The sequence below is a fragment of the Camellia sinensis genome, chromosome 13, assembly GCF_055761805.1.
Source record: "Camellia sinensis isolate YWXY chromosome 13, ASM5576180v1, whole genome shotgun sequence".
NCBI classification, from domain to species: Eukaryota; Viridiplantae; Streptophyta; class Magnoliopsida; order Ericales; family Theaceae; genus Camellia; species Camellia sinensis.
The window spans coordinates 60,605,973-60,676,000 of NC_138973.1; the positions used below are offsets into that span (position 1 = coordinate 60,605,973).

A 70,028-nucleotide genomic window follows, 5' to 3' on the forward strand; every position below is an offset into this window, starting at 1 on the left:
ACTACTACTAGAAATAAGGTTGATTAAACACATTGAATTTCTCCAATCCACATATCCCAGCAATTGAACCTTTATTAATAACAAATAAGCATGATCTGTTTATAAGCCTTGTGATCCAGATGGACAATTCACTAAATCTTCTCAAACTTCAAAATGAATCGAATAACATTATTTCATCTAAGGTAGCAAATTATGGATTCAATCAACCTAATCATGGTGAAAAGCCAAACAACAAATTTCTGAAATATGGGTCTTCAAAAAAATAAACAAGTACCTTGCTCAATCTAGAGAACAACAAATGTAATTGGACAAATACAATTTTGTCAACTCTGATAGTAATTATGACATATCTTACTAATCAAACAAATGGACTCAATGTCTTGAGCAGATTAAAGACATTATTGGCTTGGATGAATTCTCATACTGCTTAGGAGTTTTCATTTAGCTTTTCTACATACTTTTGATGACCTTGTGTTCACTGATTTTTAGTTTCACAAACACAATTAAGCACTCACATTGCAATCCAAATTTCACCTACTCCAGTATTAACGAAGCTCATGAAATGAATATAACTTTTTTGAACTCAAAATTGAAAAACATCTAACGATTAAATAAATAAATAACAGATCGCAGTAAAAAGGGGGTTTTCAACCCTAATCAGAGTGTGAAGAAGAGAGAGAGGCGTTTTCAACCCTATTCACAGAATGAAAAAGATGGACATTTCACAGTAATTAGAGAGAGAAGGGAAAGGGAAAGGGAAAGAGAGAGAGAGAGAGAGAGAGAGAGAGAGAGAGATGGAGAGAGAGCGAGAAGACACCATTTCACATAACCAAAAACAAAACCCTAATCGATGTCCATACATGTATCATAGTCATGAAATCTTACTTTTTCGATGCAGATGAACGAAAAATAGGGGGATGATTGTTCTGGGAGAGGTAGACGACTATTCTACAAGCACGATCTGTTGCGATCACAGAGGTCGACGACTGTTTTCGTGGGTGTTTGGTAGAGTTTCTTCTCGGTTGCCAGAGGAGAGGAGAATAGGAGAGAAGAGTGTGAGAGGCGATAGTTAGGGCAAGAGAGATCAATCAAACGGTATATACAGTGGCATTTGCGTAAATAATGAAGTTTGGAAGGGACATTTAAGTCATTTCACCCCCCAACACCAGCGGTGCGCTTAAGCTAAAATATTAAGCACCCAGGTACCAACTTTTCAAAAGAGTTGAAAATTAGCTTCATTTAAGTTATAAGTTGGTCAAGTTAAGCTGAACCAAACATTACTTTTTAACTTAAATTAAGTTAAAAGCTGAAATAAGCAGCTTATAAGCTCTACCAAACACCCCCTTAATAACTAGTTAGGGAAAATGCATTACCTTTAAAGGGAATGTTATCACGTGCATACTCTCCTTAAGAGCGCATATGGCATTCACCTTATAAAATATTATAAAAATTCATAATTTTTATCTTCAAATAATGATTGTTCTTACCAAAAAAAAAAAAAGGTTCAAATTTTCATCTATCTTTATTTTTTTTTTTGAAAAATATTTTAATGAATTTATTTTATTTTTTAGATACATCTAAAAAATATAAAATATTAACTAAGAAAATTAAAAATAAATGAAAATTCATTTAAAATAATTTTTGAAAAATCAGACCAAAAAAATTTAACAGGAAAATAAATATTTTAGTTGGTTTTTTTAACATTTTACAAAAAGATATATATATATATATATATATATAAAGTAATGTTGAGGACTCTAAATTTTTACTAACATTTTTACCAAATGTCTCATATGGGTGTGGGATCCACATGTGGGTTTCATACCCTTGTGAGACATTTGGTAGAATTATTGGTAAAACACATTTGGGATCCCTAGCATTTTCTTAAAAAAAAAAAGGCACTCGGTCTAAAAATCTAATTTTGAATTTTATTTGTCCAAAGGTCCACACTCTAAAACACATTATCCATAGGGATAAGCATGCACAAAATGACCAAACTATCCATGTATTATCTATATGACGTAAACCTTAACCCCCTCTCTCTCTCTGCTTCTCCGTCGCGCTCATCTGTCCTCCTCTATCAATGATCTTCCCCTGTCATTCGTTGGTGCCTCTCTCACCCCTAAACACCCATTACGCCACTTTGGCTCCTCATCATCCTCCTCCTCCGCTGGTGCCTTCGTTGAATCCGAGAAGATCACTGAGATCTGAGTTAGATTTGAGTCATAGGCCAAGATTTGATCGTCGTGAGTGATCCACACATATTCGTCTTCGTCTCCTCAGTAGTGATTTCCCTCTAGCATCCATCAATGTTCACTATAATCTCTCTATGGATTAAAATAATACATTTTTATCCAGCATCCATCAATGTTCACTATAATCTCTCTATGGATCAGAGTAATACATTTTTATCTAAAACAACCACTTGCTTAAGAGCCTGAATTAAAAAATCAGCCCACATCCTGAAAAACCCTAGATTGCTTACTAAGATGGATCAAAAACACCTTAAATAGCTAAACACCAACAAACCACTATTCAACAAAGCATACTCAATCGATTTGATAAAACAGATCTATCTGTAGCAATCACTACCCATATCTTATTAAGTCATTTCCAATATATGAATACAATATAAAATTTGAACAAAAAAAAATATAAATTAGAATCAATTTCATCCCAAAACCCTAAAAATGAGAAGAATCAAACACAATAGAGGTAAGAGAGATTTGAAATTAGATGCGAAGAGATAGTAATTGAGGTCAAAAATAATAAAAAATGCCAAAAAGAGAGAGAAAGCTAGAGAGAGAGATAAAAGAGAGAGTATTGGTCAGTGCGAGTGTCGAAGGAATGGTGGGTGTATTGGCCACAAAATTCTAATAAAAACAATATTGGCCACAAAATTCTAATAAAAACAATATTGGCCACAAAATTCTAATAAAAACAATATTGGCCACAAAATTCTAATAAAAATAGGAAATAAAAATATATCTCAAATTACACAGATTGTAAGCCCCAATGAATCCAATTTTAAACCTAGATGATGAAGCTAAAAATATATCAATGTATTCATGAATGTATGTATTAATGAAATGAAGAAAAAGAACAAAGAGAGAAGGGAAAAAAATATCAAACCCAAATACACCAATCAAACCCAAGAATGTTATAAACAACCCTAAAAATGTATGTATTCATGAAATGAAGGAGAAGAACATAGAGAGAAGAGGAAAAAATATCAAACCCAAATCACACCGATTTGACGATTTCTTTGTCTGAAAGCACAAGCGGCAGATCCATCAGTTTGGGCACAGGAGAGGGAGTGTGCAATCAAGAATGGCGAAGGCGGAGAAGGAGCAAGAAAAGAGGCAGTGATCTTCTTTGAGGATGAAGTGGTCGTAGTCGACGTCCCAGGCGTCGTGAGAAGCACGGGTGATAAAGGATTGAACGAAACCAATGCTGAAAAAATCGAGGAGGTAGATGAAGGAAGCGATGATGGAGGCGATGGCAGTGATTTCGGAGAAAGTGACGACGTGGAGAGGGGTGGAGGATCGGATCTGATCGTGCTAACGATGGAGGAGGTAGTAGGCGACAAAAAAGAAAAGCGTGAAGAAAATGCTGTTGGTCAGGTATAGAGGGAGAGGTAAGGCATCAGAGGCTTTTGGGATAAGGAGGAGGTTGAGAGAGAACGTGTAGAGAGGGAGTTTAAGAAAACGTGTGTGGTACTGAAAGCAGATGTGTTTAGCCAGATGTGGGAGAGAAAGCGAAGAGTTGCTTGGGTGGGAAAAAAATTGACCTCAACCATTAGATATTAATTAGGAATCATCTCAGCCATTTAAATGAAATGTATCTCTGATACATTTTGACATATTTTCAAAAACTATTCTGTCTTATTATATAGATTTTTTGAATCTTGTTAATAAGTGTTTTTAGATATAAATAAAGGATAAAATATTTATATAATATAATATAACTAGCGTATGTCCGTACCTAAAGGTACGGTGTAAATAATATTAAGATTAAAATGTAATTATAAAAATATATTTAACAGACTGTATTCTACAATTCCAAACAAATCAAATATAAAAAAAATTAAATATCAAATAATGCACTCCAGCCAGTGCTCTACAATTTAAAAGAAATTAAAATTAAAATGTACACCAGTTAGTGCTATATCCTATGAAGCATAGACACGGACACGCGGACAGGCAAATTTTCAAAAAGTAAGGGACATGACACGTCGGTGACACGTTTAATATACATAATTAAATTTATTTATTATGTGTCATGAAATTTTAAAATTAATAAATACATATCATTAAAAAAAATTTAAAAATTGTTCTTAAAAACTAATCAGGAATATATATATATATATATATATATCTAAGGTTGTCATCAGCAACTCAGGTCTCCATCCCATAGATAAGATTGTCGAATTCTTTCCACATACGTATCAAAATCTCCTTCAATGAACCTAAAACCCATGAAGAGAATGAATAAACACTTCCATTCCAATTTGACCATGTGCAATAACACTACCTATACACTTATCAGAAAGCTCACCATTCGATCTCTTTCCGCCTCGTTAAGAGTTCATCCATAATCTACAAATCACAATCTGTTGAAAGAAGACACTAAACAAATGAGAAATTTTGTTGGTAATGGTATTTAAAACCTACCTGAGCTCTTAGAACATCAACTAGTTCTCTGTGACAATTCTCATCAATAGCAGTTTCTCTGTTTCTCAAGCAAGCCACATGAGTTATTGCTCTAAATAGGCATCCACTTCGATAACAATTTAAAACTATGTCCATAAAATGAAGTTAGGATGTTATCAAAAGACTCGTTTTTGTTTCTTAAAATGATACTTTTTCGATAAATCAGAAGGAAATTACATGTATGAACATCTCCCAATGTGGAAGAAGAGTCTAACCCTGACCTCCTCTACTGAGGAACAATGTAGCATATGGTAATACACACCCAAAGACCATGCCTCACAATTTTTTTTTACCAAACACTCACATATAAATCCAAGTGCATAGAAAAAATTCACAAAATTGGATACAAATGTGAGACAAAAGGTGGGTCTCCGTCCTATTTTGAGACATTCTGTGAAAATCATCTGTCTTAATGGTGTTCATGGTAGAATTGTATATTTATAGTATTGATGGCTCGTTTGATTAGAATTGGAATTGTGAAGTTAATAAATTGAACTTTAATATACAATTGTGAAGTTAGATTTAACTGGTAAGTCTGTAATTAGTAGAGCCACCAAATTCTAATAAAAATAGAATTGGCCACCAAATTCTAATAAAAACAGGAAATTAAACTCCAAATTACACAGATTGGAAAATCATGAAATTGAACAAAGAAAATCAGCGAACTTGATACCAAACTTGAACGTGCGAACTAAATTACTCAATTACTCAAAGGGAGAAAGGGAGAGAAAGAGAAATCAAATTGCCTTTGAACAGCGGTACAACAATGACGTGGTTGTGGCTAGAACAAAGAAATCTAGGAAAAGAGAGACAAATTTCACAGCAAAATCATGAAATTGAACAAAGAAAACTTGATACCAAATTCGATGAATGGAGGTTAGTGGACAAAGCTGTAGTGGTGCATTGGCAGTGAAATGAGTAGTTAGTTCTACAAGGATAACAGAATACTTTAGACATGGAACAAACCCTCAATTTTGCATTTTGGAACAAACATGCATTATGGTTCTAATAAATATCACTTTTTGATTAGATAGTAATTTTTTTAGCAAAAATGATTCATCAATTGAATTTGAGTTTGCTTAAATTGTCCGAATTTGTACGTGCAGGTCGAACGCCTTGATGACCGGTGCAATTCTCGTTAATCGTGATTGTCACCCTTGTCAACTGCGGCTATCACTCTTATTGCCAGATGACCAGCTAGATGGCCTGTAAGTTGACCACCCAGACGATTGACATGCACAAATTCAGATGATTTGGACCAGCCAAAATTCGATGGATGTAGCTTTTTTATTTTATTTTATTTTATTTTTTTATAGCTATGTCTAAGCTATATTTAATAATGATAAAAATTTATTTTAGTTGTTATCTTACATATTAGTGATAGAGTCAAAGAAAATGTATTGGTTTTAAACTTTTAAAATAAATATTTTATGTTAGAATTTGTTCAAATATAATTCTCTTAATATTTATAAATATTTTTTTATTGATTAAAAAAAGCACGTAAACATTAAGATTAATTTTTTTATGATACTGAGTTATTAAAAGATGATGTATTATAGGCTTAAACCAAGAATTGTTAGAAAAAAAAAATAATAATAATGACTCAAACTAAATTTTCTAAACTTATTTTTAATATTTAATCTAATATTGAAACCCCCAAACTAACTCACACCGGTTAAGAACTAATAAACTATGATATAATTTATACATAATGTTTAAATTTATTATTGTCTTACTAATTAGCTTATCAATTTTTTAGATTAAGTTTAAAATTAGAACTAAAACATGACTTATAATTTAAGATAATTCTATCTGTAGACACCCCATTTTTTACCGACCTTAAGACTCAGACGTCATTGATTGAGCGCTCGGTGATAGTGCATGTTACGCTCATTTTGAGGTTTCGGAGTTTTGGCTGAGAGCCTTGTCTCTGGGCCTCTGAACTCTTTGTGCTTTGGCTCGGTTTGCGGACCAAGTCTTGTTTTCCTTGCCTGAGGGAGGGAGGGGTCTTGTAGACCACTCTTTTTGTGGTCGTAGGCCACTTTTCCCATTTGGGGACTAGTTTCCGGTTTTCGTAGCCTTCGGACGCGCATCTTGGCGCGGGACCGCTTAACGTTCTCTGTTTGGCGTGGTTTTTAAACCACACCTTGTTTCCTTGGCCTAAAGGGCCACTGTGGTTTGGGAGACCACTTTTGTGTTCGTAAAACCACTTTTGGTGCTTGTCAGCTAGTTTTTTTAGACTCCCGGTTGCGCGCTTTGCCTTCCGAACTTTCGTCTTGCATCCGTTTTGGTTTGTTTTTGGTACAAACCTTGTTTTCCTTATTTGGAAGGTCGTACAAGGGTGAGAGACCAGTATTTCCCCTTGGAGATCACTTTTCCTCCTGCCAGCCAGTTTTTTGGTCTGACAACTAGTCTCCCTGATTTTTGGACCATCAAAAGTGGTCGGCCACCATACCTTTTGCTTGTTTTCATGCTTTGGACCTTCTCCCACCATGGCTGACCAGCTTTTGTTCTGGGAGACCACTTAAAGTGGTCGGCCGACCACTTTAAGTAGCTGGCTGACCACTTTAGGTGGTCGGCTGCTTTTTGTCATCTTTATGGAGACATTTTGGGCCAGCTGGCACAGTTGGAGAGCATTTGAACCATCCTCCATACACGTGTATGGAGGGATGACCTTGAGCCTTAGCTTCTCCTAGAAGCTTATGCTTTTTTTCTCTATAAGAGGGAGGCTCCTCCTCCCTCCTCTAGGTTCAAAAAATTATCTTGAGAGTTATAGATACACCCTTGTATCTATCTTGCCCTTTACTTCATTTTTGTGCTTCAAAAGTGCAGTTTTGTCTTATTTTAACACACAAACACACACTCAAACACCATCCCTTAGTTGCTGAGGTGCTTAGAAGTTGTTTTTGGTGTTCTTGGGGGTTGGTTTGAGCTTGAAGAAGCTGCTGGAGTTACAGCTTTAAAGGTGGTCTTCAAGGGTGAGTTTTTAACCCTTAAAACCCCCATTCTTGCTTAAGCTTTTGAGCCTATTTGCATGTTGTTTTAGGACTAACTTCCTACTGTAAAAAGTTCTATTTTTTGGTGCTTAAGATCTTTGTTTAAGGTCACTTTTGTGTTTGGGGTTGTTTACCCCGTCTTAGGCCTTGTTTGGCCTTGCTTTTGTGCCTTCTTTTTAAGCTTTGGGATCACCTTGTTTTGGCCTTCTCACCACTGAAATCCCGGATTTCAGTGGTGAGGATGGTGTTTTAAGGTTCCAAATAGGAGAGGGTCATCCCCTCTCCTCGTGTTTTCAATACTTGATTCATTAGCCTCATGTGTGAGCATGTTTGTTAAGCTTATGTTGACCATATCTTAGCTTGTATTTGTGGTTATTTAACTGAGGCTTACCACTATTTTTGCTTAGTTTAGTCACTTCATACATGGTTTATACACTTGTAGTGTAAATCACACAAACTAGTCTTGTATGCTTCATGAAGTAGCATGTCATTCTAGCTTGTTTTGTTTCCATTTCAGCATGTTTTTGGTGTTTTTTTCCATGTCATACCTCTGCTAGGGTTTGGTTTGATCACCTCTTGCATGCCTCATGCACTTGTAGTGCAATTCCATGATTTAGCTTGACATGCCTCATGTTTTGACATGTCATTCTAGCATGTTTTTGGCTTAACCTTGAGAAGATTTTGTCTGTTTTAACATGCTTTAACTCTGATTTGTATTGTTTTGACCATGCATGACTTGCTTTGTATAGCCATGGTTCAATCTAGCTTGTTAGCTTTGTACACCAAGTCCACTAGCATGCATTACTTGGACTATTTGAATGATTTGGCATAATTTATTATGATTTCAGTCCATGTTTCATGCTCATGAACTTGAATTCATCACTCATTCAATGCGTTGGAGGGTTTGTTCCTTTATGCCTTAACATGAATTATTGCGTATGCCTTCATGTCTTAGCTTGCGAGCCATCATTTCAATGTGTTTTTGGGGTTATTATGCCATGATATAACTTTGATTTTTGTTGCTTAAGTCATTCCAGGCTTGGTCTTAATAGGTGTAGTGTAATCTACCTTATTTGCCTTGCATTCACCATGCCTTATGCCCTTCATGTTAGTTTGTTTCGGCTTCCTTCCATGCATGTTTTAGTATCATTTTAACATGTTCTAGGACTGTTTTGGGTTGCCTTTGCCATATCCTTCATGCTTTGTATAGCTGTAGTGCAATTGGCCTTGCTAGCTTTATGTTTTGTTGGCTCATGCATGCTATCTTTGAGCTATTTAGATGATTTGACATCATTTAATACTTCATTTCAAAGCTTATAGCATTGCCACGTTCTCACTTCTTTCATGCTTTGAATGCCTTTAAGTGTTGTGTATTGTTGCCTTACTTGAAGCCTAGCATGTATGCCACCTTACCTAGGCCTTTGAGCGTCTGTCTTAGCATGTTTTGGTCATTGTTTTGACCTATTTTAGCTTTGTCCATGTTTGGTTCATGCATTCGTGCCATGTATTGCATGCCTCCTTTGTAGTCCTCTTTATTAGCCCTCATGCTTTAGGACCTTTGCATGCCATGCTTGCTTTGTTTGAATGATTTGACATCATTTCTTACTTAATTTCTGTGCATTTAGTGTTGTTACACTTCTACATTTGTCACTCCTTGAGCCTTCTTGAGGGTTGTGCTCTTGGGCCTAGTTGATAGGCCAAGGCATGTGTATGTTTGCCTTGCCCTTTTTATGCCTTTGTTTTAGCATTATGGCTTCTGTTTTGGCATGGCTGAGGTCTACCCACATTTGGTTTAAGCCCATTAAGCATTGTGTATGCCATGTTACATCGCATCGTGCATGTTATGTTATTGTTTGCATTGCACATGCCATGTTCTTGATTCGCATTGTGTATGCCATAATCATATTGCATTGAGTATGCCATGTTAGTCATTACATTGTGTATGCTAGTTGCTATTTGCATCAAGTGTGCCATGTAGCTCATTCGCATTGAGTATGCTAGTTGATATTCGCATTGTGTATGCTAGTTGCATTGTATCATATTGTTGCGTACTTATGATGTCTTGCATTGAGTATGCATGCATTAACATTGTGCATTGTGCATGCCATTAGCCTTGTTAGGTTGTTCATGTTGCATTGCATGTTTGTATGCTCGAGTCGCATTGTGTATTCCATGTTTTGTGTTGCATTGTTGTTTGGAATATGTGTTAGTCCAAACACGAGAAACGAGGGACGTTTCATACTTGAAGTGATGAAACGTGCCTCAATTCTTGGTCGCTGACGCTCTCGATCATACATGATAGAGTTTTAGGCTTTATGTGTTTGCTTGTGCATTCATTTTATATTGAATTGTGCAACTTCGCCTCTCGGCCATCATGCATTGAAATGCGCGATTGATGGCCTGAGGGTCGAGAACTACACTCCCTTAAGCTTATGAAATGATAGGGAGTGTGGTTGTGCACACATACCTTGCAAATACATTGCCATGCCCTTTCTTGCTCTCTGTTGTAGCGAATTGCAGTCTGGCAGCAACAACTGGTCGGCCGGCCAGTAAACCTGGCTGGCCGACCACTTTTTCTAGTTTTCAGCACAGAAAGTGGTTGGCAAGTGGCTGCAGACACCAACAACTGGTCAGCCACCCTCACACAGGTCCCCAAGATGTGTCAGAAGCTATCTGGAGCTTGGTGCAAGTTTCTGAGAGCAGTCGCAAACAGAGGCAAGTTGGGGCATCGCGTTGGATTTCCGAACGAGGCGACCGGGCATGCATGAACTCTTCTCCCTCAGAGGACATTGCTTTATTGCTTTCCTTAGCTGCTTTACTTAGCTAATGTACTTAGCTAGTTCATGCTTTGGTTTTGTAATTAAGTAGTTAATGCAGTTAGCTGCTTAACTGTTTTGTAATAATTAGTTTAAATAGCTTAGATTAGTTAGTTAGCTCTTTATTTGGTCCCTCCCTCGAGAGGGCACACTGTTGTAATAAGCGTGCGTGTGTGTAATGCATGTCTTCTAACCCTCATTTCTTTCTCCCTTTTACTTAACCGCTTACGATGGTTAGTTTTAGGGCATGTTTCAATTAGCATACCTTATGCTTGCATGCGTGCATCATTCATCTATATTGCATGCGCCGGGCTCGGCGCATCATACTAACTGCATTGTATTTTCAATACATTTACTTGAATACATGTTCCACAGCATGTTATCAAGTTGCATTTCATATGCCATTCTAGGATAGCCGAGTCTATTTTAGTTGCATTTTTGCATGTGTTGCATTAGCCATCTTAATATGAACTATGATCATACATGATTTCTAACTAGTTCTTTGTTTTGGCTCGGAGTACACTGTGAGTGTTTATGCTTTAGCATACTGCATGTGTGTTAATGTTGCCATGAAAGCATGCTTGCCATGAGGCTAACTGCTTAAATGTTTAACTGTATGAATGCCTGTGGGTAAAGGTTGGATTGCTTGAATTGGAAAAATTCATTAAAATCCCTGATTTAGCCTACTTGCGAGTAGCAAACTTCAAATTATTTTTACAAATAAATATGCAATGTTTTGTTCCAACTTAGGCGATCTAGTCTATACTTGTATGCTGTGCGCGTCACATAGTAATTCTAGATTAATAACCGGAATAAGAACACATGTGTTTTCAAAAACAACATATCATGCTTAGTACAGGCCGATCTTTGATCGGGTGAGCGGGGGTGCTCATTGCATGACCTTCCTCTCTCGTACCTAAGTTCCCGAGCCGAGGCAACTTTGGTGATGACAGATATGTGGCCTTAGGCACGAGTCAGGGTTTCCTAAATTCCTCCAAAATAAAATATTTAGGTGACGACTCTGTATCTGGCAAAACAGTCCATGTTTGGCACTTCTTTATAGAAATTAGTTTTCCAAAACGATTTGTCGGATTTGGACTCTTTGGTGATTTATCGGTCTCACATCACACATTGTGAGATCAGATTCAGAACCGTGATATTGAGTTCGAACTGTAGTAGCTCAGAATAAAACGAGATCTGCGAACTCGCGAGCGCGAATGTCGGAGAGTCCTCCGAGCAATCTACACTATCTTAGATAATTTTGTCATACATAAATATACATAACTATTCATTTCATATTGTTAATATAAGTATATAAATTTTTAAGTAAGTTAAATTTTTTTAATAAATATCTATAAAATATGTTCATATGTTCATTTTTTATTATAAAAAATACTTACAATATTTATTTACCAATTTAATAAATTAATAGGTCAAATGATTCATAAGTTGGATATAAATCAAGACAATTTTTAATGATTAGGTAAAGGTCACATTGGTATAAATATTGAGTCGACTAACTTCTAGGTCCCTTCTAATGTTTAATATAATTCTAACACCACAAGTTAATTCTGATTCATTCTCACGTAAGAGTTATGGCATAAGACAATTTACAATTTTGAGTAGACAAATTTTAGATTTTACAAAATTAGAAAGAAAAATTAGTATATTAGCAGATATAATTTATTACTATCATGTGGTAAATTAAAATTATGAAACTTATAGACTGAAATGTATATTTTATCATAAATATATCTTTTGCAATTTATTTATTTAATTTTACTAATTAAATTATGACCTGCATTTTTTATTAAAAACTTAGAACACACCATTAATAAAATCAAAATAAAAACTTTCTCTTATGTGTAACTCTAATAAAAATGAATAAATTTAATTGATTATAAATTATTTTTACTACATACTTTAGATAAATTTTATATTATTATCTAAATTTAAAAATTATTTTTTGGTTATTTATATATTCTCGTACATAACACGCATAATATGCTAATAATTATGGTTTGAATATGAATTTTGTCTTATTAATTACTTTAACATTTTTATTTTTATTTTTATTGGTTATTTTAGTCAAAAAGCTACATCCCAAACAAGGCCTATGAATTTATGGCACATTATTACATAAATAACTTAAACAAATAAAAAAAATTAATTATTTGAAAGTTTAAAAAAAAAAATACTTTCAACTTCTACTAAAAAAAATTATTTTTTAGTTTTCAATAACGGGAAATTGCTATCCAAAGGAGATTTTTAAAGATAATTACACATTACTAGAAAAATTTATGATTTTAATAATTAGGATAAATTATAAATACATTCCTTAAAATTAATTAAAATATAAATTGTTTCCTGTGATTTTAAAAATTACATTATACCCTTTGAGGTTTTTAATTTTATAATAAATTACTCATTTTATTAATAAATCATCAAGTCAATTAACAGTTTTTAGTGATATTAGAAATATGTTTCAATTAATAATTTAGGTAATTTAATTATTGTATAAGAGAATAATTATGAATTTTATTTTCTGTTAAATAAAAAATTCTAATAAGGAAGTATTTGTAATTTTTAAAATCACAGGGGACAATTTATACTTTAAGCAAATCTCAGGGGATGTATTTGTAATTTACCCTAATAATTAATGTTTATCATATACTCTCTCCATCCAAAAATTAGTCTTTTTTGAAAAATCTAACTTTTTTTGGTAACATAATTATTACACTTTAAAAATATGAAATTTTCAAAAGTACCCTTTAATAGTACGTTTTTTACCCTTTGATAGTACATTTTTTTGAAAATATCAACTGTCATAATTGTACTTTTTTTTTGTTGTTAATAAATTTAAAAGAATGGCAAAATAAAAAATTTCTATTATTTTAATCTTTAATTTTTGAAAAAAGACTAATATTTTGAAATAGTAACAAATATAATAAGTGACTAATATTTTGAGATGGAGGAATATATTTTTTTATAAATTTTTTTTTGATGTCTACTATAGTGTAATTTTTCCTTTCTTTTTATTTATTTTTGATTTTTCACGTATGTCTACGCATATCTCAACTAAAGTCTCGTTTAAAAATATAGGTGAATTAAACTAATGGTCCTTATAGTTTGAGATTTGTGTCATTTTGGTCCATAATTTTTCAATTGTAATATATTTGATCATAAATTTTGAAACTTGTTCTAAATAAGGGCAATTATAAATGCTATTGGATTTTTCAAGGGCAAAATCGACAATTTGATAAAATATAAATTAAGTTGACAAAAATAAATGTCAAAAATTATTTTTGAATTTTTAAAAATTATTTCTAGCTACTAAAGATAAAATTATATAAAATTGATAAATCTTTTAGACATTTATTTTTTTTAGCAAATTAATTTTTATTATGCATTTAGATGATGATCATATAAAATTAATTTTTAAAAATTAATCATGTAATTTTTATTAATTTTTATCAATTTTACATAATTTTATTTTTGGTAAGTAAAAATAATTTTTAATTTTTTTAAATTTTTTTTAACATTTATTTTTGTTAAATTAGTTTATATTTTATCAAATTAACGATTTTATCCTTAAAATTAAGCAATTGTATGTTCAATTGTCCTTATTTGAAATAAGATTTAAAATTTAAGGTCAAATATATTATAATTAAAAAGTTAGGGATTAAAATGACACAAGCCCCAAACTATAGAGACTATTAGTATAATTTGTCCAAAAATATACTATTTTAATAATTTTAATTTTTTAAGTAAAATATGAAATAAAAAAATTAGTATGTTTGAAATAATTTTTTAATATTTTACAAAAGAAATTACAAAAAGTAAAAACAAAAGTTTTTAACTTTTTTTTTTTGATATAATTTGTTAGGATAACTTTTTAATTTTTAAACATGTTCCAAACGTGACCTTAGTCCAAACCCGAAAATCTACGAACAGTTCATTCTCGTCGCCACTCTACCTATATAAACCCCGTAACCCTATCCCTACTTCCTCAAACTTAGAGAGAGAAGAAAAAAAAAAAAAGAACCACTTCTAGAGAGAGAGAGAGAGTGATACAGAGAATAGTCAGCACAGCATGCATCATACTGAATCATCGTCGTCTTTGGGTCCGGGAGGGCTAGACATAGCTCAAGCCTTCTTCAAGCCAATCCAGAATATGGCTCCACCATCACCCACCAACCGACACACCAAGATCTCCGTAATCGGCACCGGAAACGTGGGAATGGCCATAGCCCAGACCATCCTGACCCAGGACTTAGCCGACACACTCGCCCTCGTCGACGCCATTCCCAACAAGCTCCGCGGCGAGATGCTCGATCTCCAGCACGCCGCCGCCTTTCTTCCTCGTACCAAGATCCTCGCCTCCGTCGACTACTCCGTTACTGCCGGGTCGGATCTCTGTATTGTCACCGCGGGTGCCCGACAGAACCCGGGTGAATCTAGGTTGAATCTGTTGCAGAGGAACGTGGCTCTGTTCTCGAAGATTGTTCCGCCTCTGGCGAAGCACTCGCCGGAGACGATCTTGTTAATTGTGTCGAATCCGGTGGATGTTTTGACTTATGTTGCTTGGAAGCTTTCTGGGTTTCCTTCGAATCGGGTTATTGGGTCGGGTACTAATCTGGATTCTTCGAGGTTTAGGTTCCTGATTGCTGATCATCTTGATGTTAATGCTCAAGATGTGCAGGTAAGTTTCTACTGCTTTATCTTTAAAAAATAAAAATTAAATAAAATGGAATGGAATGTTGATTTTACAATTGTTGCTAAAATGTCTGTTTAGGACACATCATTGTTTTTGGATTTGGGGTTTGAGTTTACCAATCTCATTTTTGTTTTTTTTAAATAATTTATTACAATTTGCAGTGTTGTTGGAATACTTGTTTTTATAAAATAGTATTTAATACTTGTGGCTATCCGATCACTTTTTATTAGAGCATCTCCAACCCATCCCCATCATTTATATCTTCAAATATGGAGGGTCCTCTCCCAAAAATAACTCCAATCCATCTTCTATATCTTTCTTCCAAATGGAGAAGGATGAATTGATCTTCTAAATATAAAGGGAAGATGAAAAAATAGAAGAGACTCTAAAATACTATTCACTCTATATTTCTTAATTATATTCGAAATAATTTTTAATGTGTAAATTTAATTTTTATAAAAGTGACATCAATAAAAAGTATAAAATCATATCTTTAAAATGAGTATAATATTAAGTATATTTTACAAAATTTTTTAAATTAAATAGTTATTAATGAACAAAAATTATTTTTTGATTGGAGTTTGAATGAAAGAAATGAAGGTTTATGGTTGGAATTTGAATGAATAGTGACCTCCGTTATATTTACTTTTTGAATTAAAAATATTATTTTCATCCTCTTGAGAAGAGGATGTGGTTGGAGATGCTCTTATGATGTAAGAGCATTTTTAACCCTGAATCAAAATTTTCATCAAATCTGAGTAAAAAATGATTTTTTCCTCAATCTGATACCAAGTGCTCCAACGGTTATTTTTATCAAATTTTCATCAAATCTGTGCCGAGATAACAGGTTGGTCAATCGGTTAAGCCAAAATTTTCTTTTTTTTTGAACTATTTGAACCTTTTAGTGGTCGATCGGTAAGGCAAAATTTTTTTTTTTCAACTGTTTAAACTTTTTTTGGAACTGTTTGGACCTTTTGATGGTCGACTGGTTGGTCTCCCCAAACGGTCATGCCCAGTGTTTTGGTAAATGCGGAGCCTGTCCTCCTTTTGGTGAAACGTTTGGTGAATTCTCGATTTGATATCAATTTGATAAAACCGTTGGAGCTCCAAACAGTTCTTTTTTCACCAAATTTTAAATTTGATAGTAGGTTTGGTGAAGGGTTAGAGATGGTTTAATCCATCAAAGTGGGTTTCATTCTTTCTTATTTGTTATTTTTTTTAACTTTAGTGGATATCTAAAGTGACTGGGGTTGCGTCAACAACATTATTATTTTGGGGTTGGGGCAAATTATACCGTTAATCTATACTTTAATTCTTTTATCATTTTGATTCATATAATTTTAATTAGATTAATTTTGATTTTAAATTCTTTATTTTATTTTAATTTGGTTCAATTGTTGACATTTTATTTATTTATTTATAGTAAATGGTATATGAATGACACGAGGTGTGTCTCCATTTATACACCACATTTGGTTTTGGTTTCAAGACACATCACTTACTTAATGTATACTAAATACAATTTTAACTTTATTATTTTTGCTCAATACACACCATCCATTTTCAAATATACCTAAAATATTATTATCTTCAACCACTCCACCAATCCTAACCCTAGACCTAGCCGCTGCCACAGGCTGTCGCTTCTCCCTCTTTCTTTTTCGGCGAATGTCTTTCTCACTCCTCCATCCATCACTCTCCCCGTCTTACCACTTCCAACCACTCTTAACCCTTTTTCATCCCGTTCTTCCCTTCACTACCGGCTCAACCACCTCTCCACCATCACCGCCACAACCTCTCATCCCATTCCATCCCATTCTATCTCTTCTTCTCTGTCTAAAAACTACCAAACCTACCCTCACCACTACAACCCTCCCTCTACAGAGATCTTCCCTAACTCGTCAGAGAGGAGCTTCTCGCCAAAGATAATTGCAGCGGCAAGGCTTCGAATCAAAGCTTGAAATCCTAGATCGAAGCTTTGAATCTGGTTTGCACGATCGAACTCTTACAAGCCGTAGATCTAGATCTGAAAACCCTAGGATTCTCTTTCTCTCTCTCTCTGTGCGATGGAGAAAACGAGCTATGGCCGAAGTGGGAGATTGGGTTGTTCGTTGATGGGAGAGGGAGAAGGGTTTGCATAGGGGAAAGGGGTTGTCGGCATTGTAGGGAAGTTGTGGGGGTTGCAATGGTGGCTGGGTTTCGGTGATGGTGACCGGATGTAGAATCAAGTGGCGAAGAGTGGTGGTGTGTGGGGGGTGTATTGATATTTTTTTATTGTTATTTTGGTCATTTTATGTAAGGTCATTATTGTAATAAAAACATAATCAATTAATGGTGTGTCTTGAGACTAAGGGCTGGTTTGACATCCATAAAAAAGGACAAAACATTACTAAAAAAGTCAAAAAGTTATCATTATTCACAAAAAAAATATAAAAAAAGTAAGGGGTTATTTGGGATGAGCTAAATAAGTGTACTTTTTGTCTTTTTACGAAAAGATGTGCAGAAAAGTAGATAGATGATGTGATGAAAAAAAGATAAAAAGATAAAAAGATGAATTATTTTATAGATGCCAAACTTGGCCTAAATTTACAAAAAAAATATTTAAGTCAAAAAGTGTATTGAAGTGATGTGCTGTCTGCAATGTTGCTGGTGCACATTAGACAGCCGGATGCACTTTTCATGATACACAGGACATTGTTATTCGGCCCATGGGGGCCATCACAAGTCCTGTTTTGATAATCTAAACTGTTCAATTTGTAAAACTCGTTTAGTACTATATGTTTGTAAAAAATCACGTTGATCGGATATCGATAATTATATGATTACATCAGTTTTGTATAAAAAAAATGGACAGTACACAAATAATGGTAGACAAAAAATTAATTCGATTACATAGCTATCGATATCCGATCAACGTGATTTTTTACAAGCATATAGTATTCGACGAGTTTTACACATTGTACGATTTCAATTATTAAAACAGGACACGTGGTGGGCCTCCACGGGCCGAATAACACCGTAGGCAATCTGGTCCTATACATCGTGCTGCCAACAGTATGCATGACGGTACCGTCACTGTTAGTAGGCAATTATATATTTAGGGATAATATGGTAATTTTGTTATTTTATATAATATTTGAATACATATTTTTTCGTAAAAAGTTAAAAAGTTATTCTAAAAATACTTCTTTTTTTCCTGTACTTTTTTTGTACCAAAAAGTCAAAATGTACATTTATTTAGAATACCTCAAACAATCCCTAAATGTGGTGGGTAAATAGAGGCACCTGACATGAGTTATGTTTTTTAATAGCAAAATTATAAACCTAAGTAATTTAGTGGCTCTCTCATTCAATTCTACAAAAGATTTCTGCCAAAAAATTCTAATGCGGTTATCAATTTTTAATACAAAATTTAAAATTGAAACTCTAAAAACAAAAATAACACAAGTGATGATTGAGGACTACTAATATAATTTACCTTTACTTTTATGCATTAGGCAATGAGAATATAGACGCCCAAATAGAGTTACTCTTATAAGCTTACTTTTTGTAGGCGTTGCATTGATTCATAATTGCAAAAATATAATCTTTACATGATTGGGTATAATTTTTGTAGGCGTACATTGTGGGAGAGCACGGTGACAGCTCAGTGGCGCTATGGTCGAGCATCAGTGTCGGTGGAGTGCCGGTGTTGAGCTTCCTAGAGAGGCAGCAAATCGCCTATGAGAAGGAAACATTAGAGAAAATTCACAAAGAAGTTGTGGAAAGTGCATATGAGGTGATTAGTCTAAAGGGCTACACATCATGGGCAATTGGGTACTCAGTAGCCAACCTGGCTCGAACCATACTCAGGGACCAGAGGAGGATCCACCCTGTTTCAGTCATTGCTAAGGGGTTTTATGGCATTGCCGATGGGGATGTGTTTTTGAGCTTGCCGGCGCAGCTTGGCCGGAGCGGGGTCTTGGGGGTCACCAATGTGCATCTTACTGAGGAGGAGGCACGGAAGCTCAGGGACTCTGCTAAGACCATTTTGGAGGTGCAAAACCAGTTGGGTGTTTGAGAGGGGACAAGTCAGAATTATGGGTTTTATGATTTATATATGTTTTCCTTTTGTTCATTGTCTCTACTTCTTGTGATTTTAATTAATCTATTGGAGATGTTTTCATGCTGAGTTCAATTTGATAACCAATTAAATATTTAAAATTGGGCATGTTCAATATATATATTGCCTTCAGCTCGAAACCTAAAATAAAAAAGAAAAAAATTTAAAAGAAAAAAAATGAGACTAACATATTTGATCTTCAAAAAAATAAGAGAGACCTTAGGATTACGAATAAGTTTGATGTGATTGAATAATTAGATTATTAGTATAGTACCGTGAAGTTGGGGATGTAAGATGGGAATTAAAAGTTGGGAATGTAAGATGGATGGTATTTGTTAAAATAACGTCTTATTTTAGTATATTATTTTATTTGAATCATAATTATTTTTTTTAAATCATATTATTTTTTTATTATATCATTTCAAATTTAATTTATATTTTACTTTTTTTCTAAAAAATTAAAAAATATATTAATCTAAGCACTTCTCAAATAATTCTTAACTTAGCAATTCTGAAATAATTCTTAACTTTGTTACTTTTTAAAAGTGATCTGAAATGCTAATTCTATAACATGGAGAGATTCGTAAGTCTTTATAGGTCGGTTTGTTTGGGAGTTAAATAGATGAGAGGGAATTAAGATAGAGGTTGAGTTATTTAATATTGTGTTTGTTTGTAGAGTTTGGGAGGAAATTATGATGGAAGATGGGATATAAATGAAGGTTGGAAGGGGGATTGAGATGGAGGAGGTGGAGATGATATTAAAAAAATAGTAAGAGGATTAGAAATTTTTTTATTTTTTTATTTTTTATATATTGGAATTTTTTTTAAAAATATTAATGTTTAATTTTTTATATTTTTTTATTTGTTTTATTATTTTATATAAAAATAATTTAACAATTCTTACACTAACAACTATCATCAAAACAAACACAATTTTACTGGTCTCGTTTGGCAAGTGACTTTTTTAGCTAAAAAGTCACTAAAAAAATAAAAAAAGCCAACAACTCATACCAAAAAGTTAAAAGATTTTTTTTTTCTACTTTTTGCACATCTTTTCATAAAAAGTTAAAAATCATCCCAAACATACTAATTTTTTTTAACTCATATTTTAGTTAAATAGCCAAAAAATTACTAAATTAGCCTGTTCCCAAACGAGATCCCCTCACTAACAATCCTCTCACTATGAATCACCTCCATTTTATCTCTGAAAACAAACGGGACCTATAGTATTATTAGCTCCATTTTACTTTTGTCAAGTAAACATAAAGAGTAAAAATTATAAACACATCTTTTAGGATTACTTAAATTATAAATGATTCTCTGTAATTTTACAAATTATATTATATTTCTAAGGTTTTTAATTTTATAATAAATAAGTTTTTTTATTAATAAATTATCAAGTTAATTAACAGTTTTTAATAATGTTAAAATTTTATTTCAATTAATAATTCAGATAATTTTATGATTGTATATGTGAACAGTTAGAAGTTTTACTTTTTTAATTAATTCTATTAAATAAAAATATCTGATAAGAAAATATTTGTAATTTTTCAAATTATGGGAAGCAATTCATATTTTAAACAAATTTCAGGAGTATATTTGTAATTTATCCAAACATTAAATTATGTAAAGAATAAAGATTGAGAACTCTAGTTTTAAAATTTTAAAGAAAGCTCTAGTGATATGACAAATAATAGAACTTATATATAATGTGATATGCGTGTCTATATTTTTATTTTTTTCTTTTACCCCATTTTTAAAACTTTCTTTAGAATTCTTTTAACATTGTTGTTATGTAAAATCCACAAATTACCAATCTAATTGCATTTTCTACTACGCCGATGAGTTTTCATTCAAATTTTGTTTTAATGTTAAAATAATATACATGCATTATTATGCAGCAACAGCAGTTATTAAAGAAGGATGGCTCCTGCTCAATCTGCAGTGGACAACTGTAGGTTTGTTGCAGCTTGCTCAGGCTCTAGTCTTATCTTCACAACCTCTCTCTTGGTGTACTAATCCGAGACCATGTTTGTTTCACGAATAAGATTAGATGAAATAACACAAGGATGTTTGACAACTTAGTAAAGGATGTTTGGCAATTTAGTAAAGGCTTGGGGGTTAACACCCTAGGACTCAAGTTTAAAATTTTTTGGATCAATCTCCTGGACGTAAGGCAGTTGATTAGAAGGTTAGTTTCAAGTTGTTGTTACCACAATACTTGGTGTGGGCCCAATGCTTCTCCGCTGCTCGAGTCTTGACTTAAGCGGAGTTTGTCTTGGGAGGTGGGGTAAGTTCCCAGATTATAGTCTTCTATCTCGAAACGGATAACAGGACACCTTGGTGATCTCTGCAAAGGGCACTGCCTTAGACCTACGGGAGAGTGGGGGGATTTTCCTGTAACAAAAAAAAAAAAAAGAAAGAAAAAGAAAAAAAGATTAGATGAAATAATAAATATGGTGAGATAACTCATGAATAGGTGGCATTGTGGTTAAGATTTGGGGATTTAGTTTCTAGATCATAGGTTCAATTCTAGGCTAATTTTTTGGGCACGGCTAATAGGATATTTTGGTGATCTGTAATGGATGTTGTCTTAAACTTGCGGGAGAATAGCGAGGGAGGATTTTCCTGTAACAAAACAAATATGGTGAGATAAGTATTGCAATTAATAATATAATGATATTAGTTAATTAAAATTAAATTTATTAAATTATTTTAAAATCCTTATCACATACAATAAAAATTTGCTGTTTTAGAGTAAATAATCTTTTAACTACCAAAGGGGATTCACAATTCCAACCCTCCCATTCGAATGCTAATTCCAATGAGAAAGAATTTATATTCTTATAAAAGTATCAACTTCATACCATTTTGTTACAAACAAGCTTGACTTAAGCAAGTCTCACATATTGCTAATCCAAAATAACTTCTCAGAACCTCCCAATTAAACAAGGCTTTTAAAGAGTTCTGGTGTCCATCGTTTTGTTTGTGCTTATGCCCTTCGCTTCTTAGACGTACCAAACAACAAATGACAACTTGCTATTGGCTGGGCTATCATAAATGTGGGCTATCATAAATGTGGAATAGGTGCAATTCAATTATCTAAAATGCAAAAACTTTGACCACCAAATAATTGCATTTCAATGTGGAGTAGTTGGCCTCTCTAATGTAACCAAACAACAACCTCTACGTAATAGTTGAGTTTGCCTACTATGTGTGTCAATTTCTGATCATATTGTCAAACAGGTACTCAGTCAGAGAGTACCGACAGAATAGATTAAACCCGAACAACCTGTCATAGAAAGATAAGATTCTGGTGGTGGTTCGTCCATCTGAGGGGCACTCCGACGATCAAGTCAGTTATCTCTCAAAGTTAGCAAAAGTGTTTAACTCACTATTCAGAGTCCAAAAAGCATACCTTACACCCACAAGGGTGTCTTACTTTTATAACCAACACTGACCTGATCCCTGTAGAAGCCTAGCTTCAATGGGTTCTAACTCAATGCCTATCCAGGACTCTCAAATAGATAAAGACAAACTCCCGAAGAACTTTATCCTTATTTAGGCTGAAGCTCTCTCTTATTCTAGGATTCTTTATAACTTATCCGTTCATCTCGGATTCCGGTATCTCCGTAGATAACCTCAGCCTAGCAATACGACCAAGTTTCTCAGCCGAGATCGTCCCTCTAGCCGAGGTCCTGCTCCATTAAATCCAGAACTCCAAGAGTTTCAACACGCGTATGAGCTGTCATGCACTGTATTTCAACCGTTTTTGCTACGCGTCTCTTCCCCATCGAATCGTACCTGACACGTGCCATCAAGTCGCGTCACCTTTGCGTGTGCCGTCTGACAAACACGTCGTCCAAGGCACATTCAATACCTTTTTGCCGCCTTCTCCGTGTTTTGACAAAAATCCTTCCCTCTTTTTGTCTTTTCACTTTACATCTTTGATTTTGCACAAATTTTCTATCTCTAAGCCTCTTTCTTCCAAACCACCATTATCATCTTCTCAAAGCTCTCTGCAGTTACTCCGTTAGTCTCCTTCGGCGAAACATTCACCGTCTTGCTACTCGTACCACCTGCGTTCAACTCCGGCGTATCTCACATCGGCTCCATTTTCTTTTTGGTGAGTTACTATTTTCTCTCTCTTTAGTTGTTCATATTCTGTTGCCTTTGTTTTCTTGCCATGATGAACACATTCATGTTCTTCAGTCTTCATCTGTGATTTAAACTTCATCATTCGCATATTTGAGTATGTTCTGACATTGCAATTTTGTGTTTATCCAATTAATTCTTGATTCTTGACCTTTATATACAAATTGCACACACACTCGCTCCACTCTGCCACTGTTCTTGGCCTTGCACACCTGCACAAATTTATTCAGTGTTCTTTGATTTCTCGCCCGTCTTCTTGAGTCTGAATCACGTCTTTGTTTCTGTTTTCCTGCTGTTTTTTTTTCCAGATTCTTGCCTTTAATCCTCCTGTTTTAGTAACTCTAGGATTAGGATTTGCTTTAGATCTCCAAACTCTAGGAAAAATTGAAACAAATTCCATTTAGATCCTTAGAAACCCTTGCCCCAGCATACGCTTTAGTTTTGTCGAGGTTCTTTAAACCTTAGACAAAAAGCACTTCATTCTGAAATCCGACACCTCGTCCCTTTAGCCAACATCATGGGTATGTTCAGGTGGAGGGTAAACACCCCAACTAAGTTAGAATACTTCAGGCAAGAGTTTGCATCCTTGCCGACGTTCATCTTAGGTTGGCTGGGGAGAAGGACTCCATCATGCCCACAAACGACTCCATGCCTTTCTCAGTAGTAGCCTTCCTTGAGTGTGGACTTAGGCTCCCTTTTGATACCCTTTTTTGAGAAGTCCTACATTACTACAAATTGAACCCAATGCAGCTTGCTATTAACTCCTACCGAGTTATTAATGGTATAATTGCCTTAGCCAAAAGAGAGAATGCTAGGGTTACCCTCGCCAACATCCAGTACTGCTACACCATGTGTGGTCTTAAGTCAGAAAAAGGTTACATCTGCTACCTTAAGCCGAGGTCGACGGAATACAAACTCGTTGCCGACCTCCCAGACTCAAATAAGGGTACTGGAGACGATTACTTCATCGTCTCGGGCAACTGGGAGTTTCAACCAGATGATGACCTTCACTTCTATCCCCTAAGCCGAATAGTTTTCAGAGAGGGAGATGGTAAGAGCCAAGAGTCACTTTTTCTTGCTTTCAAGTCTTTCTTTCTTTGATATTTTTGTATATGCTAACATTCGTTCGTTTTGTGTTTGCAGCTCTTCCTCAGGCCGCAAAGGACTTCTGAAAAAACTTCTATCCTAGTACAAATTTCAAGAGGCTGCTGGACTTGCCTGTTAATCAGCGCAAGGCTCCTCTACTTTTGAATTTCATCCCAACATACAGATCGACTTTGCCCGACGTCCCCCAAAAAAGGCAAGTCCCCTCCTTCTGCCACAACTCTTGCTACGATTTCTTCACCTCGCCTAGATCAAGGATCAACCTCGGCTCTAGCAGACCAGCCATCTACTTTAGCTCCTCAATTGATTCCACCCTTCCAACGCCAATGCCGATGTCGAGCGCCACTTTTTGCACCAATAGACAAGACCCATAGCCGAAGACGCCAAAGTGCTGAGCTGTCCTCTTACGATCCAGCCAACCCACCAATAGCTTTACCAGCAATCCGCCTTGGCACTAGAGTTACTGTTGCCATCTCCTCCAACGAAATGGGTCGCAAGAAGGCAGTTATTAATGATCTTCTGGCCGACATCTCGAACGTCACTTCCGTCCAATCTCCATCTTCGCAATCTCAGCCGAAACCAAAGCAAAAAAGGTTGAAGAAAGCCCAAGCTAAGGCGACGGTAACTCAAATTGACACTAAGGATATCTTGCCAATTTCAAAACTGGCAATGGGCGAGAAGTCCTCCTCCGCCACCGAGAAGAGGCCCGCCGAGGCCGAACCATCTGAATCCACCAAGTCAAAGAGGCCGAGGTCAGACTCTGCGGCCACCTTAGGTTCTCTCAAATCCGATGCCCCCTGGGCCCCCTCAATCACAATTGAGGACAAGCCAGTCAGAGCTGGTGACAGCGTCGATGACATCGAAGTCGGCGTTGCCCTCTCTACTGCCTTACTCCTTTCCAATGACCTCAACCGCAACGCCGAGGTTAGCGAATATGAAAATTTTGCCCTGATGTTGCAGCACTCTGTAAAAGTAAGCCCCTAACACTTAATACTTTCTATACTTAGAGTTTTTATTAACTTTTGTTTTGTCCATTTCTTCTAGGTAATCCAACACGCCCACTCCTTCGTGATGTAAGCTTTTGGCATCAAGAAGGAGTTGGTCAACAAGACCAAGGAGGCTACAAGCTTGCTGAAAACCGTTAATAAGGCCAAGGCTAAGATGAAGACTTTGATGGATCAAGTCAATGCAGTCAAGAAAGCTCAAGACGAGGCCGATGAGAAGGCAGACGCTGCTGAGGCCATTGCTAAGGTCTTTGAATCTGAGAAGAAAGAGGCCGAAGCAAAGATGATTGAGGCCCAAAAAAAACTCCAAGATGCCTTGGCCACAAAGGAGGTCGAGATTAAAGCGGCAGATGAGAAGGCGTACGCTAAGGGGGCAGCCGACGTCAAAGAAGACTGCTAGAAACAAGTAAAACATGCATGCAACAAGGGTTTCACCCTTGGTTGGATGGCTGCTATAAAAGAGTTGGCTGTCCCTGAGGACTCACCTCTCTGAGAAAATAGCCGCATCGCCTTACCATTCCCCCCAACTCCAAGCCAATCCGAGGACGAGGCTGAGTCCGAGGAGGAAGTTGAGGCCGATAAGTCGGAGAAGGCTGTGGATGCTGGGGCCAAGTCTTGGACTTGACTTAGGAAGAGGAGGACGAGGTCTCAAAAGATGCCACCCCAAAGAAGACGACGTCTGACGTGCCAATCGCCAAGAAGAGCCTCGATTAGACTTTATAAGAGATCGACGCCGAGCTCGAGGCTGAGAAGGTTGCCGAGAAGTCTTCCCAACTGTTTTCTGGGATCGAGACCCAGCCTGCCGAGTAGTCTTGTTATAATCTTTTTCTTTGTTTCTTGTACCTTGTACTTTTTTCTCATTTTTGAAACAATGTTAGCTTTAATTTGGCCAACATGCCACTTTTGTAATCTGAACAGTTATTCTTCAATGTCAGGCCGAAGTGCCTCCTTATCTGAATGCAATTTTTCTTTTTTGACTAAGTCTTTGAATGCTTATCTTTCCTTTACTATCTTGTATGCTTCCATACTTAGAATATTTTGCATGTCTTCAAAGCACACCTTACCTGTGTAATCTCTTTGAGGAAAAATACCTCGGATATACTTATTGATTGTTTATCTCGGCCTTATCTTGACACTTGAAAAATATTGTAAAGAATATTTTCATAAGTGCTCTATAAAACCTACCACTTTACTTTTATTTAGCAAGACTTCTATCTTCAAATATCTTCTAAGTCTTTGGCAACATGGTAATCTCGACAAATGCGTAGATAATTCTTTGGCTTAACTTTAACTTGTAAATTTTTCTTAAAATTTCAACAAGTGTTAAACCATCATTCTTTTAAAATAACCTCGGCTTAACTTCAACTTGTAAATTTTTCTTAAAATTTCAACAAGTGTTAAACCAATCTTAGTTTGTAAATTCCAACTCCCAAGCATCATTCTTCCAGCCCTCTGCCCCCTAATGTGAACTTAAGTTCCACTTGGGTTCTCATTTAGCATGCATCTTCAATTTCACCGAAGTCTGATTCAAACAAAGACTAGCCGAGGTGTTCAACCTTGGTTTCTCTAAAGCAAACTTAGTTCCATTCTGAGTTTAGCTCTGCCGACATGACAAGTCTAGGTGAATTCAACTTAGTTTAACTCTATTATATGCAAGTATAATTCAACTTTGCCATATAATAAGTCTAAGTTATTCGTCATGTTTTATTCAGAAATATCGCCAACGTAGTTCAATTCTATTATATGCAAGTATAATTCAACTCTATCATATAATAAGTCTAAGTTACTCGTCATGTTTTATTCAGAAACATCGCCAACTTAGTTCAATCTCTATCATATGCAAGTATAATTTAACTCTGCCATATAATAAGTCTAAGTTTCTAGTCATGTTTCATTCAGAAACATCGCTAACTTGGTTCAACTCTATTATATGCAAGTATAATTCAATTCTGCCATATAATATGTCTAAGTTTCTCGTCATGTTTCATTCAGAAATATCGTCAACTTAGTTCAACTCTATTATATGCAACTTTGCCATATAATAAGTCTAAGTTACTTGTCATGTTTCATTCAGAAACATCGCCAACTTAGTTCAACTCTATTATATGCAAGTATAATTCAACTCTGCCATATAATAAGTCTAAGTTATTCGTCATGTGTCATTCAGAAATATCGCCAACTTAGTTCAACTCTATTATATGCAAGTATAATTCAACTCTGTCATATAATAAGTCTAAGTTATTTGTCATGTTTCATTCGGAAACATCGTCATAGAACTGGTTGGTCCTATCGCACAGATTTCAAATTCACAAAAATCAAACTAGTACTTTATTATTACTTCAGCCGATATGCCCCATTGCCTGGCAATCGAGATGATTCTATTTGGGCCAAGTTTGGCCTCCCTATGATCATTCTTATTGCCGACAACCTTTCTCAGAATAAGGTCCCTAACCTTGAACTCTCTTGGGTTGACCTTCTTGTTGTAAGCCTTAGCAAGTTGTTGCTGGTATGCCCCCAGTCGAATTGCTGTTCTCTCGCACGTTGCAGGTGGATTTCAACAACATTTTCACGCTTTTTTACATAGACTTCAGCTTCCTTTTGCATGTAAGGCCAAAAGAATCCCTGCGATATTGCTCTATAGGTAAGGGATCTGCCCCCCTGCATGGCTTTCACATATTTCTTTGTGGACCTTATATAAAAAGTCTTTAACCTGGGAAGGATGTACACATCGTAATAGAGGTCCAGTTAAAACCCTTCTGTATAGATGGCCTTCTGTCGATAGGCAAAACGTGGCCGACTTCAATCTGAACTTGTGTACTTCCCTTTTATCTTCAAAGATCTGAGATCTGCTTACTTAGGCTGAGCTCTTTTCTTTTTGGACTTAATCATCTAGGCCGAGATCTTGTCTTCTGGAATCTGGGATCTGCCCACTTTAGGCTGAGCTCTTCTCTTCTCAGACCTAATCATCTAGGCTGAGATCTTGTCTTCTGGAATCTTGGATCTGCTTACTCAGGCTGAGCTCTTCTCTTCTCGGACCTAATCATCTAGGCCGAGATCATGTCTTATAGAATCTTGGATCTGCTCATTCAGGCTGAGCTCTCGTCTTTTTGGACCTAATCACCTAGCCCAAGATCTTGTCTCCTGGAATCTTGAATTTGCTCACTCAGGAGGAGCTCTTCTCTTCTCGGACCTAATCATCTAAGCCAAGATCTTGTTTTCTAGGATCTGGGATCCGGGATTTGGAATCCAGGATCTGAGCTCTTGTCTTTTCAGACCTAATCATCTAGGCCGAGATCTTGTCTTCTAGGATCTGGGATCTGGAATCCGAGATCTGCTCACTTCGGCTGAGCTCTTGTCTTCTCGGACCTAATTATCTAAGCCGAGATCTTGTCTTCTAGGATCTGGGATCCAGGATCTGCTCACTTGGGCTGAGCTCTTGTCTTCTCGGACCTAATCATCTAGGCTGAGATCATGTTTTCTAGGATCTGGGATCCGGGATTTGGAATCTGGGATTTGAGCTCTTATCTTCTCGGATCTAATCATCTAGGCTGAGATCATGTCTTCTAGGATCTGGGATTCGGGATCTGCTCACTTCGGCTGAGCTCTTGTCTTCTCGGACCTAATCATCTAGGCCGAGATATTGTTTTCTAGGATTTGGGATCTGGGATTTGAAATCCGGGATCTACTCACTTGGGCTAAGCTCTTGTCTTCTCGGACCTAATCATCTAGGTCGAGATCATGTCTTCTAGGATCTGGGATCTGGGATCTGGGATCTGGAATATGGAATCTGCTCACTTTGGTTGAGCTCTTGTCTCCTCGGACCTAATCATCTAGGCCGAGATCTTGTCTTCTAGGCACCAGTTTTGGTTATTGGTGCCGACATGTCCTGTAATGGGGATGTTCGTTTGCATCACGTTGTTCTGCATCATGAGGTTGACTACTGTCTATAGATCTATCAACATATTTGTCATGTTTTTCAGTTTCTTCGTCTTTTCTCCAACATTTGTCTCTCCATACCTAAAGGTCCCTTTTAAAGTAGTACTCATCTCGGCTACTCTTCTTGTTCTCTTCCTGGCCTTTGGCGACATTATTTGCCTCAGGATTCATTTCTTGCACTTTTCCGTTATGGTCCCTTCCTTTAGTGTTAGGATCTACATACTCCTCCTCCTTACTGTAGATGTCGTCCCCAATCCTCACTTCCTGTTCGTTGTTGGCCATCTATCCTTACTAAGTTCCCACAGACGGCGCCAAATTGTGTGTGTCAATTTCCGACCACACTGTCAAACAGGTACTCAATTGGAAAGCACCGGCAGAATAGACCCGAACAATCTGTCATAGAAAGATAAGATTTCGGTGGTGATTCGTACACCCGGGGGCACTCCGACAATCAAGTCAGTTATCTCTCAAAGATAGCAAAAGTGCTTAACTCACTATTCAGAATCCAAAAAGCGTACCTTAGACCCATGAGGGTGCCTTACTTTTATAACCAACACTGACCTGATCCCTGTAGAAGCCTAGCTTCAATGGACTCTGGCTCAATGCCTATCCAAGACTCTCAAATAGATAAACATAAACTCCCTAAGAGTTTTATCCTTATCTAGGCTGAAGTCCTCCCTTATTCTAGGACTATTTATAACTTATCCGCTCATCTCGAATTCTGGTATCTCCGTAGATAACCTCGGCCTAGCTAAGATTACCTCGGCGTCAAATCAAGGACGCGTGGCACCTTGGATGGCACTCGTGTACTACCTCGGCTACGTGTTGTCATTCAAAAATTATGTCCCCACACCTACCATAAGGAGCCTTGCTAGGGCCATGTTACCTTGTAACCAAGAAAAATTATGCAGTGATGATATATTTATATGGTGTTCTAACTTAGGAAAATGCATGAGACCCCCAGTGGGGGTACTGGGGGTCTCTCCTGATTGGTCCAAATTTTTTTTTTTTTTTTTTTTTTGTTGGTTTTCATCCATTGCCAGCCCCCTACGTGGAGGTGGGGGTGCTGGGGGTCCTTCCCTGCTGGGGGTCTCCAGCAGGGCCGTCTAACTTAAGAGTGTTTTGGGAAGTTGGTAAAAAATTGACCTTTTGGCTTTTTGACTTTTTTGATAACTTTTTTGGCAAAAACCTAGATTCTTTTGGGTAAAAAAGTTGGATTTCTTGGCTAAAAAAGCTAAAAAGTCAAAAAGTTGACTTTTTTAGCTTGTTGCCAAAATGCATTTTAATATTACTCGTTGAAATTAACCTTATTTAGTTTTAATTATTTAAGTTTAATTTTTTAAAAATTGAGTTTTTGTTTGTGTAAAAAATACAAAAATATACTTTTTGGTTAAAACGCAAATTTTGGCTAAAACAAATAAAGAAGCCATGGCAACGGTGCCTAAAGTGTGAAATGAGAGCGAAAAATATCTGACTTCTAAAAACATGAAGTTGTGTTGAGGTTCAAAGGGTAAAAACCTCTCAGTTTTTGTTTTGTCTCAATTAAGATAATTTAAAATCGTCAAAGAATTTGTAAAGTCAAGAAGAAAATTAAGTAAAACGAAATGAATACCAAAACACTTATTTTTATAAATTTAATGGATTGAAAATTACAAAAGCATAAGAATAAGTTTAAAAATATGAAATCTAGTTATAAAATGGATGTAAACACAATTTAGATATCCAAACAATGCGTATGATGACAAAAAAAAAAAAAAAAAACTAATTTGACATGGATGTCATGAAAACTAAGGTTAAATCTAGGGGTGAGCAATTGATATATCGATTCGCCCCAACCTACCGAACTGAACCGATTCGCCGGACAGATGTGTGATGACGAGCGGACGGTTGCAGATTGATTTTTTTCAATCCACCTAGTTTTGGACGGATGACAGATTTGAGATTCTTTTGACAGCAATCGAATCGCCAAATCGCGAGCACCCCTAGTAATTTGTAAGACTTTGTATTTTCAAATTGTTTAGATATTCTGTTTGTGTTTTCAATTGAAAAAGAGTTCAAATATTCTGTTGAATATATTCTATTAAAAAAGAGTTTTTAACTTGAATATTTTTTTTAATTGAAAAAATAAATATATTATTTATCTATATTTTTTATTTTTAAATCTAACTCTAAAAATAATAAATAAAAAAGATGATATATGCTGGTTAATTTTTATTTTCAAAAACAGATATAGATGTAACAATACAGAGACATATAATCTCTATTACTGCTCTGTTCATAGTTTTGGTGGTTTGAATTATTTTTATATTTTAAGAACCATATATTGTAATACTTTATGTAGATGAGGCATGCTGTGATTGTAATATGTAGATAAGGCATGCAGTGATTGTAATATTCTAAAATTTCAAACTTTCTTTCTTTGATGAGACATGCAGTGATTGTAATACTTTTTAAAATCATTGACTATAATACTTTTTTTTTTTTTTTTAAGGAAGTGCATAAGTTGAATTATGTTAAAAATTTATAAAATTTTAAGAATAATATTAGGGATCATGAAAAAAATATCATAAAATTCATTATGAAGATTTTTCATCCTTTGATTAGTGTGTGGTGTTTTATTATATGTATAATCCAAAGATGGAAAAATTTTCATGATCATTTTCATAATATTTTTTTCATGATCCCTAGTATCACTCAAATTTTAAACCGCAAAACCGATTCGCGTTCATTCGCCAATCCGCTCAATCTACATCTGTCGGATTGGCGAACGGATGACAGATTGGAGATTCCGTGACCGCAACCGACCCGCGCCCACTCCTAGTTAAATCTGTGGCAAAGATGTCTTTTAAATCTACTTTTAAGTTGAATTAGGGTTAAACTAAAGATAAATAGCACTGGTGCTATGTAATATGTTGATTTAAATGGTTCATTGATTGATGTTTGTTCTATCTTCAAATGGGACATTTATAGCTGTTGGAGTTTTCTAAAAATATGCAAACATCAAAATCTAAAACAACTTATGTTAGTGGAATGCTGAACCTCCTCATGAAGTAACATCTGTCCCACTTTGTTAAAAAACTCTAGGATGCAGATAGGGTATCATGTGGTATGTTACATGGTGCCTTCAACCAATCCCATATTGTCTTTTCATCACCTAACACAAATATAACTCCCACTCTCTTAACTAATGAGTGAAGAGGAGGATATCATATAACACCTACCTTATCAACACCTAAAAATTTCTGGACTTTGTTGCTTTTTAGGGTGTTAGTTGTGTGCTTCAAGACGTGGGTTTGACTATAAAATATGAGCCGTTTGGTGAAAGGGTTGAGCCTCGGATGAATGACAAGGGTACACCATTGATCAAAGTGGTTACATTAGTATAGCTGATGTTAGGAATTCAAATTGTAGCCGTTGGATGCCTTAAGTAGTGGAACTTCTTTTGCCTGCTGATACTTGCCACGTGTCCTACTAACTCTATCCATTAAACAAATACATTTATATATAAATGGATATATTCAATTGGCAATCCCTAACTTTGGGTGTGTTTGATTAGGGGATAAAAGGATGGATTATTTATTGTGCGGATTATAATCCGTATAGTAAATTCAATTCGATATTTATTTATTTTTTAGTCTGTCGGATATAAAGTCTGGCCGGACTCCTTATCTCCCATATGGGGGATTATACTATCTTAGGAAGTGTGTGAGACAATTTGGAGGGATTATTTACTATTGGGATTAGGTGGTGAAATGACCATTTTGACCATCTACTATTTAATTATGTATTATATTTAGTAAAATTTAATAAAATTTAAATGTCTCAATTTAAAAATAAAATAATTTTATTTAACTTTTTATTGATGTTTTATTTACTTATTTTTAAATAATTTTTTATAGATATTTTATTGATATTTTATTTAAAAATTTTGTTTATATTTTATTTAATTTCATTATTTAAATGTTAATAGATGTTTTATTTAATTTCATTGTTTAATTATTATTATTTTTAAAAGCAAATTTATTTAAAATTTTAATTAAAAAATAATATAAATTTTTATTGATATTTTATTTATTTATTTATTTAATTTAAAAAAATAAATTTATTTAATTGTGTAAAAAATAAAATAAAATGAATTTTTATTTAATCTAGCTAAAAATAATTAAAATATTAAAGATATGTTTAATATTGCTATTACTTAGTAAACAATTGAAAAAGGGTAAAATAGTATTTTGTTCATTTATCCTATCCAGTCCGTCTAACCAAAGGTTGGATTAACTAAAAATAGTCTTTTCCAGACATTTAATCCCATCAAAAAACAAACACAGGATACATATCCAATCCAACCAAATAGTCCGGGAGATTTACAGTTCTAGGACTCATGTCCAACGGATTCTAATCTCCCTTTATCTAGTCTGTCCAATCAAACACACCCTTAAGAGATTTGAAATATTCATGGACTACCAGAATTGACTTGATTACACAAATCCAGGAGTCCTCAACTGCCAATTTTGATTTTGCAAAAGCCACCAACTTTGGCCCTGTTTGGTACAATTTTTTTTCAGCTTATTTCAGCTTTTAGCTTAATTTAAGTTATTTTGATGTGCTTGGTTTAGCTTAACAATGCAGTTTATAGCTTTTTGTAAGTCAGAAATCAGCTTATTCTTTGAGTGGGGCAGGAGAAGCTTGATTTATAAGTCCGAAATCAGCTTATATTCATAGTTATAAGTTATAAACTGTTAAGGCATAAGGTATAAGCACTTTCCCACAACTCTACCAAATAGGGCCTTTAAGTCACCACTTAGACATGTGACGGTCCTTTTATTGGACTATCATTTTTTATACAATTAATTTTTTATTATATATGTTTTTTTATTCTTAGTAAATTTTTTTTTTAAAAATTTTAAATAAATTTTTTATTTTTAAATACATTCAATATGAATATAATTAAAAAATATAATATTTATAAAAAAATTCTTAAAAGATTCACTAAATACCTAAAATACAAAAAAAAAGAATAAAACTTTAATATATTTTCGTATTCTTGTATGATATTTTAATTTTTTTTTATAAATATTTTACTTTTTAGGTACATGTAATTAGGTGCATCTAAAAAATTAAAAAAAAAAACAAAAAATAAAAACTTTAATTTTTAATATTAGAACCAAAAAAAGTGATTACTTTTTGTTAGAGTTGTCGGAGATAATTTAATAGGGGTCAACCATTATTTCTAGACTACCAAATAACATCTTCGTGACTAGTTAGGCCATCTCCAACGTTTAATCAAATTCATCACCAAATTTAAATTTGGTGAAAATACATCTTTTTTTTTTTTTTTTTTTTTTTTTGTCTTCAACGGTTTTATTAAAATGATATCAAATTGAGAACGTCTTAAAATTTTCACCAAATTGAGGACCTGAGTTACGTTCCAGCAGTTTATTATACGTGGATGTTGGGGGTGAGACCCATCGGATGACCGACTGGACGTCCGACTAATTGTCCCCGATCGTCCGACTAACAAAGAACATAACATAATGGTCTCTTGTGGCACTAATTTTCATCTTCATCTTTTTCAACAACCATAGTATTTCGGCAAAAAACATGTCCAACAGTAAAAACAAACAAAATATGGTATTTTCCTTGTAAAGAAGTGCAGTTTCATATTTTTATTATCAATCTATTTTGAAAGTAGGTCAATGTCATCAAACTGGAATATCACTTGGCTCCTTCAAAATCACCAGAATATTCACCAACACCTATTCGAAAGGTTTTAAAAAGTAGCCGCAACTGTTACGTAATACCGTTACGTAATGGTTGTAGTGGTTATCACCATCCGTTATGGCCGCCATAGTGGTGTAACGAAAATTCATACGTGTAACGGTCGTTTCGGTGTTACATAATAGTTGTTTCGGTGCATAATGGCCGTAGTGGTACTGTAATGGCCGTAACATTCCGTTGGACAACATTACACCTAAGGTTTCAAAATGCGGCGTTACGTAATGGTTGCAATGGTAGGCACTACGCGTTACCCCCGTTTTTGCGGTGTGATTGAGATTCACAAGTATGCCGGTCGTAGTACTTGTAACGGCCTGTTACGCACCGTTACGTAAAAGTTTTAAATTGCGTCTTTCGAAAAAAAAAAAGAAAGAAGAGAAGCTAAAAATAGGGGAAGTGTATAGAGAGAGAAGAGGGAAGATGAAGAACATGTTATTGATTTGTTGAAACTGTATGACCTATGCTATTCTATTCGGATGCTATCACTCAATCATTTTATTTGTGTGTGTCTTATCTATATATTGTTTGATAATAATAATAATAATAAGAAGAAGAAGAAGAAGAAGAACAAGAAGAAGTATGGTCATTATATATTTGGTTTGATTAAATATATATATTTAGGCTCTTATTTATTGTCTTATCTTTGTCATTGTTTATCTATATGTAATAGTTAGTGATTCATTTTTTTGGTAAAATATCTAGAAAACATAACACCTATAATTATATACTAATACTTATTTTATACATGTCATTTTTTTTTTTGATTAGTTTATTTTATTTTTATTTATAGGTTATCCAAAAAGAGAATGAATGTTCAAGTGATCCAAACCAAAAAAAAAAAAAAAAATTCTTATAATTTATTTTTTAAGTTTTATATGATTACATTAGCATGTATAATTTATTTTTTAAAACTATTCAAGTTAAAATTTGCATATACTTCCACAAATATAATGATTAAAAAAATAATTTTATACATCTAAGTCTAATAATATATATATTTTTGGTACAAACGTAATATGGATTAATGACATATAAAGTTATTAATTATTAAAATAAAATATAAAAAACTCAGTTTATAGCGATTTAAAAATATGAAATATATTGGATCATACTTAGAAATTTACAAAAATTGATCAATATTTATTTTAAAACCAATAAATATGATTATGGAAAAAAAAATTGGTAAGTTTTTTTTTTTTCAAATTGTGCGAAAAATAAAAAAATTACATTTTCGATTACCGTAATCATTACGCTATGGCTTTTGCACCCTACAACCACAACTGCGCCACCGCCACTATTACGGTGATTGCAACCCTTTTTCAGAATCTCGCCTATTCGTGAACTTCAATAAATTCAACCGATACAAAAGAGACTTTTTTCAGAATTATCAGATCATTCATGGTGATAATTCTAAATCAAGCAGTGCCTCGAGGCTGCTGAACCAGATGCTTCACCAGAAGGCCCAGAACACTAATGGTGGTGGTGGCAGCTTCAATTGGCAGAGGAAGTTAAAGGAGGATTTGATAAAGGGTTTTGCTCAATGAAGTCACTGCACCAAAAAACAACCATCTTGGCTGAGCTCATTGGCTACAGGACAGAAATAACATTTTTTGACCAGGAGTGAGTGAGTGGGTGGGTGGGTATAACAATAAACTACAAATGTAATTAAAATATACAATTCTTCCTACGTTAACCCAATAAATCCAAAGGAAACAGATCAGATCTTGAATCCATTAAGCCCGTGAATTAATACATCTATAATTATTAAATTCTACAACAAGAAGTACAAAAGACAGAGATATGAGTGCCCCAAATTCAAATTCATTAAACCAACAACCAAATGAAATACAAAACCAACCAAATCCTCTTTCTGGTCGACTAGTCGGTCGTCTCTCCGGACGTCCAGTGCATTTTGATAAAAGTTACCGTATTCACCGTTGAAGTGATTGGTATCAAATTGAGAATTTTTTTTTTTTTTTTACTCGGATTTGATAAAATTTCTACTGAACCGTTAGAGATGCCTTTATGGAGTTTGGTGAAGCTATGTTAATGGGCTGGCTGGTCCAGGCTGGGGCCATGAATACCTCCTAGTTGAGTTCTAAAGTCGGGCCTAATCCAGTATATTTCATGAAAACTAGCTTCAGCCCAGCCCAGCCCAGCCCAACCAAGCTCGGCCGATAGCTTCCTCACGAACTACAAACAACCAAAGCATCATCCCTGTGATTTTCTCGGGAAAATTTCAGTTGGAAAAAAAAAAAATGGCTGGTAGATTGAGCCTCGTCGCGTCTCGGATTATGGGCGGAAACGGTGTCGCTTCCCGATCCGTCGCTTCCTCTCTTCGCCTCCGCTCCGGCATGGGCCTCCCCGTCGGCAAACACATCGTCCCAGACAAACCCGTAAGCCTCTCTTCTCTCCCCCCCCAAAACCTAGAATTTCCATGATTCTATACATTCACTGTAAATGCATACATATCAAGTTCATAATTCCTTCACCTCTATTTTTAATTTTGCAATTTTCAACTCAATTGCGAAACCCTAGATTCATTTTACTGGTTTTTGTTGTCTGATTCAGCTTCCTGTAAATGACGAGCTGGTTTGGGACAACGGGACTGCATTTCCAGAACCTTGTATAGATCGTATCGCCGATACGGTTGGAAAGGTGAATTTTTTTTTTGGTTGTTGTTGTTGTTGTTGTTGTTGTGTGTGTGTGTGTGTGTGTGTGTTTAATAGATTGTAATTTGGAATCTGAATAGTTTCATGAGAATTGGGTTGTGGTTTTTGTGCTTGTTAGAGAAATATATCAAAATTTATGTATCTATCTTTCAGTATGAAGCTTTGGCTTGGTTGTGTGGTGGTTTGAGTTTTTTCGCTGGTCTTGGACTACTGGCTGTTTGGAATGACAAGGCCTCCAAGAATCCATTTGTGAGTTTTCATTCACGCCTAATTTACATTTTGTATCTTATGGATGACATTAGTTTTGTTTGCTATATGTTCTGCTTATATCATTATGATGGTGTTTGGGAAGTGAGTTTTTATGTAGATTTTAGTAGATGTAGGTTTTTATGAGATAAAAATTTTTTAGTGTTTGGGAAGATATTTGGGTTTTTATGTGGTTGGATGTGATGTTTGTGAGAGAAAAAGTGAAATGATTATGGGGTTGGATGTGATATTTTGTTTGGATGTGTTTTTTTTGGTTTTGCAAAACTTTTGTCTTTTAGTAGAAAAAATGAGAAAAAAATTTGGGAACTTACTTCCCAAACACCACCTATATCATAATAAAATCTGAGTGTAATAACTGCACTTTATTGCCATCTGTGATTGGTGCACGGTTGCTATGGATCAAATCATATGCTTCTTTGAAAATCTGAACTTTGGTCTGGGAAACATTGAAGAGTGCACAACTTCGGCGTTGGAGGGTCTAATCTTCAATTACATAGTGCTTGGTCACTTGGAATGAAGTGGAATGAAATGATCATTTCATTAGAATTTCTATTCTCGCGTTTGGTTCACTAAAAAATGATTAAAAATGAATTACTAATGGAATCATCATTCACCATTGTATGGGAATGGTCATTCTATAGAGAGGTTAAGGAAATGACAATTCCATTCCATTCTACCTTCATTCCAGTGAACTAATAGCCTAAAAGGTTTAGTTGTATTTGAAAATCTTTGGTGCTAGCATGGGTTATCACATTTCATGTTTAGTTAGAAGGCATTTCTATTGTTACCTTAGGTAGGAAACTACGTAGAGTATGTTTATACTTGGTGTGGATGACACTAATCACTGTCGTCAACCTGGTACTGTAACCTTTTTTTTATTAGTAAAAATCTAATTCTGTAACCATGTAGTTGTTATGTACTCACATCTAATGCCAAAAAGGAATACAATAAGTTTCCTAAAATAAAGTTCACATATTAGATAGAGATTATGTAATAAGATCCTCTCATTGTTGCCACCTATGAAGCAGACATATGGATGCGGGATACATGTATATGGCAATATGACAAAACTTATATTGCATTGTTTCCCTTTCACACTTAAGTATCGGATATGTATACGAGGAGTATCGGAATCCAATACGGGTATAGTACGGATACAACTCCCTTTTAGAAGTATCTATGCTGTATAGGTTGCTACCAAGTACTTGGAATGAATTACCTTGAGTTTCAGTATTTTCTAGCAGTCAAACAGATTGTGGTTTCTATTCTGGCCACTTGTTTGACAGGATTAAAATTTTACTCAATATCCATCTCACATTGCAAAAAATCATGAAACATGAACTGAGATATATGTTTATCAGTTAGGTGATGTAGCTTCTTTTGTGAACTTCAAGTTGTAAAAGCATGTATTAGTGGCTGTTTTTTTTTTTTTTGGCATCAGTTTCAAGTTTCATTTCCCTTTATTATTGGAAACTATTATTAATGGCATGATGACCATCACATATCTTCTTTCGCTCATTGTAGCATGCGTTTTTTACTGTACTTAGAAGTGCCTTTCCTCAGCTTCTGGTAAGGCATATGACCAAACTAATGGTGCGACTGTAGCCTAATGCTAAATACTTCACTTATTCTCTAGCCTTGGAAATGGACTTCCTTTTTTATCATGTCTGTTTATCATTAGTAGATTAGGTGTCTGTACAGAGCTTTTCCATCCAACCACTTAAAGCAATATTTTGGTTTTTGACACTAAATTATTTACATTCAAATTGTTGTTCCTCATACTATAGTGTTTGCATTTGTCGGAATATTCTATAACCTGGCATTTCTACCCCCGTAGCATGCTTTGAATGCGTGTTTTTTTGTATTCCAGATCACAGTAATTGAATTTTCTCATGGTACCATTATTATCAGAAAAAGAAATCAAATAGGTTCTTTCATCTTAAATGCACTAAGTATTTTTTTTTATATTTTTTTTGTTGTAGTTATTGTAATTTACACCTTCTCCTGGATCTCCCATAAGAAGCTACTAAATTCAGAAGACATGTCATCATACTTATCCTATTATTGATCAAAGAAAAAAAAAAAATACTTATCCTATTATTCTACCTGGGAGTTGTTTTTCCATTGATTTGTATCCAAAATTTTGCTTCTGATTGATAATATTCCTCTTTTATCTGTCCAGGCCCCAAAGGTCTATCCTTACGACAACCTACGAGTTGAGCTTGGTGGAGAACCATAGGTATTTGGATGCAATTGAGGACAAGATAATGTTGTTTGATATTTGTATCCTCTCCCCTGCTTATTTGTTTGCTTTTGGAAATTCAGGACAGTGAGTAATAATGCATTATTTTGCCTGTTGCTGAAACCAACAACTTGGAACAAATATCTAAAATTGGTTTTGCCTTAAATGCTTTGAGGGACAGGAAGTTGTTTTGATTATAATAAGGAATGTGTGGTTGATTCTAACTTTCATTTTTGTTTGTAGAGGTTTTATTAACACAAATGATTGGCACTGTATACCCCAAGTCTCATGAAAGAAGAAGACAGAAACTGTTGGAACAAAAATGACACTAGAAGATATCATATGTCTAGTAAGCTTCTACTGATACTGGACTCGGAAACATTTTTTTTTAGTTGTAAGAAGGTCAATAGAAATTATACCATTAGATAAATATGCACCGTGTAACAGAAATGCCTGAAGGCTGATGGAGCTATCCTGACAGACCCCGATCTGATCTGGCCTTCGTATAATAATCTTAAATGCATAATAATCACATAAGATTGAAAATGTTATTGTTAATTTTGTCAGCAACGTATAAATGAACATTGAAAATGTTATTGATAGAGATTTTTTCTTAATTTTGTTATGAGGGAATTTATAAATATGCAGTCAGTTGTCCTATGACAATTACTCTTGCAGATATATGCACTAGTAAATCTTTTGTCACAATTGTTATGCTGTTGTTGTCTTCTGTTATTAATTTTTGGTAAATTACTTGAAATGTTATGTAAGGCCCAAAATATTTTGGTATAGATAATGGATCTTCCACATGAACATATTGGCCCTCCTACAATACCACTTAAGCCTAAAGGGTAGTGGGTGAAAACCATCCAAGGCATGGCACCATTTTGATAAAATTAAGTCGGAATATGGGGAAAACTAAGGCTGTTTGTGATATTGTCAAGCAATATTTGGCTGGTTCAAAGGTCATATAAGAAAATTATAGAGATGTGGTTAATAAGGGAAAACTGTCATTTTAACCAAAAAAGATGGAGATGAGGGTGTAAATCCTGTGGCAAAGAGCTATAGTGTGGAAGCTGGTACAAGAGCTCTTACCAAGATGATAATACTAAATGAAATTCGAGGGCTCGAATGCTGTTGTTTTTTTTTTTTTTTTTTTTTTTTGGCTGTGTGTGTTAGTTTATTTTATTTTGTTTATTATTATTATTTTTTTTGAGGGTGAGTTTAAATGTCTAATATAAAATATTAGACATTTTGCACCAACTCATCATATAAAATTATATGAAATTAACAAAATTTAACTAACAGCTTAACTGATTAGTCAATTTTATCACTTAATCAGTCTAACTTAATTGACTGATCAATTAGACTGTTGGTTAAAATTCGTTAATTTTATATAATTTTGTACGATGAGTTGATGTAGGATATCTAATTTTTTGGCACACCCTTACACATAATCACCTTTCAAAAAAAAAAAAAATAAAAAAAAATCAACACAGCCTAACAAATAAAATAAAATAAAATTAAAAAAAATTGATCAGTAAATTTTATCACCCAATCAGTCCAACCAAACTCATTTGCAGAATGTTTAATTTTTTAGCACACCCCTATACATAACCACCATTGCAAAAAGAAAAGAAAAGAGAGAATATAAAAAATAAAAAACCAAACTAACATAACTTAAAAAAAAAAAAAAAAAAATCCATCGAACCCGAGGCCTCAAGCATTAATCCTAAACGAATTGCGTTTTAGGTTTGTGGAAGAAGTTGGATTTAGCAGATTTTGTAATGTCTTGCAATCAAAGGTTAAGAAAATCCCATCTCGTGTTGCCATTACTAGAGACATTGTAGGCATTTTACTGCGGACGCATGGATGCCAATGCAAAACCTAAGTTATAACTTATATGGTGTCTGATTACACACTTTGTTGATGAATGGAAGTTGCAGAAAAGAATCATAAAATTTTGTAAAAAGTTCTGTCAAGTTGAAGATTATAAGGGAGAGCCATTGGTAAAAGACTTCAGAGATGCTTGTGGAGCATAGGGACATGTTTGGTGCAGCTTGTAAAGCTAGTTATAGCTTATTTACTTTTGAAGAACTGTGTCAATGTTTGGTGCAATTTTCACTTATAACTTATGAGGTAGAAATAATTTAAATAAGTTAATTATTGCGAAATAGGCAGAGAGGCATTTTTGATTTCTACTTATTATTAGTTTTTAGCTTACAAAAATTTGCACCAAATAGGCCTGGTGTTGGGGCATAAGTTTTTGTACATGTGTTGACACAATTACAAAGTACAAAAATTAAATTGATACAAGTAGCAAATTAGACGAACAACTGGTATAATTTGTCCAAAATTCAAATAAGATTGATTTCAGGAGCTCTTCCTTCTTTTTGTTCTTGTTTTTGTTTGTGTTCTTGGTGTCCACCACTTGAGCCGTCCTGTCTGCCAAATAAAATGACGCCAAGCATGAAAAAGTTTATTGCCCAAGGCTGATGTACTCAGATTTTTATGAGTGCCTGATTAAATGGTGAAGATTCAATTTGTATAGCGTAAAATTTATATGTACAATAAATTTAAATTATAAGAAAATAATTTTAGGTGATTATTAGGTAGTTAAATATGGGTTCGTAATATTCTATGCCAAACATAAAATGAATTCTTTAAAACATGAAGTCATATTTGTTTCACAGTTACTATATATATATATATATGTATATGTTATTGTTTTTTTTTTTTAGAAAATAAAAAGTAATTATATATTAAAATAAAATAAATAACATACAGATTAAAAAGAAAAACAACAAGACTGTAAAGGGTGAAACAAATAACTGAACAACAACCTATAAATAATAAACAAAAACAAATCTGTCAAATAAACAATTGTGAGTCAAGAAAAATTTCTGATCTCTCATAGATGTGGTTTGAAAAGTTAAATCTGTATCAAACCAAGTAAAATCTGCATCAATATCTGCCGTCGTTGTTGACGTCGTACCTGTTGCCGTTGTCCAATTTCGCTACCGTCGTTGTCATATTTCAAACACTGTCAAAAATTAGAATTGGAGAGGAAGAATACTCGCAATGTGATTGATTTGAAATCTTACATAAACAAATCTTCCTTTCCCATGTACACAAAATATATATATATATATATATATATATATATATATAAAAGCAAATCTTGGGCATGCAAATGGCATCAAGCCCATGTGCCTTTACCATGTAATTTTTTGACATTTTGGCACTAAATCCCAGCACTCTCACAGGCTAAATGACTCCATCACCACCATGTTTCATATGACTCCTGTTTTTGACTCGCTGGTTTATTTAATCACAATTACAACGGTAAATGAGACGAGTCGAGTCGAGTGGAGTTTTTGAGTGTTTGCGTTGAGTTTTTGAATGTTTGAGTTGAGTTTATCAAGAATTAGTCGAGTTTAAGCTCGAACCGAATACAAGTCAAGTTTAAATAATTAAGCTCTAGCTCAGCTCATCAAATATTTGATAAACTCGAACTCGCTAGATTACATACACACGCCACGTCCGATCTTAAAAAAAATCTTAAATTAATTTACTTTATTAAGATAAAAATAGAAAAAGCAAAATGTATGAGAATACTTATATTAATAATAAATTTCATCCATTAAATATGTAAATTTACACAAACACTAAACACAAATATAAAAATAAAATAAATTATTGAACACTCCTAAAAAAAAAAAAGTTTATATATTACTAAAAGTAAATATTAATTTATTTTTTTATACTTGAGTTTGGCTCGATTAATTGACGAGTTTAAAAATCGAGTTCAAACTCGTTCATTTAATAAACGAGCTAAGCTTGAGCTATTTATGAACAGTTTGATTTTTTTGCAGTCCTGATCACAATCTCGTCCTAATTTAGCGAAGTTTTTGCTTGACAAAGCCACATTTTTATTCGAATGTGGCAAACTTTATTTTGTGTTTTCTTTCATGTGCATCTTTGCAACAAATGGGATCACTGATTGGGGGAGCTTCTATTTACATCTCTTAAATTTTTCATTGCACCCGTTTTTATGTATTGTAATATTTATACTTTATGAAGAAAGGTTTGTACACATAAATGTAAATAAATATTAACGAGTGTAATTAAAAGCTCCCAATGACGAAAAGACTAACCTTGAAATCTCATATTTCATATGCAGCTAGGAATTTTCATATATCAAGGGAGAAAATATGAATGGAAAAGTAACAGAAAATCTAGTGTGATGTGAGGGAGAGAAAAATACTTAAAAACAAATAAAAATTGTTAGTACTACATATAATCGTACTTTTATTTATAAAAAATAAAATTATGTACAATATTTTTGTTTTAAAAAAAAAATGCTTGAAAGTATGAGCCATTCAAGATTAGATCGACTACGTATTCTCTCTGTCTCTCTTGCATGTGTATGTGTGAGTGAGAGAAATGACAACTAATGAACGCAGAAGAAAACACCAAACGCTATAATCGTTGATGTGGCTTCTTCCAGTTTGCACCGCCCAACTTGTTTTGGACATCACAGATTTCCAGTCCATGGTGTGTGCCCACATGGCTATTGTTGTTTAAATTGGGTAATTGAAACAAAATAAATAAATTCATGCTTTATTAAGTTAACTAAAAGAACATCAAATAAAACCATACTTGATAAATTACATCATAGAGCATAAATATGAAAAAAGACTAATATAAAAATATATTTAATCTGAATACGAAAACAAGAAATCAAATCAAATTCTGTGTGATACTACAGTGTCCTTAAAATAGACTATCCGCCTCACCGTGGGTGCTAGAGGAACATCGACTTCTGTCTCCCAGGATAAGATGGTTTAAACCGGCTAACTCAGAAGCACCTTCTGTTAGCTTTGGCAAACCGACAATGGCAGGATTCTCTCACAGTAAGAAATTTCTAGCAAACTGACTAAAGAATGAAAGAAACAATTTCTGTGTTTGAGACTTGACAGGAGAGTCTCAATTTATACATGTATAGGGGAGAGGAGAAGCCTCCAGTCTTTATGGTTGGTCACTAATACAACGTTAACCTCTGCAATAAAGGCAGAAATTACAAACCCCATTAATGCACTATTAAACTCTGCAATAAAGGCAGAAGTTACAAACCCCATTAACTCTTTCATGAAGCTAACTTTATGGGGGCAATTTTTCATTCAATTCTCAATGGTTTTTTTGCCATTCTATTTGTGGTGTAAAGATGTTATTGCAAAGTATCTAGATCCATTTGGACCCAACACAATAGATGGTTGGGACCCACTTTAATATTTAGTTAAAGTCACAAAAAATTTATTTTTTCCAACAATCTCCCACATGAATAAAAATTGACCAAATGACTCACACTACAAAAAATTTGCTCTTTTGCGACGGTAAAATACCGTCGCAAATACCTAAAACCCCGTCTCAAAAGCTTTTTTGCGACGGTAGAGGGCTTTTAGCGACGGTAATAGGGGGGTCGCAACAAAGGGGGTTGCTAAAGGCCTTTAGCGACGGTATGACGCCATCGCAAAATATTAGCGACGGCAAAAGTGTTTTTTAGCGACGGCAAAATACTGTCGCTATTAATGTGTAGAAATTTGAAGTTTTTGAGATGGCACTGTGGTGCCGTCGCTAAAAGGTTATTTGCGACGGTGAAGGATACCGTCGCCAAAGGCCTTTTGTTTCAATTAACTAATAATGCCAATATCTTTGGCGACGGCTATGCTACCGCCGCAAAAAACCTTTTTTGAGACAGTATGATATCGTCTCAAAAAAAAAAAAAAAAAAAAAAAAAACTGCAACACAATTATTAAAAATATGAAAATTACCTGTATTAAATGAAAATAATTAAAAAAAAACCGATAATTATATAATAATATAAAAATTCCTTTATATAAATAAAAATTCATCCATAATTAAAGTATTCTTCCATTCATAACAACACATCATCAAAATTATCCCATCACATAATGTTGCATAATACACACATAATGTTCACAAATCTAAATAACGTAAATAAAAAATAAAAGTATTCGTCATGATTCTTCCGTGGGTTACAAAAATAAAAGTTTGTCACAATCTTCACACGCCTGCATTCCACAAGAAGCAAACTGCTACTCAGGAAATATCTGAAAATAAAAAATAAAAAAAATTAATGACAATATAATTATGTGTTAATATTTTAATTACAAAAAAACATAAAAAATTAACTACTATATAATTAGAAAGATAGTTAAGTAAATAATTTTGGCTAGACAGAAATCCGACCCTAACTCCCAAACCGGGAACCTAATTTGAGCCCGTCTTCTCCCACAAGTCTCTTATGCCTAGGCGTTCATGTGTGCCAAGTTTCGTGCTAAACCGACGTCGTTTGGTGATTTTGGGGCGTCAACACCTCGAATTCAAGTTTCTTAAAGAACTAGTTTGCCTAGACCGAAATAGGGCTCTAACTCCCAAACCGGGAACCCCATTGGAGTCCCGTCTTCTCCCACAAGACTCTCGTGCCTAGGCGGTCATGTGTGCCAAGTTTCGTGCTAAACCAACGTCGTTTGGTGATCTTGGGGCGTCAACACCTCGAATTCAAGTTTCTTAAGGAACTAGTTTGCCTAGACCGAAATAGGGCTCTAACTCCCAAACCGGGAACCCCATTGGAGTCTCGTCTTCTCCCACAAGTCTCTCGTGCCTAGGCGGTCGTGTGTGCCAAGTTTCGTGCCAATCCGACCCCATTTGGTGATTTTGGGGCGTTAACACCTCGAATTCAAGTTTCTTAAGGAACTAGTTTGCCTAGAAAGAAATAGGGCTCTAACTCCCAAACTGGGAACCTCATTGGAGTCCCGTCTTCTCCCACAAGTCTCTCGTGCCTAGGCGGTCGTGTCTTCCAAGTTTCGTGCCAATCCGACCCCGTTTGGTGATTTTGGGGGGTCAACACCTCGAATTTAAGTTTCTTAAGGAACTAGTTTGCCTAGACCGAAATAGGGCTTTAACTCCCAAACCGGGAACCTAATTCGAGTCCCGTCTTCTCCCACAAGTCTCTCGTGCCTAGGCGGTTGTGTGTGCCAAGTTTCGTGCCAATCCGACCTCGTTTGGTGATTTTGGGGCGTCAACACCTCGAATTCAAGTTTCTTAAGGAACTAGTTTGCCTAGACCGAAATAGGGCTCTAACTCCCAAATCGGGAACCCGATTGGAGTCCCGTCTTCTCCCACAAGTCTTTCGTGCCTAGGCGGTTGTGTGTGCCAAGTTTCGTGCCAATCCGACCCCGTTTGGTGATTTTGGGGCGTCAACACATCGAATTCAAGTTTTTTAAAGAACTAGTTTGCCTAGACCGAAATAGGGCTCTAACTCCCAAACCGGGAACCCCATTGTAGTCTCGTCTTCTCCCATAAGTCTCTCATGCCTAGGCGGTCGTGTGTGCCAAGTTTCGTGCCAATTCGACTCCGTTTGGTGATTTTGGGGCGTTAACACCTCGAATTCAAGTTTCTTAAAGAACTAGTTTGCCTAGAGTGAAATCCGTCTCTAACTCCTAATCCGAGAACCCTATTTGAGTCCCGTCTTCTCCCACAAGTCTCTTAACTTACAATGTAAAGAATTCAAAGATACATTTTATACCTGATCTTCTGGTGGTGGTGTATATGGATTCTCATCTTCTGCAGATTCCCTAAATGCCCGGTGGCCACTCGATGCATCAGGAGCCTATGATAGTCAATGCATAATGTGTTAATCATATTCGAATTTTATACATAATGTTGTGTGAAAATTTAACTATCAAACAATTTAATTTATATCGAACTTGTCTGTTGGGATCCACACTTGCCCCCTGTGACACAAAGGCCATCATCTCCGCTCTCAGCTGCTGTAAATGTGTAGAGAACTCTGCTCGCAGCTCCTCCCTCAACTCATCCCTTAGATCCGCATGAACCTGCTGGGTGATCTGAACAATAGTCGATGGCTAGGGTGCTGACTGTGATGGCCCAACACCTTCTTTATACACTACTCTTTGAGGCACAGTTCTCTCGTATGTGCGACAATATCCATGATTGTCATGACCTATCAACTCATGGAAAATGGCATTCCTAGCCTCCAAAGTCCGACAATCCTCAGGTAGCATAGAGAGTTGGCCATTAAACTCATCCTGTATTGAATAAGATATACAAGTATATGCCAAATTAAGATGGTTGACACACAAAAAATAAAAAATAAACTTTAAATACAATCAAAGGTGTTTGGAAACTACCAAGGTCTGGATAACCTCTGGGTCGTCTGCTCTACGTGTCATAAGCCAAACATTCATCTTATCAGTAGACTCCCCCCTATTGGTCATCTACATTTTTTTAGAAATATGAAAATTAGAATCCAAATAATTTGCAAATATACAATGTTTATTTATATACAAAAATAAAACAATAAAATATAAACCTCATACCGTATCTGAGCGAAAGTAGTACGCCCTGTGGTATGAGCTATGCCGTGAGCTCGCCGATTTTTAGCGTTCCTAGTTGCAATTTTCTATAATAGGTTCAACAAATGTAAGTATATAAATATGATTGTATGTTTACATATCATACATATAACTTATTTGTATACCTCAGCATCGGAAGTACGCCAATACTCCACAAGTTCTTCCCACTGGCTTGGCACAATGTGCAAAGGAACATCATCCTTCAGATTAGGATCTTCGCTTCTAGGCTTGAAATACTTAGACTTAATCTTATTCTTGTGATCCTTCCATATGCTGTTACAGTTTTTCATGCAGATTGGCTTGTACTCCTCTGGACATATATTCAAATTGTCCTATAAAACACAAAGTTTAAATAATAATAACACAATTTCGAAATTTAAATTTTTGGACAAAAATATACTTTTACCTTCACATCCTTCCAGATAGCATCAAGAATGTCATCAGGCACAGTGTTCCAGTCAAGAAAAGTAAGAGGAACAATGTTACCATTTCACACAATAATGCCAAGTTGAGTAGTTTACTTCGACACGTTATCCCTATTGGACAGTTATTTTCATCAAATTGTATGTCCAACTTTGTACCAGTACACCACTCCCTAATGCCTTTGGCATATCCTCTACCACGCCTACTCGAGGTTGATGAAGAACTAACATGACCTGCGAGATACAATAAGAATGAACAATATGCAATGATAATAAACAAATGCAAATTTTATCACGAAGGTCAATACAAATCAATTTCTTATACTTGAGGGAGGCTGTGAAGAAGTCGAAGGGTCTGAAAAATACAATGAAAATAAACAAGTTATATGTAATGAGAACAAATAAATATACATTTAAATAATTTTCATACAAATCAAAGCAAATTTATATACTTGCGGATGACTCATAAGCCGATGACTCTAGTCGGGATGATAGTTGCTGCGGTACCACTGATGGGGGTCGATGCGGTGGCACTAATGGCCCCTCTGATGGTGCTCGCTGTGATGCCTCCTCTGATGGTGGTGCCACTGATGGTGGACGCACCAATGGTAGGCGTGGAGGCTGAGTAGATGATAGCTGCTGTGGTGCCACTAATGGTGGTCGATGCAGTGGCACTAATGGTGCTCGCTGTGATGCCTCCTCTAATGGTGGTGCCACTAATAGTGGTCGCTGCGGTGGCTGGTCAGATAGTGGTGGCACTAATGGCCCTTCTGATGGTGGTCGATGTGATGCCTCCTCTGATGGTGGTGTCGCTGATGTCCTCTTATGTACCACATCAGACATCATGTGCCAAGGATGATCAGGCTTCCTCTTCCTTCCCATAATAATTTGCAAGCAATATAACATTAATTGACATTAGAAACATAGACAATGGTTTGTCATCAACTATAATATGACATTAATTGAACTAATACAATTACAAAGACAAAGTAAATTAAGAAAGTGATGATTAACTACAACCTTGGCCTTAATTGAATTATTAATGTTGATTAAATATCAGCCTATTTGAACATCAACTATTTCCCCTTCTGCGGCTTCCTTCACCCAACCAACTTCTTCATCACGAAGTATTATATTTTCTTCCAATTGTTGGCTCATATATGGCTCGATTTGTGGATCAGTCGAACTCATATCAAATAAACCTCTTTGAGACATCTTCACCGCCACTTGCCAGTCTGGTTGTAATGGGTCTGCAACATACGAAACTTGCTCTGCTTGGGATGCCAAGATGAAAGGTTCATTGGTAATTCGATCATCTCGGTACAACAAATGATTGAAGTTGACTAATGTGAAATTGAAGACATCTTGTATCTTCCTGTGAATGTTGTCAATCCAATCACACTTAAACAACACATGCTTCTTCTCATTGGAATATCGAATCTCAACAATATCTGTCAATTGTCCATAATAGTACATAGACCCCACACGAGGATTCTTGTCTTTCCGACTAGCATAACTTATGGTATTTGCCTTCAAAGCTACACCACAATTTTGTGTGGCTCGATGGTCATCCATGGCCTTTACTCGATACCGAAACCCATTCATTATATACCTGTTGAACCTCCTTGTCAGGTTATGAGGACCATTTGCCAATACAGCAATCTCTTTAGAAAATGTGACATCACTAGTCCTTCGCAAAGTTTGAACCTATTTTAAAAAATAAAAATTGTAAAATTTAAAATGTAGTTTGACTTAGGTAAATAGAATCTGTAGATTTAAATACATACATGTTCCTTGAACCAAATGTGAAAAGTTTCAAAATGTTCACGTCGAAGCTGATGATCGTCAACACGAGGCATTTTGACCTTAGGTTCTTCAAGGTGTTTGCTGTGTAGATTGAAATTTTATCAAAAAACAAAATTTGGTTCAAAATTCAATGAAACATAATAAAATATTGAGTGAGTGACATAACTTACTTTATGAATGGCTGAACCGCGGATGTATTGAATAAGACATACCGATGAGTTTGTGCCCAAGAAGTGTTATCAAGATAAAAGCTTGTGATTTCACCAACAGCACGACCCATATTGTCATCACCACTGTAGTTCCTCACAGGTCGATTAGATTTAGTTTCCACATCATTGAGATATTGTGCACAAAAATTCATGCATTCTTCCATAAGATATCCTTTAGCAATTGAACCTTCTAGATGAGCTCTATTATGCACATATTGCTTCAAAGTAAGAAGATACCTCTCAATTGGATACATCCATCGAAACTGAATCGCTCCACCCAATAATGCTTCATCAGCTAGATGTATAGGCAAGTGCTCCATTATATCAAAAAAATTAGGAGGAAATATTTTCTCTAGATGACAAAGTGTTACGGCGATACGATCTTGAATATATTACAAATCCGTCGCACGATTCACTTTGGAACACAATTGTCTAAAGAAATTGCTCAATTCAATCAAAGGTTCAATTACATTCTTCGGTAACGATCTTTGAATGGCCAATGGAATTAGTTGTTGCATCAGAATATGACTATTGTGGCACTTAAGACCCCCAATACTTCTATCATGTAAGCGCACGCGACGCGATATATTGGATGAATACCTATCGGGAACTCTAACTTCCTTCAATACTTTCAAGAACAAATCTTTCTCATCCTTGGTCATCGTGAATTGTGCCGGTGGTAAATAAGCTTTATTCGACCCTCTTAACTGCAAATGTAGGGGTTTTCTAATATTCATTTCTTGTAAATCACGCTGGGCATTAACACCATCCTTTGATTTTCCTGCAACCCCTAATATTGTCCACAACACATTGTCACAAACATTCTTCTCTATATGCATCACATCGAGATTGTGTCTAATTAGATTGTGCTCCCAATATGGTAGTTCATAGAAGATACTCTTTTTCTTCTAGCTATGGGTGCGATGTCCAGCTTTCTCCTTCTCTACTTGTCTCCTATGCCTCTCTTTAAGGTCATCCCTATTGTATTGGGTTAAAATACCCTCGGATTCTAATTATAGCAACATCTCAGTTCCAGACAACAATTTTGGTTTGAGTCTGACTCCTTGACTACCATCAAATGATACTTTATCCTTCTAAAATTTATGGCCAGTAGGTAAAAATCTGCGATGACCCAAGTATGATTGTTTCCTACTATGCTTCAACCAACACGATGTAGTTTCCTTATTGCAACAAGGACATGCATATTCGCCTTTAGTGCTCCATCTTGACAAGTTTGCATATGCAGGAAAATCACTAATTGTCCACAGTAAAGATGCATGCATTTGAAACATTTGATTTGTTGATGCATCAAATGTGGAGACATCGTCATTCCATAGTTCTTTCAACTCCTCAATCAACGGTTGCATATACACATCAATCTTGTCACCAGGTCCTTTCGGGCCGTCAATAAGCACAGATAAAATTAGAAATGGTTGTTTCATGCACATCCATGGTGGCAAGTTGTATGGAATGAGTACAACAGGCCAAGTGCTATGAACTATGTTCATCGTCCTGAATGGGTTAAAACCATCAGATGCTAAGCCAAGCCTTACACTTCGGCAATCATTACTAAAGTCAATATTTCGACGATCAAAATCTTTCCATGCAAGGGAGTCTGCAGGATGCCTAAAGACACCGTCATTAGTTCGTTCCTCTGCATGCCATCTAATTAACTTAGCCGTCTTGGATGACATAAACAACCTCTGCAACCTTGGCTTTAAAGGAAAATACCTCATTTGTTTTGCAGTTATTTGTTTGCCACCGTTGTGAGGACCATTTGAACCACCATCACCATTTGATTTCCATCTTGAACTGTTGCATATGACACATTTATCAAGATTGGCGTTCTCGTTTCGAAACAACATGCAACTGTTGGGACATGCATCCCACGTCTCATATGTGAAACCCAAATCTGTTGTGACCTTTTGAGCTTTATAATATGAGTCCGGGAGTTTCACACCCAACGGGAATGCCTCATTCAATAACTCAAGCAACATGTCAACAGACTTGTCTATCCACTGATTAAGCACCTTCAAATGTAGAAGTCGAACAATGGATGACAAAGATGTGAACTTCTGACAACCCGGATACAATTCACTTTGTGCATCTTGAAGAAGTTTGAAATACTTTGCAGTCTCTGCATTTGGACCGAGCTGGGGTTCAGATGCATGGGGATCAGGCCCCTGTGGTTCATTACCCTCAACACTTGTACCAGTATGTGGATTTCCCATAGCCCCTTGTATCATTCCAATCATATCATCCCCAATGTCTAAATTAGCTAATGTTTTATTCTCTCGATTACCATGCAGAGATACGTAAGATTCCCCATGATTAATCTAATGTTTGTATTTTTTAAAAAAACCATTCAAAATCAGATGCTCCCGTACACCCTCTCGTACAAGATGGTATAGATTCTCACACTTTCTACACGGACAACTGATTATCGAACCTTCAACCCTATTGGTGTAGGCAAACACAAGGAATTCATCAATCCCATTAATGTATTCGCTCGACATCCTATTTGGCAAATCAATCCAACTCTTATCCATCATCTGTACACATCCACAAAAATATCTCATCAAAGTAACTCTAAATATAATACCTACGTGTTCATGTACCATGATACCTATCCATCCAATTTCTCTCAAATAGGTAGGTGGTCTTATCCCAGTTAGTTATTTACCGATTTGATAGGAGAACATAAAAAATGAAATACTTATACAACAACACGTGAGACAAAAAAATGTTTATTTATTTATTTAGACTACTCCACTATTTTAATTTTAATTTTTAGTTTAATTTGAAATGAAGTTGATGTATTCAAAGCTTTTATACCTCTGCAAATGATACTGCACTTAAATGGAGATTCCACAATTGTAATTAAACATGTATTTGCTTTTAGACAATTAAAATAAAAATAAAAGATGTTCAAAGGACCTTTTCCTCCACTTACATAGAAGTTATTAAACTCTCCATCCACTATAAAATTCTTTTTCTTTCACCACAAATGAATTTATAAATATAAGATTCAAACACACACTAAAAATAACTCCAATCTATACTCTCAAATTTTGACACAAATTTAAGTTTGACTAAAAAATACTCAAAACTCATCTATGCTCTTTAACTCAAACCTATTCAAAATTAAATTCTACTTTTTTTTTTTATTACCCAAAATCAAGAGATCATTTTAGCAAACTCAAACCTATACCAAACCTTTTTTTAAAAAAACTCAGGTAAAATTTTGAATTAGTTACTAAAGTGCTTCATAAGAAATGAAATTTTTAGTCAAAGCATAAAATTTTTGAGGTTACTATTTGAGTGCTTCATATCAAATGAATTTTTCATTCAAAATTTTTGTCTGATCAAAGTTTTCATGATTGGTGATGGTTTGATAGAATTTGGGGGGGAGGGGGAATGAGATTGACATGACGAGGTTGAATTACACTTGCTTTTACTAACCGAGAATAATGAATTTTTAAAGACATTTGAACTCAATTGTAAGTCCCTGAGACACATGTTTGCCAGGATATGTATGCAATATATTTGTAATAAGGAAGATTAAACAAAGTTAGTTTGAAAAACAAGGAAAGAAGTAAAAAAGGGATATGAAAAAGATTGATTAGTCAGGGAACCAAAGGGCCAACTGTTTCCTGGCTTGACACATATTATGAGTCAGTTTAGTTTTTCCAACTCTATACTATCTTAGAAAATTAAATTAAATATATATAATAAAAAAAAAGAAAAAAGTAAGAGATTCTTTAAGATTATATGCAACATGGAATTATTAGTTCAATTATAAATTGCTTACAAGGCCAATGTGGTTTGTTGGGTCCATGCTGAACTATTAAGGATGTATGAGTAATGAATATGATTATATAAAACTAATAAACAACTATGTAGATAGCATTTTCCACAATTTAATAAATTCTAGTAAATTAATATATAAAAAAGAAATGGAGAAATTAATTTCGCTTATTTTAAAAATAAATTTTCATTATTTCCTTACTTCCATCCTTCACCCATTGGCAACCCCTCTAACCACCATCACCAGTCACCACTTTCAACAACTAAGACGAACAAAATTTTCAAATTTTTTAGAAGAAAAACAAAAATGAAAACCAAAATACAATCTTTTTTTTTAAAAAAAAAAAAAATTCCAATGAAGTAAAAAACAAACAGGTGTAGAGTTACAAAAGAAAACCAGAGCATGTAGACACCCCATTTTTGACCGACCTTAAGACTCAGACGTCATCAATTGAGTGCTCGATGATCGCGCATGTTGTGCTCGTTCTGAGGTCACGAAGTCTCGGCTGAGAGCCTTGCCTCCGGACTTCGGGACTTTTTGTGCTTCACCTCGGTTTGCGAACCAAGTCCTGTTTTCTTTTCCCGAAGGGAGGGAGAGGTCTTGAAGACCATCTCTTAGTAGCCATAGGCTACGTTTCGTGGTCGTAGGCCACTATTCCCGTTTGGAGACCAGTTTTCGATTTTCGGAGTCGTCGGCCGCGTGCCTCGGTTCGGGACTGCTTAACTACCTCCATTTGCTCCGTTTTTTGGCACACACCTTGATTTCTCTCCCTAGAGGGAAACTGTGGCCCGGGAGATCACCTTCGTGGTCGCACGCCACTTCCGGTGCTTAATAGGCAATTTTCGGGGCCCCCGGCTGCGCGTTTTGGCCCTCAAACCCTCGTTTTGCATCGGTTAGAGTTCATTTTTGGCATGGACCCTATTTTCATTGTTAGAAAGGTGGTACAAGGGTGGGAGACCACCTTTTCTTCTTGGAGACCACCTTTCTCCTTGGAGACCACTTTTCTCTCTCCTCCAGCCAGTTTTCTTGTCGGGAAACTAGTCTCCCTCACTTTTAGGCCATAATTTCTGGTTTCCCATACCACCACTGTGTTGCATTCATCTGGGAGGCCACCTATTTGGTACGGCCGACCACCTTTGGTGTTTGACCCTTTTGAACCCTTGGTCTCCCTCACTTTTGAGCCATAATTTCTGGTCTCCCATACCACCATTGTGTTGCATTCACTTGGGAGGCCACCAATCTGGTATGGCCGACCACCTTTTCAACCTGACCCTTTTGACCCCCGGTCGGCCGACCACTTGAACTGGTCGGCCAGCCATCTCCTTTTTTGTCTCCCTGAGTACAATACAACTGTGCCAGCTGGGAGGCATTTGCCCCATCCTCCGAGATTTAACCCTTTTGTTTTGCCTTGTTAAGGAAGATTTGGTCCCTTTTGCTTAGCTTCTAAGAGAAGCTTGACCTTTTGTCAAGCTTCTTGAGGAAGCTTGACCCCTTTGGTCTAACTTCCTCAAGAAACTTGACCCCTTTGGTTTAGCTTCTTTTAGAAGCTTGGTCCCTTTGCTTGAGGCTTTTCCAAGAAGCCTTGGACCTCTTCTCCTATAAGAGAGGCCCTCCTCTTCATTTGCAAGAGTTGGAAAAATTTGGCTAAGGCATTACATACACCTCTCTCTATCTCTCTACATCCGAGCTTCAAAACTCCATAGTTCTTGGCCATTTGAACTACACCTCCAAGCACAACACCTCCACTACCACTCTAAGTACCTTAGAGCTAATTTTTAGAGGTTGAAGGCTTGCTACATTGGTCCAGAAGTTGCTGGTTCTCTTCTCTACAAGGGTAACTCTCTATTTCCCTCTGTATAGCATTATTTTGCTTCATATCTTAGCTGTATTTGAAAGCCTTTTCGAGCTTTGGCACAAACTGAAAAGAGTCTCATTTTGAGTCCCTTTTGAGGTTTGTTTAAGGACATTTTTCTGTTAGAGGTCATCTACCCCTTGTATGCTCCATCTCTCTTTTAAGGCTTATTTTACTTCATATCTTAGCCTTACTTGCAAGAATTTTCGAGCCTTGACATAAACTGAAAAAAGTCTTATTTTGAGCTCCTCTTGAAGATTGTTTAGGTCATTTTTCTGTTGGGGGTCATCTACCCCCTTGCATGCTTGTTTGCATCTTGTTTTGAGCCTTGCATCTAGGCCTTGGTTTTGTGCTTTGTTTGGCCAGTGGATTTTCAGTGGCTAGCATACTATTTTGAGAGCCAAAATCAGAAGGGGGTGACCCCCTCACTCCTTGCCCTGTTTGTTGGCCCTTTTGGCCTTACAAAGGAGCTCCATTTTTCATGTTTTGAAGCCATGTTTCAGGCCCTATTTGGTGAGTTTTAAGGTCTGCATAAGCTCTGTCCAGAGCCCTTTTGGCCATTTTGAATGTCTATTATGCATGTATAGAGCAATCCTATTCAAGGCCTTTCAAAGGGGCTTTTACTTGCATGCTTCCTAGCTTCATTTCAGGCCATTTTTGATGAGTTTTAGGGCCCTCATAACCTCTGTCTAGAGGTGGTTTTTCCATTTTGCATGTTTATCTTACATGTGTTGAACAACCCTCTTATTGGCCTCTCAAAGGAGCACCTCATTCTAACATGTGTTGACTGAGTTTCCATGGATTTTTGGGCATATTTTAGCATGGCATACTTCTATTTTTGGCTGGTTTGGTGACCCCTCATGTGCTTCATATAGTTGTAATGCAAATCATGGTTCACTAGCTTACTTAGCATGCTTTGTTGACCCTTGATTTTAGCACTTTTTGGCCTTGCCTTAAACTGATTTTGTGTATATTTTGGACTTCCCTAGCTTTGTTTTTGGTTCTCATGGTCGAATGATGTTTGTTTTGCATGCTTGTAGTTCAATGCACTTGTCTAGCTTTGAGATTTGAGGTCTATTGCATGCATATACTGAGGTGTTTTCATGCTTTGGGGCCATTATACATCATATTTCAGAGCTTATGTGAATGCCATATACCCATGTTTTATACTCTTTAAATGCGTTTGAGAGTCGGGCTTGTATACCTCATTTACCGACCATTGAATGAGCTCCATTTCTTTGCATTCCGAGCCATCATTTTAGGCCATTTCCCCACTGTTTCAGACCTGCCTAGGGTCTGTTTGGGGATGGTTTTTCCATTTGTGCATTGCTTTGTGTACCTCTAGTGTAACGCACTTCATTAGTTTCGGTATTCGGACCATCTAGCTTGCATTGCGTGACATATTTTCATGATTCGGGACCATTGTGCATCATGTTTCAGAGCTAGAAATTGCATGTTTGTATTGCATGTTTGTAGGCCATCTTTCATCCCTTGACATGCTTTGGTAGAGTGGCATTTGATGCCTTAGGACCGATCCATTGCATTCGTGCATGTTTGCATGTATTTCGGTTGTCTCATTTTCATCATATGGCCACTGGTGTGAGTGTGGCTGAGGTCCACTCATATTGGTGTAAGTCCATCGTGCATTGTGTATGCCATTTTAGTCCATAGCATTGCGTATGCTAGGTTGCATGTTAGTGCATTGTGCATGTCATGTTGTGTCACGTGCATTGTGTATGCCATTTTAGTCCATAGTATTGTGTATGCTAGGTTGCATGTTATTCACATTGTGTATGCCATCTCATTGCACTGTGTTTGGGATAGGAGTTAGCCCAAACACGGGAAACGAGGGACGTTTCGTACCCGGAGTGACAGAACGTGTCTCAATTCCCGGTCGCCGACACTTCGGATTATCCATGATGGAGTCTAGGCCTTGTTGTGTTGTCATGTGCATTCATTTCACATCGAGTCGTGCAATTCGACTCCTCGGCCATCATGCATCGAGATGCGTGATTGGTGGCACGAGGATTGAGGTGTACATACATATATGAAAATACTTTGCCATGCCCCTTTCTTGCTCTCTGTTGTAGCAAATCAGAAATCAGCAACCTTCTAGAGCTTTGCACAGCATCCCGGGATTAATTGCAAACAGAGGCAAATCGGGGCATCGTGAGGAATTTTTCAACGAGGCGACTCGAGCATGCATGTATCTTTCATCATTCGGAGCAGAGCTGGGGCGGTCCATTGACTTGCATGCTAATTTATTTGCTTTCCTAGTTAATTTGTTAATTAATTAGGGGTTTGTAATATTTAATTATTTATTTGGGCTGTAATTATTTATTCGGACTTTATTATTTATTCGGACCCTCCAAGCGAGGGCACAATTGTAATAAGTGTGCGTGTGTGTGATGTAGGTCTTCTAACCCCACGTCTTTCTCCCTTTTATTTATCAGTTTATGATGGTTAGATTAGGGCATGTTTCAATTAGCATACTTATGCTCGCATGTTTGCATCTATTCATCTGTCTTGCATGCACCGGGCTCGGCACATCATACTAACTGCATCGTATTTCAATTCCAAGTTGATTACGTGTTAGCTGTAGCATCTCATATGCCATTCTTAGAATAGCCGAGCCTATTATAGTTGCATTTTTGCATGTGTTGCATTAGGCATCTCAGCATAGTTAGGATCCATGCATGTTTTCTAATTAGCTTCTTTCTTTGGCTTGGAGTACTTGGTAAGTATTTATGCTTTAGCATCCTTGCATGCGTGTGAGTGACTGCCATGATAGCATGCTTACCATGAGGCTATGTGCTTATGTGATATACCTACCTGAATGCCTGTGGGTGAAGGTTGGATTATCCGAATTGGAATAATGCATTGATTGTGAGTTTTATGCCCACTAGATAGTGGCAAAACCATCTTTTCTAAGCCCACCTGAGGGTGGCAAAATCTGCATTTTAGCCTACTTGCGAGTAACGAACCATTATCAAAATGAACATTAGATGTTTTGTTCCAATTCAGGCGACCCAGTCTATACTTGTATGCTGTGCGCATCACATAGTAAATCTAGGCTAATAACCGGAATAAGAACGCATAACGTTTTCAAAACTCGATATCATGGTTAGTAGAGGCCGATCTTTGATCGGGCGAGCGGGAGTGCTCATGAAGTGACCTTCCCCAATCGTACCCAAGTTCCCGAGCCGAGGCAACTTTGGTGATGACAGACATGTGGCCTTAGGCAACGAGTCAGGGTTTCCTAAATTTCTCCAAAATAAAATATTTAGGTGGCGACTCTGTATCTAGCAAAGCAGTCCATGTTTGACACTTCTTTAAAAAAAAATCTATTTTCGAAAACGATTTGCCAGATTTGGACTCTTTGATGATTCATCGGTCTTGCATTGCACTCTGTGAGATTAGATACAGGACCGTGACATGGAGTCCTGAACTGTAGTAAGCCCAAATGAACAAAACGGGGGGATTTCCATCCCGGGACGTTCAGGGACGTCTACAGAGGGCAGAGGCTTAAGCCCTCCTAGAGTTTGCAGATATCAAGTTTGAAACCAAAATACAATCAAATACATATATAGGACTATATAAATTCTCAGAATGACTCATCCCTCTCCAATCAAGATTTCACGGTCAGGCTAATGACCCATACAGTCCAACACTAAAGTTAACGTGCCTATTTTGCTATAAAAAAAAACACACACACAGATATTTATTAAATGATATTAAAAAGAAGGTTTAATAAAGGTAAATGAATACAGATATGTTTGGTCTCAGTTTCGGTTTTTCACTATTGTTTGGTCTCAGTCTCGGTTCTTCACCAAGCCATTCAATATGAGACACCACCCAAAGAAACCACAGTGTGAGAGTTGAGACCAAACATAATTAAAAACACACAAAAATAATAAATAAATCAAGCACAAATATACAGCAAGATTTATTTAATTTTCTCACATCACTAAAAATATAAGCAAGATTTACACCAAAATTAATCTAGTTAATGGGGTTTGGAAGGAGTAAACTATAGTCTCAGAGGGGTGTGTTCAATGGAAATGAGGCAAATAATTTATATTCATGTATATTTTTTTTTTATTTTTTTTTGAACAGCTAATACATACATATATATATATATATATATATACACAGAGAGAGAGAGAGAGAGAGAGAGAGAGAGAGAGAGCATACAATGAGTGAGAAAGTCGTCGCTGGTCCAGCCTTAGCTGTCGTCGTCACCGCACCACCGCACCACCGCTAGCCTGCTCGTCGCTCGTTTAGGGATTTCGAACATTTAGGGATTTCAAACATTTAGGGATGATCCAAATGATCGAGCGGCAAGATGAAAGGGCAGAGGAGGCAAATTTTTTTTAACTTTTTGCGACGGTAAATTTTACACCGTCACAAATGATAAATTATTAAGCTAACCGACGCCGTTTTGATAAGTTTTTTGGGCGACGGACATTTTGCCATCGCAAATGGTCCACTATTTGCGACAACCAACTCATGCCGTCTAAAAAAAAATAATAATTTAGCAACGGTAAAAAACACCGTCGCTAATACTTCCGTTTTTTCACACTACCTGTGTAGTTTTATTACCGACGGTAAAAGGCCGTCGCTAAAGCTCTTATTTGCGACGGTTTAATCTGCCGTCACAAAAGATCATTTTTTGCGACGAGAAAGCGCATCGTCGCAAAAGCTTCCGTGTTTATACGCCCTTTTCTTGTAGTGTCAATAAAGGGACACCGTTCAACAAAGACTCAAAGAGAGAGCACACAGACTAACCCTGTATCAGAAAAGGTAGCTGTTAGCCTTGAACCTTTCGTAGTGACAACCTATCGGATTTACTGGCTGACCAGTGAACGTGATGTCTTGAACTGTTCTGCGGTTTGTGTAAACTGAGACAATAGACCTCACACAGGAGTTAGTCCAACCATTGTTCTTGTTCTCACTTGTGTGTCTGGTATAGCCCTGGAACACTAGCCTGGTTTAGTGAGTGGTTTTAAAGAATTCAGCCTTACCAATTCTTAAATAAGCGGCCCCACTTTGCACTCACATAGGTGACCTATATAAGGTATCTCATTATACCCCGGTTGACTGTCATATGAGAGGTCATTAAAAGCATTAGCTTAACCTTCTACCTTCATCGGGTATCACTGCACAAAGGAATGGACAAGAGGATTTACCTCTCCAGTGATTCATCCATTACACGAAATTAGGTTGTCCCTTTGAACTTAGATCTTGGGATCTCCAGTCAACTAGGTTGGGTTTTCCGTTCCGGTAACATTACTAAAGGCCTTAACTCCATTCCTTTTGACGACGTTTCTACTAACTCTCGAGTTAACCCTTTGGTTAACGGATCCACAATGTTGTCCTTAGACTTTACATAGTATAGAGAGACAGTTCCATTAGAGAGTAGTTGTCATATGGAATTATGTCTACGACGGATATGTCTAGACTTTCCATTATACATATGACTCTGTGCCTGTCTAATCGCCGATTGGCTATCGCAATGAATACAGATAGCAGGCACAAGTTTCGGCCAACATGGAATATTCTCAACGAACTGGCGAAGCCATTTAGCCTCTTTAGTTGCTTTATCCAACGCAATAAACTCAGATTCCATCGTTGATCTTGATATACATGTTTGCTTGGAAGATTTCCAAGACATGGCTGCCTTTCCGAGGGTAAACACATAACCACTAGTGGATTTGGAGTTTTTTATATCAGATATCCAGTTAGCGTCACTATACCCTTCTAGTATCGCTGGGTATCTGGTATAATGCAGCCCATAATCCCGGGTGTAGCGTAGATAACCTAACACCCGCATAATGCCTCTCCAATGAGTGGCATTAGGATTACTTGTGTATCTACTAAGCCTGCTAACAGAGTAGGCTATATCCGGCCTTGTACAACTCATCAGATACATCAAACTTCCAATGACCCGAGAATATTTTAGCCGAGAGACACTCTCACCATTATTCTTGGTCAAATGTAGACTCACGTCTACTGGTGTCTAAGACACACTTGTATTTGATTTACTAAATTTCTCAAGTATCTTCTTAACATAGTGAGACTGAGAAAGTACAATACCACTAGATGTTTTGGTAATCTTAATACCTAGAATGACATCTACAAGGCCCATATCTTTCATGTCAAACTTTGAGTTTAATAATCTCTTGGTAGTTTGAACCATTTCATCATTACTACCAACAATGAGTATGTCGTCTACGTATAGACACAAAATGACATAACCTCTGTCAGTGTCTTCAACATATATGCACTTGTCACACTCATTGATTCTAAATCTATTTGACAACATAACATTGTCAAACTTCTCATGCCATTGCTTAGGCGCTTGTTTCAAACCATATAATGACTTGACAAGCTTATAGACTTTCTTATTTTTCCCTGGAGCTGAAAACCCCTCTGGTTGTTCTATGTAGATTTCTTCATCTAAATCTCCATTTAAGAAAGCTGTCTTTATATCCATTTGATGTATCTCTAGACCACGTAAAGTGGCTGTCGCAATCACCATGCGAATGGATGTAATTCTTGTCACAAGTGAATACAAATCAAAATAATCCAGGCCCTTTCGCTGCCTATATCCTTTGATAACTAGTCTAGCTTTATATTTATCAATTGACCCATCAGCCTTCATCTTTCTTCTAAAGATCCACTTACTCCCCAAGGCCTTACTGCATGGGGTTAGATCAACCAACTCCCAAGTATGGTTCTGTAAGATGCAGTCAATTTCACTTTTAATAGCTTCTTTCTATAAGGGATTTTTTGGTGAAGTCACCGTTTCATGAAAAGTTCGAGGTTCTCCCTCTAACATATAAGTCAAGAAGTCTGAGCCAAAGGACTTGGTAGTCTTAGCCCTCTTACTCCTTCTCGGCTCATCGACTTTCTCATCTTGATCATCTACTTGATCATCATCTTGATCATTATCTTCAAGTTCCTTCTCAGAACTTTGATCCTCTCCTCGGGTTCGGCAAGGAAATGTGTTGTCAAAGAAAGACGCATTCCTTGACTCCATTATGGTATTCTTATGGATATCTGAAATATCAGACTTGTGCACAAGGAGCCTATATGCACTACTATTCTGTGCATAAGCAATAAATATATAATCCATGGTTTTTGGACTTATCCTAACCCGTTTGGGTGTAGTTATCGCCACTTTTGCAAGACACCCCATATTCGTAGGAAATTATAAGAAGGCTTCCGGCCTTTCCAGAACTCATATGGAGTCTTGTCTACTTTTTTCCAAGGGATTCTATTTAGAATGTAATTCGCGAAGAGAATTACTTCCCCCCCACAAGTTTTGTGGCAATCTAGAACTTAGCAACATTGCATTCATCATCTTCTTTAGTGTCCTATTTTTTCGTTCAGCAATCCGATTTGATTGAGGAGAATAAGGCGCCGTGGTTTGGTGGATAATCGCAAATTGAGTACAAATCTCAATAAATGGTAATTCATACTCACCACCACGATCACTTTTTAAAGCCTTAATCTTGCGGCCTAATTGATTCTCAACTTCATTCTTATAAAGAACAAATTTGTCAATAGCCTCATCTTTGCTTTTGTGCAAATAGACATAACAAATATTTAGTGCAATCATCAACAAAAGTGATGAAATATTTATTGCCACCATGTGATTGTATAAACTTTAAGTCACACATATCACTATGCACTAAGTCCAACGGCTTTGAACTTCTTTCAACAGAATGAAAGGAAGATCTTGTCAACTTTGCTTCAATACAAGTCTCACACTTGTGTTTTGGATTAATCTTAAAAGATGGTATATGATCTAACTTAATTAATCTACATAAAGATTCAAAGGTCACATGTCCTAGTCTACCATGCCACAAATTGGAAGACTCAAGCATGTAAGCAGAAGAAGATGCAACTTTATTTATCTTTGGGATAACAGTCATTACATTGAGTTTAAACATACCCCCCCAACATATTACCCTTACCCACATACACTCTGCTCTTGGTCAAAACGACCTTGTCAGACTCAAAAACCAAGTGAAAACCATGTTTGCTGAGAAGAGACCTTGAGACAAGATTCTTACGAATGCCCGGAACGTATAGGACTTCGTTCAAGGTCAGCTCCTTTCTTAAAGTCAACTTCAGGACGACCTTTCCTTTCCCCTCAACAATTGAGGTAGCAGAGTTTCCCATAAACAACTTCTCACCATTTGTAACCAGCTCGCAAATTGTAAACAGCTTCTTCTCGGAGCAGATGTGGCGTGCAGCCCCAGTATCAATCCATCATTCTCTTGGATTTGAACCCATTAGATTCACCTTAGAGACAACGGCAGACAAGTGCATATTATCCTCCTCGTGGGAGTGCTCTTGCATATCTGCCATATGAGCACAAGATTTGGTCTTGTATGGCTTCTTCTGCTTGCGGTAGTCACTAGCCCGATGCCCCTTGCTACCACAGTTGTAGCACTTCCTTAAGAACCGATAACCAGGTTCTTGCGGCTTGTATGCCGGCTTCTTTGCAACACCACCCCTTGGCCCCAGCTTTGAGCCTTTGTTCACAGGAGGCTTCTTCCTCACCCCAGAAGATTTACCATGCTCGATGATATTAGCCTTCACAGAGGAGGTACTCCCTTCTTTCTTTCTATTATCCTCCTTAATTCGGAGTTAGACAATTAGTTCTTCAACAGACATTTCCTTGTGCTTATGCTTCAAGTAGTTCTTAAAGTCCTTCCAACCATTGGGAAGTTTCTCAATGATCACAACAACTTGGAATGACTCGTTCAACGGCATCCCCTCAGCATGAATCTCATGCAAGATCACTTGGAACTCTTGGACTTGGCTTATCACAGTTTTTGAATCGATCATTTTAAAGTCCAAGAACCGGCCAACTACAAATTTCTTTGCCCTGGCATCCTCAGTCCTGTATTTCTTGTCCAGAGATTCCCATAACTCCTTTGCTGAGCTCTTGGCACAAAATACACTGTATGGTGAGTCTGCCAAGCTGTTGAACACATAGTTCCGGCAGAGATAGTCTGTCTGCTTCCATGTGTCAAGCGCCATGACTTTCTGCCTGTATGGCTCATTCTCTGCCAGAACTGGAGGATCCTCGCTCAAAACCTTTGCAAGGTTTAACGTGATCAAGTAGAACAACATCTTTTGCTGCCATCTCTTGAAGTTCACCCCAACAAATTTCTCTGGGCGCTTATGATGACTGAGCGGTCCTCCTGGAACAGCCGGAGTAACACCAGGGTTGACCACAGAGGTCATAGCAGTAGGGGTTAGTAACCCAGTTGCCCAGGGTTCAGATCCCCACCAACGTTAGCAGTAGCAGTAGCAGTAGCAGTAGCATTAGTGATAGTGGCCATTTACGAAAATTACACCAGAATATCACGTTCTGTGTTTTTCAAAATTGAAACTTTAATACTAGAAAATCCCATAGTTGAAAAGTTAATTCAAAATTAGTCTCACCACTAAACCTAGAATCGAACATGGTCAAGAAAGTTCCCAGGAAGACTGGAAGGGTCACAACGGCCGCACTTAAAATCCAGTTAACCTTTTGACAAAACTTTCAAGAGCATGTTAACTCCTAGTCTGTGAGAAACAATTTTTAAAATTAAATTTCCAAGGGATGAACCAGGTTAAAACAAACCAAGGTCCAAAACTTTTACAAGCAATGTAAAACAATTGCTACAACATTATAAGCAAATAAAACTTGATTTTACAAACTTGGCAAACAAACCAAATAAATCTCAAGCAAAAAATTGTTTCAAATAAAAAAGAAAAATAAACCAATCCAATTGAGGATTATAAGTAGTCCATAAAATTCCTTTCCACGCATAGGTATGCCTACAAAGAAAGTTAGTAGCAAACGACAACATAATATAAAGCAACTAATCTAAAGAAATTGTACATACAATCAAATATTATTTAACTTTCTAGCAAATCATAGAATAGCAAAATAAATAATGAATTAAGATACTATACAAGTTACAAAGCCTTATAACTCCTAAATAACTTGCAAAACTTACAACTCTAACTATTAAATTACAAATTAATTGCCATGAATTATATAAGAATTTAATTCACAATAACCTTGTAAATAAATATAAGCAAGTTACACAAATTTTACAACTCCAAAATAAATAAATAAAATTCAAAATTTAATTCATCCAATTAAATCACACACTATTTATGGAAATAAATACACAAGTTACAAACCTGAAAATTTATAATCTCAAATACTAAAATTAAATTTATTGCCATGAGTTATATAACAATTATTAAATAATAACATGGAAATAACTTATGTGTATAATTCTAGAAAACTATAAGCAATTTCACTTGCAAATTAGATAGTAAAGCTAGAAGCATGTAAAACCAAAATACATATATGCAACATTAGTCAATTAGGATGAAATCAGTAGCATTCATCCTACTCCTATATGAAATTCATAGTCCAATTATGACAATCATATATGAAACTATAAATAAGGAGCTTATTATTATACAAAAGTATATACTAATTTACATGGGAAAAGAAAAACTTGTAAACTATTACAAATATTAAATAGACTGTAGACACAATAGCATCAAATCTTGTTGGTATTACACAAAAAACAAAAAAACCTCACGCCATGTTTTATAGAACCACATAGAAACCAATACAGCATCATTCATATGAAATTAATTTTATAATCAAGCACTATAATATTAGAAACAGTGGTCTATACACCATTATGATCTTCCAGAACCAAACATATATTACATAATACAATATCCTAATCATGACTTTTAGATAATTCTTGACATATTCTGCAAACATGCTATTACACACATAGAAACGAAAATAAACAATTCTGAGCAACAAGTTTTTATGATTAGTATGCAATAGTCACATATGTAACAATATGATGCAACAGTGGGCTAATAGATATAAATTACGTATGAATCTATTTATTTTTTCCATGAAAAATACATAATATGTTTTAAGATTGTTGTTTAAATTGGGTAATTGAAACAAAATAAATAAATTCATGCTTTATTAAATTAACTAAAAGAACATCAAATAAAACCATACTTGATAAATTACATCATAGAGCATAAATATGAAACAAGACTAATATAAGAACATATTTAATTTGAATACAAAAATACACTACAAAAAAAGTCACTTTTAGCTACTAAAATATTGGTCGCCAATTGTCTGTTTTTTGGTCGCCAAAGCCATTCTGCGACAAAAAATTTTGGTCGCTACATTAGTCGCCAAAACCCTGTCGGGAATAGTTTTGGAGGGTTTTCCCGACTAAAAAACCTTTGGTCGGCAAAAAGCAAGTCTTTAGCGACCAAAATTTTGGTTGCCAATAGTCAATTATATTTCTTTAAAATCATACATTCACCGACCAATGTTTTAGTCACCAATAGTAAAGGAATCACTGACCAAAATCTTAAGTCGCCAAAAGCTACCAAACGGCAACCAACATTTTTAGTCGCCAAAAGCTTCATCCGTGAAACAAAATAATTCATCCTTAAGCTTTGCATCCGCTTTTATGAAGATTCAAACCACCAACCTCCTACACCATAAACCTTATGCACCACACACTTCCCACTATGTCTCTATAACACCACATGATTATATATGTAATATATATTATTTATATAGTCACTACAAGAAAAGGGGGTTTAAGAGACGAAACTTTTTGCGACGGCACATTTGCCGTCGCAAAAAATGACTTTTTGCGACGACCTAACTTTTCGTTGCAAAAAATGTGACCTTTTGAGACGGCATAACTTGCCGTCGCCAAAAAATATGACTTTTTGAGATGGCACAGCTTGCCGTCACAAAAAATGTGACCTTTTGAGATGGCACAACTTGCCGTTGCAAAAAAAATGTGACTTTTTGAGACGACACAACTTGCCGTTACAAAAAATAGAGTATCTGCGATGGCATAAAATGCTGTCGCGAAAAAATAGAGCATTTGCGACGGCAGAAATTGCTGTTGCAAAAAAAATAGAGTTTTTCTGACGGTACTAGCTGCAGTCGCAAAAAAAAAAGAAACGTTTTTTTCGACCGTAATAGGTACCGTTGTACACAAAAAAAAAAAAAAAATATATATATATATATGTTGTGGCCTTGAGACGGCTTCATATATATATAGTCACAAAATGGTTTAAATAAATGCAACGGTATTTTTCTGTCACAAAAAAAAAAAAAAAAACGATGTCGTCTTACTCTTTTGAACATTTCTCTTTTCACCGATTTTTTCATATTCCTATCTCTCTGTCTCTCTTCTCTTTCTCTCTTTCTCACTCATCACTCTTCTCTGTCTGTCTATCTCTCTCTTTCTCTTTATGTCTCTGTCTCTTTTCTTTTTCTCTCTCTCACTCATCACTCTTCTCTGTCTGTCTGTCTCTCTCTTTCTTTTTGTGTCTCTCGTCCATCTCTCTTCTGTCTATCTCTCTCATCTCTTCTCTCTCTCTTCTTTATGTCTCTCACCATCTGTCTCTGTCTCTCTCTCGTTTATCTCTTTTCGCTCTTTTTTTCTCTCTCTCTCTTTGTCTATATCTTTTCACCTATTTTTCATCTTCTTCCCTCTCTTCTCTTTCTCTATCTCACTCATCACTCTTTGCTCTCTGTCTATCTCTTTTTTTTTTCTCTCTCTCTCTGTGTCTCTCACTCATCTATCTCTTCTCTCATCTCTTTTCTCTCCCTGTCTCCCTGTCTCTTTCGCTCATATCTCTTCTCTTTATCTCTCTCATCTCTCATCTCTCTCTATCTCTCTTCTCTCTATTTCTCTCTCTGTCTCTCTCGTTTATCTCTTTTCTCTCTATGTCTCTCTTGCTCATCTCTCTTCTCTCTATCTCTCTCTCTGTCTCTCTTGTTCATCTCTCTTCTCTCTCTCTCTCTCTTTTTCTGTCTCTCACTTTCTATCTCTTTATCTTTTTGTCTCTTCCTCCCCCTCTCTCTCTCTTTCTTC

At 35.9% G+C, this 70,028-nt stretch overlaps 2 protein-coding genes and 1 long non-coding RNA gene across 3 annotated transcripts; 2 read left to right on the forward strand and 1 right to left on the reverse strand.

Annotated features, from left to right (window-relative positions):
* Window positions 1–14,459: 14,459 nt before the first annotated feature.
* Window positions 14,460–19,444, forward strand: LOC114293287 (L-lactate dehydrogenase B). The gene is made up of 2 exons (XM_028237320.2): window positions 14,460–15,226; window positions 18,858–19,444. Exons 1-2 carry the CDS (start codon window positions 14,618–14,620, stop codon window positions 19,299–19,301), a joined length of 1,053 nt encoding a protein of 350 aa, XP_028093121.1. The 5' UTR covers window positions 14,460–14,617; the 3' UTR covers window positions 19,302–19,444.
* Window positions 19,445–37,484: 18,040 nt separating this feature from the next.
* LOC114293309 (NADH dehydrogenase ubiquinone 1 beta subcomplex subunit) lies at window positions 37,485–41,206 on the forward strand. Its single transcript, XM_028237346.2, has 5 exons — window positions 37,485–37,713; window positions 37,889–37,975; window positions 38,143–38,238; window positions 40,439–40,495; window positions 40,744–41,206. Exons 1-4 carry the CDS (start codon window positions 37,576–37,578, stop codon window positions 40,493–40,495), a joined length of 378 nt encoding a protein of 125 aa, XP_028093147.1. The 5' UTR covers window positions 37,485–37,575; the 3' UTR covers window positions 40,744–41,206.
* A 7,207-nt stretch (window positions 41,207–48,413) lies between these two features.
* Window positions 48,414–49,286, reverse strand: LOC145805834 (uncharacterized). Its single transcript, XR_014347986.1, has 3 exons — window positions 49,086–49,286; window positions 48,736–49,007; window positions 48,414–48,633 (listed from the first exon to the last, which is right to left on the reverse strand). It is a non-coding gene; the product is annotated as an uncharacterized LOC145805834 (long non-coding RNA).
* Window positions 49,287–70,028: the final 20,742 nt, after the last annotated feature.

Excerpts from the sequence above, each read along its gene's own strand:
- LOC114293287 (XM_028237320.2), top strand. The coding sequence starts at position 14,618 with ATGCATCATACTGAATCATCGTCGTCTTTGGGTCCGGGAGGGCTAGAC. Across the intron at positions 15,227-18,857 it reads TTAATGCTCAAGATGTGCAG|GCGTACATTGTGGGAGAGCA; the intron begins GTAAGTTTCTAC and ends TAATTTTTGTAG.
- LOC114293309 (XM_028237346.2), top strand. The coding sequence starts at position 37,576 with ATGGCTGGTAGATTGAGCCTCGTCGCGTCTCGGATTATGGGCGGAAAC. Across the intron at positions 37,976-38,142 it reads TCGCCGATACGGTTGGAAAG|TATGAAGCTTTGGCTTGGTT; the intron begins GTGAATTTTTTT and ends TCTATCTTTCAG. Across the intron at positions 38,239-40,438 it reads AGGCCTCCAAGAATCCATTT|GCCCCAAAGGTCTATCCTTA; the intron begins GTGAGTTTTCAT and ends TTATCTGTCCAG.